Here is a 72,089-nt window from a genome sequence, read left to right as displayed (position 1 = left end):
TGGGGAGAACAAACATAAAAGAAAAACCATACAGCACTGAAATCTGGGTGAAGGAGTTGACTTCAGTGAAGAAGGTACTGACCCACCTCTGTCCAAAAGGAGATGACTTATGAGATATCAGACTCATCTTTACGGTTGGAATTAGTAAGATTGCTGCATTGACCAGGTGGACTTCAAACAGTACTTCTTTAGCTAACCAGTGGGCAGAACGTTTTCTTTTCAAAAGCTGCATGTGATACAGACTGAAACCCCAGATTAGAGAACTTGGAAAACACATATATTCAGTTCTGCTCTTTTGGGTCATGGGACCTGCCCATTACAAGTGCAACAATTTGGGGCCCTAAGTGTGGAAACTCAGAAGGGAGTCAAAAATGGGTAAAAAGAGTCAGAAGGGCCAGATTTTCGGGGGGGGGGGAGTTAATTCAACAACACCAAGGAGATAACTAAACTTTCCCCTTTTAATAAATTAAAAAAAAAAAAAAGCAACCTGCAATCCCCCACCCCTAGCTTCCCCCCCTGCCCTGGGAATCGTGGGCACCCAATGCATTAATTTACAAGGACAATGGCTACATGTAGCACTACGGCAACATGAGCTATTTGTTTAGACATTTCAAAGTTGATTCCAAAAAGAATAATTTTATCACAGGAAACCATTACTATAGAAAACCATTTACTATCAGAAACACCATTACACAGTTTCTGGGAGAGAAGGGTAAAGACTTTCCTGTGGCCGCCCCCAACCCTCTGCACTGCATACCAGCCTCTTTCCACTGCAGAGAGCCCCAGACCACATCCACCGCAGGGACAGGGGTGAGGGGAACACAGCCCAGAGGCAGGGCCGGTTGGTGTAAACCAGCACCAACCCACAGCTCTCAGAAGTGCTCAGATGTTTGCCAGGCCACCACAGTGGCATCAGCCCCTGCTGTGTTTCCTTGCACAGCTAGAAGGGAATTCGAGCCATGCTGCATCCCAGAGCATCCCTGTTATCACTCATTTGATGATGTCCCTGAGGAGACACAGATTGCCACCTCCCTGGCTGTGTCCAAACTTACAGATGACACTCCAAGAGATCTCAGGTCTTTTACATTTTAAGGGCTCATATTCTTGACCTGAGCAAAGCCAGAAGTTTCCTTTCCATTCCGATTATGTTTAAAAAAAACACTATAACACTATAGTGCCATTAGCGCTATGAAAATGGCACTATAAAATTATGTACTTAGTTCAGTTTGGTAGTGAAAGCATTGTCAAGTTTCCGCAGTTGAAAAACAATTAGGAACACCATCCCTTCCAGGCAACAGCTAAACATGCAAAACATTAAGCCAGCAAAGCTGAGTCAACACCACCAAAATCCAGATGAATTCCCCTCGCCCTGCTGTGCTGAGGGCAGAGCAATAGAGCTTAGTCAAGCCTCTGCTGGAAGGTCCCACCTCAGCCACCCAAGGAAGCAGACACAGGTACAAATAGCCCCTTGCTCTTTCCAGTCACATATCTCACTGCAGCATATTTACCCTTCCAGCTGGGATTTCCAGACAAAAAACCTCCAAATGAGAACATGTACAGTTAAGGAAAAACAAAAGCTTCCCAGAAGTTACTCACCCAAGCTACCCTCAAAGTCCCAAACTACTTTCTCTAATACCTGGATATCTACTCTTGGGCACCTTTACAAGACAGAGCCTTTCTTAAACAGCCTCACCTGCTAGTCCCAGTCTTACACCCAACCAAGCAATGGGGTGCTTAGATATATTCACAAAGGGAAAGCCAACAACTGCTAAGGCAGCTGCCCCACGCACTTGCTTCCAGGATGAGCTGCAGCAGGAGCAGCAGCTGGAGGTGCCAGGAGTCTCTTGCCTTCAGTAAAGGGCAGCAGTACAGAGCACTACAGGTCCATGCGCTCACCTGGGTTTAAATTCAGTATGTTAGCCAAGGCCCATAAAAATTCAATTACTGGCTAATTGAACAATCTTCAAAGTTTGATGCTTTGACATTGACATGGATCTCACAGAAACAAAATTGCCAAACTACAAACTATGTCTGCGAATGGGCTGTGCTAATAAGAGTGTTAAGAATGATTTTTGGTTTCTTTACTGCATGATAGTACTAAGGACAAATCAAGTAACTTTTGCAGCCTGAGAAAGATCAGGGATTCTCTTGCTCAGAGGCTTCACTGTACCCCTGCTGGGGAAGCCTTCTGCAGCCTCAGTTTGAAAAGTCAGAGTTTCTGCAATTTTCACTTTTTGGATAAAATACAGGCATATCTTTAGGCAGATGTAAAGACTGGACTGTCACACACAAGTTTTGCTACCTAGTGGGTATTCCAGCGCAGCCACTTACTTTAAAATGCACCTATTTTAATTGCTAGCCCTGTTAAAGTTCAGTTTAGGGAAAGGAATGACAAGAAGGGATTTTTGTTGTTGTTGTTGCATATCACAGTAAAGATTTGCAGCCTTGAGTTTGCAAGTTGGACACCTGCGAAACTCAGTGTGTCAGTGACTGGAGATGAAGCTCACTGCATAGGTGTTAACAAGCATCACGCCCAGCTCCATTGCAAGAAGCTTAGCCAGAGTGGTCCTGTACGAGAAGTAAAGCTAGTAACAAATGGAAAGTATTTGCTATGAAAAGTGTGACTTTAGGTTGTTGGGTTTTCTGGTTTGGGTTTTTTTTTTTCAATTCTGGGATATCGCAGGGAAACACAAGGACTTTCATTGTTATTTCCAGTGCTTTCTGGTTTCCAAAAACTAAAATGTTTTCAGATTGGAAGGGTTGTAGAGCTTGAAAGAGAAAGGAGTCCCCTGGCAGGCATCAGGCTCAAAGGCCACTCAAAAATGTAATTGCAAGGGCTCGTCTGCCTGGGGAATCAAATACCCCATCAGTAGGCAATAACAATATAGCTGCTCACCACCATAAGCCACATTAACCACAACTAACTTTGCCCTGTAACTGAGACATTGGAGATGGGGGCATAGGTATACTAGGCGTCCTCTACACAGGGATGAGGAGGCATCTCCAAAAGGCAGTTCATTGCCTCACTGAGGGACTCCTGTCTCTCCCCTTTGGCCGCCCTGGGAACCTAAGGTGACCTATTTCCTAAATCCGACCCCGCACATCAGTAGGATGAATCCAGACCTTAATACCTGCTTTGAGCACAGACAAAGTCACCCACCATGAGCGCGCTCTCCAAGGACATCAGCAGAGAGGGCTGCAGGGGAGTGAATACCCCGACAAGGAGTCACGAGCACCAGGAAGTGTGACAGAGCAATTATAGGGCAGACAGGCATCACCCACAGGGTCATGCTGGCTCAAAACAACAACCCACTCATTGAGAGACCAAAGGAGGTGTTTTACGAGAATGACATGGGTGATGCTTGTCAAACCACAGAGATGTAGTGGGCTGAAGATAATGTTTAAGCTGGGTGTTGTGAGTGTGGGTGGCTGGCTGGCTGTTATAAAAATACAAGTTAGGAAGGTGAATAATATCTTTTGTAACCTCCAGAGGTGGGAGGTGTTTAAAATCCAGAGTTATGATCATAAATAACCCTGATATAAAAGGTTGTTGGTTGAAAAAAACTGGCCTTCATGACAAAAAATTGCATGTGGAAGCTGTGATCAAATCAAATTTGAAGCATTAACTGTTTTTTTCAAAGTTTGTCAGAAGATGTCTGGATTGGCAGGAGTAATTGTGAATGCCAGTAGCCCATGCACATTAAGTAAATGAATTTAATGTGTTAATTAGTTCCCATTTCTACTGAAGAACAAGTGCACATGGAAGGAGGTATGACTACACAGGAGTTGTGGGGCATCTGAAATTTCTACTCCACTGAAAATTGCTCAAAAATGTCAAATTTTTCTTGGAACAGTTTTTTTTTGTTTTTGGTTTCTTTAGGTTTCCAGGTGAGGATCCAGCAGTTCACTCATCTACCAGGTGGGGAGCCACACTGTTTCCCCACCAGTCAGCAGCTAGTAGACTGGCAGGGTACCAGGCATGTTGGCTGCTAACAGCTGGCTTCCATCACAAGTTTGACAGAATAGACACATTCCCACCACAACATTAGTTCCTCTAAATCAGCAAGATCCTCTGATGGAAAACTGCTCTGCTGGAAACATTCAGTCTGCTGCAATATGTCATGTATGTTACTGTAAGGACTGATGTGTTGTCACTGCTTTGTTGCACATTCACAGAACAAAAATCGAACATTGGCTGTAAAAAAAAGTAAATTAATAAAATGACTGTGATAAATAAAATAGCATTAGTGCTGAATTTACTGTGGACAAACTGGTAGAGAAAAATGTACAGGCCTGACCTGAAATCTTGGGATAAGATAAACAACACCTGCTGCATCCTGCGGGAAACTCAGAATGCAGCCAAAATTGGACATTTGAATTGAGGGAAACCTCCAATTTCTAGCAAGTCCCTAAGCAAAATACACTGCTACTAACATAGATTAATAGTAGGAGGCACACCAAGAGTATGGTGGCATTGTTGCAAAGGCAATGTGCAGGTGAAATAGCCTTCTTAGCTCTTCTCCTCAATGCATGCCCCAAAAACATGCCCTCAGAGCCAAAACTCTCAAGATCTTTCAGATAATACATTGAGGTGAAAAGAACCACAGATGACATGCTGGATTTCCAAGGGATGTGTCACCCAGGTGGAAAATCTTCTGATGCTCAGTAATAGTAGCTGCGTTAGAAATATTTAATAATAAACATTGCTGTAATATTTGGTGCTCAGAAACATAGCTGTGATTTAGGACAGGGGTATGGGAGAGAACAACAAAGCATGTATACCCAATATTACATGGCTGGGTTTCATTATGTCTCTTGGAAATGCAGAACACAAGGCCTAATTCTGCTGCAAAGACAGGCAGGGTTGGAGGAGCAAAAGAAGAGAAAGGGAGCTTTGAACCAGCAGATGTTTTCTTAATTCTGCCTCCCACAGATCCCCCACAGTCTCGAGTAGCTCAGGCTCCTCCGTGTTGTTCCTGGTATGCCCCAGTTCCTGGCCACTCTCCACTAGGCTGTGAGGAGCCAGAGCATATGGTAATCCTGCACCCTACCTACAGAGAGAAAACAGCAATATTGCTACAGTTTCGGCATGCCACTGAAGCCACACACAGGAACTACACCAAAATTTGTCCCACTCTCTTTATATGGGTCTTCATGAATCTCAGAGGCTCATATGTAACCCGGAGGAGTTACTGCATATAGTTCGATTTCTTTTATTTTTTAAGAAAGCATTTAAGATTCAATATTCTGATTCTACCTCTTCTATCCTCTTTTGTCCTCAAAATTCCTGTTAAGTACCCCAGATGTGTTTAAGTTGTTTCCATAACATCTTTTTCCAAATGTTCATAGAATCTGTTTAAAGGCAGTAAATTGAGAATTACAACAAAATGAGGCAAATGTCTTTACATGAAATTTTTAATGTTGCACATACTGCATTTTATAACATCAGAAGAAAAAACCCAAAGTAAACCTCAAAGACAGAAAATAAATATATCCTTTATGAATATATGCAGAGAGAGTGCAAAAAATTGCATCTGTAAAATGTTTAAATGTTGAATCATACAACAAAAATTTACAAAAGCACTTTTTTTTTGTACATGTCATCTTTCTTTAAAAACACAAAAATATTTTAATGAATCTTACAAAGATCAAACCCTTTTGCCCTTCACCAGGATAAAAGTGGTGAAGAAAGTGTATTACCTGGAGGAAAAGAAAAAAACAAATAAACAAAATGTAAGCCTAAACAGATACCAAGGAAACAATATTTAGACACTGAAGAGGAGTTTAGCGCTGTATATGGCAGCGCAGGAGTCAAATCCTCCTCAGCCATAAAGGCTGGTCCTCTGAAGAGGAGTTTTCTTCCTCCCATTGAGACAAACGCTCCTTTACCATGGCATTCACCCAGCACAATACTGAAGTGCCCTGTTTCCTGCTCTTACCAAACCACTGCTTTATTTCAAGCACTGTTGCACTGGAAAGTAATATATCATGTCCAACTACGAGCCCTTAAACCAACAAGAGCTGGGAGCATTAGCACTGCAAATAGACTAGCTAAATTCAGCAGTTTGCAGTGAGTAGTCAGGTACCTGCCTCAGACAGCGTAGGGCAGGAGTCCAGGGCTGTCGCCTATTCGGGTTAGTGTTTTGAACCACATTTTGGTGTCAGACCCGGACACTTTAAATTATACTTTTTTTTTTAAATAAACACTTTTTTTCAGAAATACATAACACTGTGGCAGTAGGAATTTTCCCAAGGCAAGTGACATACTTGGCACCCATTCTGGTAATAACCGTGTGGTATCTAAGAGTCCTGTTTTTCTTCCTAGACTTGTTCGTTAGGCAAAACAATGTTTAAAACGGCTGAATTGCAAGTAACTGGTTTGAACTGAGGTTTCTTGGAAACCGAAACAGGCCAGTAGAGCAGACTGGAAAATGAAAGGAACAAAGATTTGCTGTGGAAGTCGGGGAGTTTTGGGGGCGGGTATGGAAAGGACCGGCTAGAGAAAGGACTTGCCACGTTTGTGCCTGGGATTTCCCTGATGAGACCCTGGGCAAAGCACAGGCACAGCAAGACGGCACGGTGACACAGTATGGCAAAGCGCCGGCCCCACTTGGTTCGTGCCGCACAGCTGATGGCACTCGTGAAGTCATTTCGAGGAGTCCCATGGGCCCCACATCTCCTGCACTTGCCCTGGCTAGCCATAAGCACAGGCAGGTTCCTGAAATTTAGGCAGCTTGCTGCCCATGTGCTGTAGCATTGCACATTCAACCTCCCTGGGATCTCCTGGCACATGGCCACCAGAAGCTGCTGCTTCTGTTTGGACATCCAGAAGGCACAGACAAATGACCGAACTCCTTAACTCTCAACTAGGAGAAAAAAAATACCTCTTGGGCAGAAGTGGAAAGGGAAAGGGGAAGAATGTGGTCATGTCCTCTTTAAATCTGGGGGACCATGTCAACCAGCATCATCTTGTATAGCCCAAACTATGATGGTCAGTAAAATTCATTGCTAAGGAAATTACTTTTTCCTAACAATAAAAATTTGTCTCGTTCAAAAAACCGACTTGGGAGAGCATAACAAAACACACTGAGCTAACTAAAAAAATATAGTTGTAAACATTTACTGTGGACTGCACCAAATCTGAGGAATTTACCTTACAAGGTACACAAGGACCATCTCCACAGGAAGCAAAAGAGGAAGGGTTTCCATTATGAATGCAATTGAAGTAAATATATTATATGATAAAAGGAAAATATACTTCAAAATTAGTATTTTATAATTACAAATTATAAATTATAGATGAATTATATAATCATAAATTATAAAAATGCATTGGTTGCGAATAACTGAGTTTAGGGCCACAAAATAGGTCTTTGGGTTTCCTGTTCAACAAAACCATTAAGCATTCACTTCATTACTAACTGGAGGACAAATACAAATTTGACTGAAGTTTTCTGGAATCTTAGCAATAAGTCCACCTTCCTGCGGACTGCAGAAGAATCAGCTCTCCGTGTTGTATGAGAGGTAAATTTTCTCATCTTTATTGTAAGCCACAGAAATTAGGGTCTGATCCTGCATATTTACACAGGAGAGAGATGGCTCACAAATATTCTACAACAAACACACTCTGTTAAACTGTTTTATGTACTTTTAAAATTATCTTCTTGTATAAGCATACCCTAGCAAGTTTTAGGGGAATTGAATCCCTAAAATGTGAAACTGTGCAACAGGATCTTTTTTGATGTATGTAATAAAAATATATATAGGATGTAGATTTTTTTTTTTCCAGCATGTTTCCAAAAAGTCTACTCACCAATAGAAGCATCGCTCATGTGAAGTCCAAAAGCTGTAGGGATCCTTCACCTGAGAGCTCCAACAAAGCAGTCCTTACTTTGGTATTCTAAGACAGCATCTTAAGTCTGAATAAGGTTTTTAGAACAAGCCGTTTGACATTTTATCTTTGGTCATTATCTCAGCATCAAATTTCTTATTAAAACCTATGAGAAAATTGTTGCAAGGTTTTTATCCTCAGATAAAGAAATATACTGATTTCACTCTAAAAATCTTTGGCCTGAGATAGGGGATGAAAAATACCATCTTAAAAAGGAATTTGTCTGAGAAAGGTAAGAGAGACTGGGAGAAGGAGCTTACAGTGCAAAAGAGATTTCAAATTTTTAAAGTAGCAGGCACTACAACACAACCACTTACTGTGGTATCAGAGAACAGAGCAGCCAAAAGGTGATTTCACTGTTCATTTGTGAAAATTGACTTGATTTTTGTCCACTTGCGTATCTTCAAGAAAATCAGAAGATAATATCCAGTTTCTCCTTATTTATTCAAGTAAAAACTATGTACATTTTAAACTTCTCTTTGGACTTCTTTGTCTTATGCTATGTTACTGGACAGATAACAGTACATAGCATTTAACATCATTAAAGCATGGTAGTAACATTAATTACTGTTACCCCTCTTGCCCTTCTATGAGGTAAGAAACCCCATGAACCATTAACAAATAATCAATTACTGAGCTGCAGCATTAACTATCTCCTACAGTTCTAGAATAAATATTACAGAGAACTATTTATGCTGTAGTGTGAGAACTATTTAATTTTCATTAACAGGTGGCTTGCAAACAGGTATTATCATCTTCATTTTAACATGAGGACCTGAGGAACAAGGAGTTGGATCCTCAGCTGTATTTGGCACAGCTGCAGTGCCTGCAGGGAAATTACAGTGAGATATCTGGCCACTGAGATATGTGGCCAGCTGCAGCACAGATCCAATTTTCCTACACAGGCCTCTAATTTTAGGATCTGATCTTCTGACATCTAGAGCCTAACTTACAGAAGGGCTGAATGTCCCCTGTTCAGAGGGAACAGACCAGTTGTCACCTTCGTTTTCCAAGGACTATATTTGCAGGCATGATCAAAGTAAAGTTCCCAATTTAAAAGCCCAAGGTCTTTCTCAGCCATTTAAGGCCACATGGCAAATGGGTGATGGAGCCAGGGTGGCAGTGTGCCATAGCCCCCAGTGCCTGGAGGTACCTGCCCTAAAGCAGACACGAACTCTTCCCCATGTGCTACCTGCATACCAGCCACCTGCAACAGGGAAAAGAAAATAGACAGGGAGAGCGGTGAGGATGAAGCCTAGGACTAACAAGCACCACACATCACGCAGATGGAGTTTGAGAGGGTGGATTTACAGCTACATTGATTTAGAAGAGTTGCAAGCGGCCGGAGTCCCAGTCATTTGGAAGTTTTTTCTCCCTACATTTCTGCTAGTATTATTTGTCACACTTGCAATATGTTTCTTATAATGACCATTTGTCTTACAAAGAAAAGAAAAAAAAAAAACGCTGTAAAAAGGTCCTTACTAAAACAGTTCTTTGGAAATCCAGTGAGTGTGACCAGTTGGGGCAGAACAGGTGCCTTCTGGAAAATGAGGCAAGCAGGCCCCGCTGCTGCCCATGCTGCCACGCGCGTTCGGCGCCCCTCGGCAAGGTTAGCGTGTCCCTAGGAACCGTCCGGGTTGGGGCCAACCTAGGGCACATGCTCAGCTATCCCCCTGCACTGAAAAAACAGGATACATGATGCAGTGGTCACAGCCTTTTAAAGAAAGCAATCAGTAAGATTTCTAGTTTAAGCTCTAAAGGATTTTTAGGGCTGCTTTCTTGGTCAACTTGTAATGTTTACACAGCCAAGGAAAGGTGTGCCTGTAGCTCATGATATCTGAATCCAGTTTTTGTGTAAAGATCCCCAGCTAAAGCCCAGGCCACTGCCAGGAGTCAGCACACAGGCTCTTTAGCTGCCTAGATTGGCACTCTGGCTGTTAGGCTATGCTAAGACCTGGATACGGTATTTTTATTGCTTTTGGTACCCCCCAGCCAAGCTAAACTGGCACCATCAGTGAAACAGGCACATGGAAAAGACACACTGTCCTTCTGCTCTGTAGGCAGTAGCCTCTGATGGAAGTTACTTGCACTCAAACTGAAAAGTTAATTAAAATCAACTGAGTAGCTTTAACTTTCCCAAACTTCACAGCTACACACATGTGCAATGCTTTCATAAAATATTGCCCTTCAAACCATTAAAAAAATTCCCACTCTATGGAGAATTTTGCATTAAATTTAGACAACATTTTAAGAACTGAAAAGGGTAGGATTTGTATCACAATAAAAACGGTGACCTTACATCTATTAGTGTATTCTGGGCAAGATACTGCCTTCAGTTACATTTCTTTAATGGAGACAAGAACTTGGCACTTGTACATAACAGCAGTATTAATGAAAAAACATACGACACCTTCATTCCATTAGGCATTTTAGTAAAAACAGGACAAGGGAAAGAGGAAGAGGACAAAGAAAGAAACCAAGCTAGCAGAGAATGTATTGGGCACAGGTAAGACTACAGAATTTGAAAACCCATGACATTTAACTAGCAAAGAATATTGGTACATCACAAAGCTGGTTATGGTTAAAGAGACTGTACAGCTCCTATATCTTTGTCCTTGAGGCTTCCTTAAAGTAAGATTCTCTACTGCAAGTTCATAAGTAAACTGAAAATGACAGTAGTGCCATAAAAACATAGGTAGAAAATAGTGCAAAGCCAAGGGCTGGACACTTTAATCTTTCACAAGTAACCCCAAGCACTTCCATTACTGCTCTTAAAGAAAACACATACAGAAAATATTCTCTCTTTATTACAAATCACAGATGCCTGCATTGCACTCTATATTTAGAATGTACTCTACCTTTCTTCTTCCCTTCGAAGCTGCAGATGGAGAATAAGTACCACCTTCCAAACTAGCAAGTGCTGCCTGCCCTCCAGTCATGACCAGTAGCAAAGTCAGACAGCATTTACAAAAGAAATCAATTAAAAAGTAAAACAGACAACATCATTTAAGGCCTTCATCCCTGCTAGTCTGCTCGACAGACTACACTTTCTTAAAATAAGAACATTTACCACTTCTGGTAGAGTAACCAGAGAGCAGAATTAAACAAAGAAAGGTCACATTTACGGCTGCCAAGAAGGTGAAGTTCCTGAGGCTCAGCCAAGCAAAACAGAGAAGCCATTCCCTGCAGCGTGCTCCTGGCACCTCGCGCTGCGTGCGCGCACGAGGGCAGAGCAGTGGGTGGCTAGCCTGAGACGACTGTCAGGATGAGCATCATTTAAATCTCCTTGCAGCCCTTATCAAAAGGGGTTTGGAATTACGACTGGTTATAGTGCACACTGGTATCAGTTCCCACAGATATCAAATGCACGGAGAGTAGTCCCGAACAAAAGCCACCACTGGCCAGGGTTATAAGCAGCACCAGCTATTAGAGAAATAAACTCCATGGGGCAGAGTCCCATCTCAGCTACTCCTGAATAAGCCTGGAGCATCTCCAACTCTTCAGTGAGGCTAGTCTGAATCTGCATAGGCATAACTGATACCAGGGTCTGAGTCGGACTGGTAGTGAGGCACCAAATTAAAATGAAGGGTGCATTGAAGGACAGCCTTTCAGATCCAGAGTAACTAAAAATCATCGGTAACAGAGTTTGTTAGCCTTGAGTGGGACAGAAGAAATATCTACCAATGGATGGAGCTTGTATTTACACAGCACTTCTTAAGTGTTCACTTCAGCAAGTCCATAGGGTTTAAAAGAGGGGGTGGCTTAGCCTGTTCTGAGAAACATTTTTCAAGGTTCTTCCTGCTACCCTGTGTAAACTGTTAATAATATGCTGACTACACAGAAAATAAATTTTGCATTATTCACTCTGCGTCTATATCTACACACATACAGTCACTCTATATGCACACAAACAAGATCCATATACTGTGTACAAAATAGGAGATGTACCATGGTCTTTCCTAAAATATTAGATTCATGTTGAGTTTACTACAACCACGTTAGTGATAAAAGTTATGCCCAAGGACAAGGCAATATGCATGCACCCAATATTTCAAGGAAGACATGCCATGTTTGATCTGAAAAAACATCAGCTTTCCCAAGGTAGCCCAGTCTCTGAAAAGAAAGCCCTATCTTAGAAATAGTTTTGTTGTTCTTTACTTCTGCAATTCAGATGAATAGTATAAATCTCATTGATTTCAATGCTGTAAGCACAGAATACCGTTAGAAATTTCTTCTAATAACAGTAATTTTTTGATACTACCAACAGTGAGATGAGAATGTTTTCACTACTGTTAATTAAACCACCTAACTAATGTAATTAAATAAAGTTCATGTTGCAGTATGAATTATTGGTAGTGACACAGAGCACTTTATGCCAATGGCGTATTATACCATGGGTTTTTTAAAAATATAGTTCAGTACCTGTATGCATGTACATATTTTCATAGAAAATCAGTCCAAACTATTCCATATAATAAGTTTAGTTATGAAATGCAAATTATCAGAATTCTTGTCTTGGTAATATGTTCCCTTCAAAATTCCTATAATATTCTCCAGTTCTTTCAGGTACAGGTGAAAGGAAAGCCGTGGCAGACAGCTGACAGGAAACTATCATATACATTTTCTTAACAGTTTGTTACCTTCAACAGGACACAAGCTAGCAGGTAGAAGAAATCAATAGAGCCTCTCTCTCTCTCTCTCCTTTTATAAAACACTCAAAACTTTCTGCAAGATCTGAGTGTCACCAAGTACCAACAGAAAGCATGGCAGTAATGACTGGGTCTCCAAAGGCAGAGTAATACTGCAGGATCAACTCATGTGCAGCTGATGGAAGATTTAAAAGTTCTAGCAGTTTCAAAAGGTGGCTCATATTTAAGGTATGAACTACTGAATGGTGTCCTGTTTTCCTTTTAAAAAGCATAAACATATACCATATGTCCTGCACAAATACATTGACTTTTCCCACAGAGGGACTTGTTAGTGATAGAGTAGCCTGTCGAGAATAGGCACTTATCTCAAGAATTGGCCCAAAAAAAAAGGGGGGGGGGACATTATTTGGTAGGTATGGCAACAAAATCCAACCATTGTGCTTTCTCACATACATATGCTGTACAGATGAAGGCTCAAACAGACACAGAGTTTTAGGTTGTTGGTGGGCTGTGTTTTTTCTTTTTGCTTCGGCAAGATTTGCAAATGCAGCAAATGATGCATGGAGACGCCACGAGCAGCAAGGGGGAGGTCACCAATGCTATGATACCTAACCCAACGAGGATCCCCACAACCTGAAAGACATAGAGGGGGAAAATATCTATTTAGCTAATGTGGAAAATAAAATATATGTGTGTGTGTGTATAAGCATTGCATAGGTCACAAATAATAGTTAAAAGCCTGGAAATAATCAAATCATCATGGTCTTTTACTGAAAGGTAAAATCTCTTTGCTTCAGGCATGTGTGATGGCTCTGCTTGGCTGGCTCTGAACCCACCTGCGTTCTGTTCCACATCACTGAAGCTCGTGAGTGGCCTAGCTTGTTCCTGCAAGGGCCTTTGTCGTAATGTCTTAAGAAGATATCATTCTGAAAAACAAAAGGAGAAGCTGTAAGAGCAGATTACATTAACTTGGGGAGGTGTTCAACACTGGACTGGAAATACAACTTTCCTGACACAGCTGTAAAATTATGTGCTGCAGACAAGTTCACTTGCCTTCCAAATAATTTTCTAAACAAACTTCTTGCAGTTTCAAAAGGTGTAGTGTTTTGGGGACCTGAGCTACTGTATAGCGTCTTCTCTTCCTCTCTTTTAAAAAGCATAAGCATACGTATATGCATTGCACAAATACCTAATCTGACCCTGCACTGTAATTTGCTGATGATAAAGAGGCCTGTAAACATCAGGCATTTCTGAAAGCTAGCAACCTGACAGATTATCTTCCCGAGGTACTTCTACCTTCTGTTCTCCTGCTATCCCCATACTTTCTGGTCATTTTCTTCCTAGACTTAATTGGAAGATTTAAAAAGCAGGAAATCCCTGTTTCTTTTTTTCTTTTCCCAGTGATATTTATTAAACTCTACAGTTTATCCTAAAAAGGTGACCTATGCTTTGCACTACCCTCCCCTAGACAGTTGCGCTGCAGCATGAGCACTGCTTTTTCCTCCATTCTTCAACCTTACTCTTCCGTTCTGTGAGCATTACCTTCATTTAAACCTGCAGTCCCTTTAAGCTTGCTCATTTAGAAAAGCTATGTTTGAAACACACAACTACAATCTCCTTTTTTCCCTCTTGAACTGATTAAAACTTGATAAAGGCATGTCTACAGAGTCTGCAAAAATTTGACAGTCTTCCAGTTCAGCACAGTGTTGAGCAATCATTGTGTACAGTATGTACTCTGAGGCAAGCTGTAAGACTGATGTTGAAAACACACGCTCACACATGCAAAAATGGGACACAATGCTAAGCAAAACCTGCTTAGCATGCTGAGAAAAGGAAGGATGAAGAATGAGGAAATCTCATCATTTGCTAGCTGTGGAGTAAAAAATGAAAAAAGAAAATCCATGCAGCATTTAAAATTATTTTATGTCAAGTGCTGGTAAAGTTCTTTTCACACTCCCAGAGTTGTTACTGATGACTGTACCAAAAAGGGAAGCTGTCATATACACAAGTACATTACGTCTTTTACTCTTAATCCTGTTAGGAAACTCGAAGTCCAAAAGATTCAGGCTATTTAGTGTCATTTGAGAAATGCCTAGCAACCTGTACTTCATAACCCATGTTCATAATTCACCATTTTTATCCTCAAGCCTACTAACTAATTATTCTCTTCAGCAAACACAGCACTACAGTAGTACTAGGAAAGGAGACGTAGTTTACACAAGCTCTTAATGTTCCCTCCTTTGAAACCAGTCCCTTCATCCAGTACCATATCCTTTTTTGGACCGGCTGTGATTCTTAGGGTTGGAACAGGTGGAAGACATTTATTTCTTTGACTTTCAACCAAACTGTTTTTATCTACTGCACCAAAAGAGGGACTCAGAAAAATGTAGTGCTGGAATGGACCACCAGAAAACAACCAGTCTGTCCCACATCTTTCAAAGAACTATCATTGGACCCAGGGACATGGCTATAATCCTTTATGGAAAAAGGACGCTGATATAGATAAAAGCACTGGACAAATGAGAAGAAGAAAATGAAGTTAGAGGCTGAAACAAGCCAAGACATTCACTAGGATATTGACATGCTGAAGAGCTTGTATAGGGCCTGAGGCTCTAACCACAAACCCTTGTTACCCTTTATCTAGAAGCGTTTTCCCGTGGCACTTACATCCAAGTTCTGTAGGCAGTACCAGCAAAAAGTGTGCTTGCAGTTCTTGCACATCATCTGAGCACAGCCTTCATTTCGTTCAATATAGATCTGACAAACAGGGCACTGCTTAATCGGTGCCTCTATCTCCATCCCGATAAGTGACCTAGAAGAGTAAGAAAACATAATTTGAAATATGAATGCAATTACTGCTCATACTCAGCTCCAATGCCTAGTGTGTGTAGTATTTATTTTCCAGAGTGCCAAATATTGTAGTCTTAATGTGCTGAAAGCGTGAAGCTTGGCAGTAGACTATGCTGAAGTATACTCACTATTAGGTGTAAGAGTATTTAGATCATGAAGAAGCAAGAGAAACTCAGTTCCTTTGGTCTTTTATGCTACATAGAATCAACACTCACTAAAGACACAAACATATCACATATAGCAATAAAAATAGCACTTTTTAAGAGAGCTTGCATAATTCATTAACAGGACTGGATTATGAGACTCATAGCACTGTTGTTGCCCAAACAGAATAAACTTAAACTCCACCAAGGCCAAAGATCAAACCTGGAGAAGAAAAATTATAGGGAGAGCTCTTTGGCAACTCCTGTTTGATAAAGTCTGCAGCAAACAGAATGCTTAGATTTTAAGTCTTTTATTTGTTGCAAAAAATGACAGAAACCTTTTAACACACATGACAGAACTCAATCTGATTCTGAAAACAAAGATAGATGGTCACAGACATTATATAATTTATAAACAAAAGTGCTTTCTTTCTGTAGATTAATGGCTTATGCATCCTTAACTGTAGGTTGTTTACACTTACAAAAAATAAGCATAAATCAAAATTCTCACTCACACCAAATGAGACATTTCACACTCATTTTACACAAGAGTCGAGCATCATTTATGCAGAGATTCCATAAATATTTAGCAGGAGTGAGTTCTTAATCACAGTAAGAGCACTGTGTGGATCCAGTTATATTAGTATATTGGGTATTCTGTACTGGTAAAAGTCATAATTTTGACATGCAAGCAAGATTCGGTGGGCTTGGCCTTTCTGAAGTGTCAGCGAAACCCCAAATTTGGTAACTATCCGAATAATAGTAAAAATAAACAATAAAAAAATAAAATATATTATTAAAAACAGTAAGAACTACACTGGAATTATATTTAGGAAACACCAGCAGAGATGGACAGCATTAGGGATACACCTAAGAAGCTGGAAGAAGGTCACGCCATGAAACTGATGTGAGGTACTGAATTAGCACCCAGTGCCAAAAAGAACTGGAAGATCACAAGGCCTCCATGGGTTTTCCTCTTACCCCTGTTCAGCTGGTACTACAGTAGTTTGTTTGTCCTGGCACAGGTGCTCTGGGTGCCATGCCTCCTCGCAAGATGAGCAGAACTTCAGGTGGCAAGCCGGGCATTCAACCAGCACTGGCTGTCCCAAGTCACTCAGTTCAATATAGCACACTGCTTGGCAGTCGACTGCAGGGCACCACATTCTCTGAGGGTCCAAATGGACTTCTGAAATATAAGTGAGAAAAAAACCTGTTTATACAGTCCACTTCTCAAATGGACTTTTGAAACATAACAGAGAGAGAAATAAAGCTGTTTATACAGTCCCTTTCTCATTCCAGTAGCATTTCACTTAAGCACATAAGACCCAATTTGGTGCTTGTGTAGGAAGCAGAAGCCCTCCATGCCTACTTCTGTGAGTGTGCAAGCCTACTCCTCTTCTTTATGCAGACCTGAAATTATGTTCTGCAAAGGCAGCTGCACTGGAAGCATATCAAGAATGGCAATACGCTACATCGGTCACATTCTTCATCTTCTTTCTATCAGAAGTTTAAGCAATGTTAGTCAAACAGGACACATCAGGTAGCCTCCACCATCTGAATCCAAAAGCACAGCTAGTAGAGACCCATTGATACAGTTTGCTTACTCATTCAAGGTGTCACTTAAAACATCTGAAACTCTGAAGGATGAGAATAATGATTTACTCCATATCCGCTTGTCTGTGACCTCAAAAAGTTGTACAAAAGATGAATGTAACTGCTGCTTGCTGAAAAGTATGTTTCCTTTATAAAGTGAGGGCAATGAAAACCATTCCCTGTTTTTCATCTAAACAGCAGGACAGTCATTAAATTAACATCAAGCCAGTTTTTGTGCCTTATTTCCCCTCACCCTCTATCTACAAACTCAGATTAATATTCACCTCATTAAATGATCATTATTTGTCAGATGTCAGATAACTACAACCAAGATAAAATTATGGGTGTAGGCACTGAGTTACAGAAATTGTTGCACAGTAGCGTATGGTAAATGTTGACTCTTTCTCTCGCTCCCCAGCCTTTGTTCAAGAAATTTGGACTTGCAGCAGAAACCCAGCTGAAACACACTAAGAGCTTCCACTGTATGTGAACTTTATATTGGTCATTTCCATGAGCTGCAGCCAGAAAAGCCCATGCCTACAGATCCTGCCTAGAAAAGGGCTGTCATGGCTGTAGGACCTACCTGCATCTCCTCCTTCTCTAGGAGCCCTCTGGTACCACCACTAAAAACAGATGGAGAGGATGTCACAGGAATGGGTGGAAAACCCTGACTGTGACAGGGACAAGCTTCTCCTCTATTTTCAGCAGATAAAATATCACCCCATTTGCAACAAAGGGCACAAAAGGGCCCTTGACAAATGACCTCTGGCAAATTTTGCTGAAGCAGTTAAAGGTGTTTCCTCCTATGTGCACCCCCCTGCCTGCACTGCACCTCTGCAGGAGATTACTGGTAGCCCACAGTGAAGGGGGCTGGTGGAGTGATGTCTAGCAGATGCTCCAGTCAGCTTGATAAACAGTGAAATCAGTTCAGCACACAGTTATCCAGAAACTAGAAAATGTACAACTAGAAATGTGCTCAGAGAAATAAAACTCTCCCCAAACCCTCAGGCATAGACATACCCATGCATGAGTACTTGGGAGAAGGACAGCCTCCAAACCTCATAATCCAATGTGCGTTAGAAACTCAGCTTCTTTCTAATATGACAAACCACTATATTCCACTTGAAAACTCTGAGGTTCTTTAAAACTGGGAAAAGCATTTTAGAGTTAATATCCCTCTCTAGTTGACACAAATGTATTTCAACTTCATCCACCCAGAACGCTCAGAGCATTCTGCTGGTTTGGGGGGTGTCTTTGCATTCTGAGAGTTTTGGGGTGAACAGTAAACTCATACCAAAATAGCTTAGTTCATCCTGAAACTATTCAGAATGATTTTTGACAGACACTTGGAGAAAAAAGCCACTTTTTAATGACCATATTAACAAAGCCATCAGAGGAGGAATAACTGGTAACACCCTTCTATTTAATAGCTGTCAGAGCAGACATGTAGGAGAAAGATTCAATCTACTCCCCTGCTTGAGGCAATCTGAACCCCAGTCTTGTCAGAAAGTGTCCTGTGGGCTGGAATATCACCAATTCATGGGCTTGGTTTTCAGCTTCCATTGATGCTATTCCAATCTGTGTGTACAGAAATGGTGAGGGGTGATGCTCACCTGGGAGATCAGATGACTGCTAGGTTAGACAGTCACTCTCAGTTTCTATCTTAACACCTATTTCATTCTTTTATTCCAAATATGAAATATTTCCAAAAGGGCACTGCAGAAAGGATTCAGGAAGACCCACTTCTGATTATTCCAAAAGCTTGGACTTTCACATGAGAGGACGGAGAGCCAAGTTGGAATCTCTGTCAACAAAGATCAGCACCCAGTCTCCCATATTTAAGGTTAACGCACTGGCCACTGCGGTAGGGGGTGCTAGGCCTGGGGCTCTGCTGAGCTCACTTATTTTCCCTCCTTCCCTTTTGTCTAGGATGCTTACAGGGAGGAAACAAGTGAAGACGATTGTCTGCTTTGGTGGCTGTAGGACATGCAGGCAACTCATTGTAACTTCAGGTAATATTTAACTCTGTGTGAGAGTGCTCTGACAGATATGGAGACAACTTCCACATCTACAGAAAAGACTTTAATCTGCAATTTAGGCAGTGCCAACAAAACACCTGTACCATCTACCTCCTCCTCTGGCCACTTCAGGAATCTAATCCCCTTATCTTCCTCATTCTCTTACATGTGCTTCCCCTCCCCCTTCTCCTACAAAAAACAAAAACAAAAAACAAACAAACAGCCATTTTTTTAAAGCCTGAATGAAAGACAGAACAAAATAGTTTGTATTTTCATGTGTGGAAAGGGGGGAGAAATGGGTGGGCTGTACAGCCCAAACTCTTTTTAAAAGCAGTGTCGTAACTAAGAAATCATTATTTCTGCAGCTTTCTTCAACGTCTCTCCAAAGATGCGCTGAACCAGGTAAGACCATGCCCCAGTACTGGCTATTGCATTAAAGTCATCGCACAATGTGCTGAAATGCAAACAGAAAATGTATTCTATGTTCATTAGCAGCATTTAAACAAGTCAAAGTGCAGTTCCTGCAGATAGCTGTTTAACATACTCAACTTTGGAAACCTAAGTTCTCATATCCTGTTTTTGGATGAAAGATGAGATGTCTGGTTTTGACATTCACTGGGAGGAAGGGAGCAGGGTTGTAAATCTTATTGATTTTTACAAATTTGTTGCAGCAAGATGTAAGTGATGCATGAGATGAAACTCTTTCCTCTCCCACTTCCTCCATTTTACAAAGAACCTACAGATGGTGTTTTGCAATCTGTGCTGTCTCATACTGTTTGCTTTACCATGGAGCACAAATGAAACCAGAAAAACCTAAAAAGAAGCGGCCAAAAAAAGAAAAGAAGATATCATATTACTCTGACAAGCTGTTCAATCTTTTGGTTAGGGCCATTTCTCTCCCCAGCCTTCCCACAGCTGGTTCAGCCACATTCACTCCACTCTAAGGAAGAAAGTCTTCCCAGGCAGTGCCAGTAACCAGAGCCCCACGGGCAGGGATCTGGCCCATTTTCACAAAACAAACAAGTGAGCAGGTGAGACGTGGGAGACAGACTGTGGAAATGCAGCATCCTGAAGGAAGGAGAATTTATGGCTCAGGAGAGACACCCACAGGAAAGATAAGAAGCCCACACTTTTTACAGAATATTAGGGAACACCTCTCTCTTACATGTTTTTGGGTCAGGCACAAAATGGAGGTTCTCATCATTTATCAGTAGGCTTATTAGACAATTGTCACTAGAACGGGAAGTATAACGCATACATCCTAACCACATCCTATTCCTCTCACTTTATTTGGTTGTTTCAGACGGCCACATCATCCTTGTCCTAAATAGACGCATGGCAATTTCTGTTTCTGCTATTAAAATATACTGTATGGAAGCCTTGTGGCTAGGTCCTGACTGGACACAGATATGTTACAAATAAGAAAGCTTGCTTTAAGTCTGAAAACATTTATGTTCTGAGAACACAGGAAACACAAGATGATAGAATATTTTCAATGTATTCCTAATTAAACTAAGCAAGTGTATATATAGATTAAAGTGCATGTCAATTCATTCTTACAAGTTTTTATCCCAATATTAACTGTCCAATATCTTAAAAACAAGGACATAGAGAAGAAGGATATTTAATGAAACTAGCTAAAACAGAGGGGCTGGGGAAAATATATGAGTTTTTGGGTGTACAAGTCCTTCTTCAGGTCTTCAGAATTTTCCTAAAAATTCATCTTTTGATAGAAATTTTCTGTAAGGGTGAGAAACATTGGCTTTACTTGAGGACTGGCAAGGAAAGACTACAGAACAAGAGTGAAAAGAATTAGTTGTGAAGTTGGTAACTAGCATTTCTAGTAAAGCAAAGGGGATACTGAAGCAAGATAGAATACAGAACTACAGAATACAGTCTGACAGGAAAAAAGTAGAATTGTGAAAGAAAATAAAAATGTACCTATATCTCAACAGAATAAAACTGAGAGAGGAAGAATCTGGAATATAGGAAGTGGAAGGGTTTGAATATAGGGTTTTGTTGATCAGAGCAAAAGTAGCGAAGGATTCCCTAGTACTTGCCTACTTTAAAAATCAGAATTTGGCCTATAGCCAAAGATCTGGAAACCCCATTGCTCTCCATCTCTTCCTCTTTACCACGCTTACTCCTTCTCCCCAACAAAAAAAAAAATGGTAGCTAACCCAAAACCCTGATAATCTTCCCCAGTGCCTGATCTGGAGAAAAACCTAAAAACTAAGAAGAAAAGGGAGACCAAAATATTTCATATATAAAGCTTTTTCTTAATTTTTAAATAAATCTTGAAATGTTACTATTATGCTGTATTTCATTTCCTTAAAATGTCATCTGTAATTAAGTAATTCAAATGAATTCATGGTCCTTAGAAGGTGCCACTTGGCTAGGCTTCTGGGTGACTTCAGCTCTGGCCATCTGATTGCATCCTGGCTAGAGCTCACATGCCTTTAGGGAAAGGTTTATGCGTCAACACAGAGATGAGTTAACTGCTTTTGCTGCTAGGTCCAGGAGCCATGGCTGAGTTTGGTTTAGGGCTGGTGTGAGAATGGATCAGGAGGCTACATATTGGCTGTGGCTGCCCTTGAGAGAGGTTAGGGGTAGGCAGCAGTGACCCAGGCTTCGCATAGCGCTAGGTTTGAAAAGAGCTAGGTTGCACTAAGGCTGATCCAGACACTAGGACGTGTCAGACCTTGGCTGCTGGAAGTCCCGAGGCAGACACCGGGGAGAATTCAATCTCAGCAGAGGCTGTCAGCTAGGTTTATTGCTGCTTTCTGAAACTGTCCATCAGGCAAGAATAGGCACTGGCGAGGGCAGGCGGCATTGCTGGGTGAGGGTCATGGCTGAAAACAGCGTTTCAGTCCAGCAGAAGCTAACAAGCCAGGTTCAACTGATGAGTCCAAAAAGGTTGGGCTAAGGGGCAGTGCTAAAAATGAGACAGGCAAAAGCTCTTGCTGGGGTTGGGATTAGTACTGCTCTGCAGGTCAGAACTTGAGTGAGCAGGAAGCTTTGTTCCCAGGCATCAGTAAGCTAAATTTATTGCTGGGGACAGGCAAGGCCAAAAGGCTTGGTTTAAGGCTGCTACTTGGGTGCCAGTTATAATAAAGGAGAAAGGACAGATCTTAGAAACATTATAAAGAGAGTAGTGGAGGTGGAGAAGGATTTGTTAGACTTGGATGTTTAAAGCGTGAAGGAAAAGGGAAGGATTTAAAAAATAGACAAGTTACAGGCTTCTGTGAGTGGGAGACAGTAAAAAAAAAAATTGATACAACAGGGAATTGAACAAAAGATCATGAGTTCAGCTTTGGCTAGTTACAGAGAAGGAGATACCAGGAAATCATTAGCTTCCCAGTCTTCAGTTAAAAAAAGTTCTTATATAAAACAGATTAATGTGTTATAAGAATGCCTCTCTTTCTTAACCCTTTAATACATTGATTTAACAAGCTCTGATTTCCACTGTCTATTACTGCAGACAAACCACTGCTTGGCTTATAAACTGGAAGGACTTCCTAAGGAATTAAGGGCAAACTAGAAGAAAGTAAAATGAGAGAGAGAAATCAAGAATGAAAGTGGGGTTTGCATGGGGTTTTTTTGTTTGTTTTTTCACCTGTGTGCTTGCAAACTACAACTATAATCTGCATTTGCCCAGGAACTCTGGGGTATACTTGGGTACACTCATTTTGTTGTTTTGGTACTTCATGGTCATTCCACTGCATTTCATGTCAGATGAGGTGCTGTACAAGCCCATATTTTCTTCTATTTGACCATCTTTTAAAATGCATTACTGTGCCTAACTTTTATGAACCTCTGCATTTTTATGCATGTTCATAATTCATCTGCAACTAAGCATGCATGTAGAGCATGAGCACAAATACAGTCTTTGGAGGAAAGCTTGAAAAAAGGCACCATTAGGGCAGATCAGTCCCAGACACACTACCCTGCAAGCTACTGCAGCATGACTGCTTTGGAAAAATGCTACAACTTCCAGCTGAGACTCTCAATTTGGTTTCAGTCTTTAAAATCAACATGGGACCTCAACTTTCTGGCTAGCAAGTTAAGTTTCTTGTTCAGCCTTGACAAGGCACAGTCTCCTGAACCAGAATGCTGACTTCTGTCATACCAAAGCTTAGCCCCAGTAAGACCCTCGGTTTCAAACCTATTCACTAATAGACCTTAGTGACTAATGAGGAGCCAAATGACCCCTCATGAAAATGTTAAATGTACTAGAAGAACACATACAAGGCTTCTGCAAGACAAACTATCTTGTAGGGATGCTTGCAAAAATCCCCATCAGACAACAGGGTCTGTCTCCCTCAGAAGTTTGAAGATCCCTATGGATGTATGAAAGGGCTGCGTGAGCCCTACACCCCAGAGCAAGCCTCTGGTACCTTCTCTAATTCTTCCTCTACAACCATCGCCTCAAGGAGCCAGAATGAGCACGCTGCAGGGAGGATGACATAGCCTCACACACATAGCCTGAGAGTGTTTCCCACAAGCTTGAGGTAAAAGTGTCATATTTCAGAAAGGTGCTGTTGATTCTGTTCCATTGAAATCATTTCAGATTTGGCTACGGAGCAGAGTTGGACCTAGTGATTGTAGTTAAACTATTTTAGAACAAAGATGTTGCATCAGTCTTTTCCTTACTCACCCAACAGGCTTCGTCTTAAGGCAGAGAGCTCTGCAGTATTTAATACTGCTGCCTCCGCTGATACTTTAAAAATCAAGGTAATAGGAGAAAAAAAGATTTGCACCTCGTTCAAATTTCAGTCTCTTGTATAACTGAAACTGGTCAACAGGTACCAAACAGGCAATCTGAAATGAGAAACAAATGGACAGAAAAAATGTTAAAAACAGAAAAACTTAAAAAATAAAAAATTAGTAAGCATGGTGCTCTACATGCTTGCATCCCTGAGTTGGATCTCAAATCCACCTTCTTTTCCTGCCCATTTTTTACCACCACATTCCTCTGTTCCTGGCCTTCCTTCTCCAAAGCATAAATTAGGTCTTGACCTCTCTTATTTAAGCCACACAGCTCAATAGTTCAGCCCATATGTTTTTTACCATGCATAGGAAAGTCTTCTTTGTGGGTTCCAGATTTATTTCAAGTTCCCCATTTTGTTTCATGTTGATGTAATGTAATGAACAGTGACAGATTGCCAGCCCTGGAGATTGAAGTCTGTTGTTTATACACAAGAATACAGCCAAAATGGAAGGTTCCTCATTAATGTCTCCCCACCTTAGTGTAAGGGGTCAGTTACCTTTCAGGAATGTAGAAGCTAGTCTGGTTTCCATTTTTTACCCATGTCATGGCTTTTTGGCTAAGATAGTTAATGCTGTTGCTGTTGGAATTTACCTTAGACACACACCAGCCCACTGGGAACTGGACTGAAGTTAAGAGATTGAGTTGGCATAGACAAACAGTTTTTGCCAATGTATTTTATGCATTACCATAACTGAACTAGCAGCTAAAAGGCTAAAGGCTCTATTTCCAATCCACAGTCTCTGTAAGAGCACCCTATTTAAGACTAATACACCTGTATATGGTGTAAGGAGGTGTTCAAATGAAACTTCATGGTCTCTCAGGAGCTGAGTTTATTGGATTCAAAAATCTAACTTCATTCTATTTGATCCATTCATAACATTGTACATTTTCTACCAACACTGAAAATTTCTCTTCAGCTACCGCAAGGCCCTCCTCTTCTACTAAGAATAAATCTAGACTGATACCAATATAAGACCCGATCTTTTGAAGCACTGTGAGGCAGTAGCTCAAAGTGAAGGGCTGTCAACCCTCATATCCAGTACCCCACTACAGTCCTTCAGATTACTGTAAAAGGCAAAATGTTGCCCTCAGGGAAGTGGAAACTGGTCATTGCTATCCTCCTGAGTTGTGTTGCAAGGCATTCACATGAGAAGAAATACAAAGACCACCAAAAAAAAAAAAAAAACTGCTATCATGCTGTGAATACATTTTGCTTCTATAGATGGAAAAAGAAAAGTAAAGAATATATTCATTTGTATATTATAAGAACTGAAATCACTTTAAGATCTCAAATAAGTTGGAATTAAAATTGCTTTCCAAAGGCAGATATGTGGATCATTTATTTGACCTAAACCAACATCATACAAAAAATAATGCCACTGATGTCAAGATTTAAGTGTTCAAAGGTGCTTAAAAGATTTATAATTGAAGGAATCAGAGGATTTGATAGCAAACTGTGAAACTTCAACAAATCTTTAAAGAACATGTTTTTAGCTTAGTGAGGGAGTCCTAGGGGTCAAAATACTGCTTTCATTCTAAATGGAGTATAAAATATTTTTAATATTAGGTATTTTTATGGGATAAACCATATTCCTTCAATACGGCTCTAGGAAACAGTGAACTTCCTGGGAAATTCTTCACCTGTTCATCAGAAGTTAGTTGAAACATTCTTGGAAAAAAAACAATGAAATCTTAATCAAACGAAAAAAAAAGAGTGAAGTTTAGCAGCTTTGGCAAAGAACAACGCCAACCAATAAAATTATATAAAATACACCAAACCCATCATTTCAGTATTGCCCACTCTCCCCAGGGCAGCTGGAAATCTAAATAGTTTGGAAAAACAAAAAACAGTCATCTGTTTTTCTGTAGCTTGGTGAGCATTGGCAGATACTTTAAAATTTTACTCCATTATGACTGAATTAAAACAGTGAGTCTCAATACTGTAAGATTAACAGCCACTTGAGTGGATAGTTTAGTTGACTGGGGTCTTTTTGTGCTTGCTCTTGTTTTTACAAATAGTTCTTCAGGATCAGTTTTATTGAGCCCAAAATTTCCCATGTATTAAAAATCAGCCTTTTTGATTTCAATGGGAGCAGAGTTTTAATGTGGATTTCAATAGGTTGTAGAGTCTGTGCAGAGAGCTTCCTTTTCATCTATTTAAAACCTGAACTTACCATGCCAGCCTTTCCCACTGGTTTCATCTAGCCCCACACTTCTTCCCATGTAGCCTCATCACAGCCCAGACTCCCCTTCCCTGCACATAGCTCCAGGTGCCAAACAAGCACAGCCTCTTTCTTCTGCCACGGACTCTCCCGAGCTTCAAAAGACCAACTCCTGATATCATCCACATGGAAATCAATCTGAAAGATGCTGAGCTGAAGCCCCTCACAGATTTAGTATCTTTATGCCTGATGTAGGAAATGCACAATCTGTGACTGCCTGAATTCAGAGCCACAGCAAACCTGTATGCACAACCTCAATTTAAAAAAATGAAACATGTTAGTATCAGGTCCCTGGTTATCAAAAAAGCAGCAAATCCTTTCCTCAGGGAACTTTTAATCTCATTTACACTTAATAGTGAAGGACAGCAATAAGCACAGCATGGAGATTAAATGTTTATCTCCTCCTACTCAGCATCAGATCTTGATGTTCACGTTCATAACATTTCTCCAACCCCACCTGAGAGTCCATCCGAAACACCTCCTCTCCTGCACAGCTGTACACACCTATGGGTTCAACAGACGATGAAGACAATGGTGTAGGAATCAAACCAGCAACACAGCTGGTGGCAAAGGGCCAAAAGAGAAAAAACATGCATACCTCACAAAGCAAGACACTTCTTATTCTTACTCTACGTTAAGAAATTACTCAATGTAACAAGATCATCTGAGAAATGTTACAAGAGAAGTTTTAGGGCTATTTGTTTAATACTAGGTTAAAGCTACAACAAACACCTCTGAAGAAAATGAGAGATTAGGGCTCTTCTCTCCTGAAAAGATGTTGATTTGAGACCAGACTTTTGCGAGCTGAAATAAACTTTCAGTTTTTCTATACATCTTAAGCAACTTCTGCAGTTATACAGTACTGCTGTCACAGAGCACAATTTTACTTAAGAACAGCAGCTTTCACCTGTAGTAAGTATGTCAATGGAAAAAAAGCAAAATTTTGAAGGCTCATTACCACAAAAGGTGCCAACTGGACCCTTGCCAAGTGTCCAAAAGGTTGCCCAATATCGTACAATAACTGGAGATGTTATTACTCCGTGAGACAAAAGAGCAAAGAAAGGAAAATGAAAGGGTTTGGAATAATTGGGTCCAGTTTACAGAGAACCAGACTGCTCCTTGCAACTCCAGCAGTGCAGTCACCAGGAGCCAAGGAAGAACAACTCCCCTGTTTTTAAACACTGGCTACCACAGTGGAAAGGGCAAACCATCACTCCACCTATTCTCAGGCTTTCAAGGGAGGTGCAAAGAGGCCATCAAGAAAAATGAATAGATCTTACTTCCTTTCACACCCATATGAATCAAGCCTCGATCCTGCCTAGAGAGGGAAGTTTACCAGGACAAGTGCTTCTCTCTTTAGCAGATGCATAGCAAGGACAGATCTGGCACTGGCAGCATCAATCAGGCTGCCCCAAAGGGTTGCATTGCCAATCTCTGCTAAAAAAGAGGCAGTGTCGAATTTTGCAAGGAATGCAGAACAGGGGCTGTGGGTTTCTTTTTTTTTTTTGGGGGGGGGGGGATCTCTGTTGTTGGGAATTATGTCCTCTCCTTTCTCCTTTCTTTACTAGACACCATGTTCACTAGTTTCATCAAGAAGCTCTCTCTCATTTAGTGGACAAGGAAAAACAACATAAGACTCTCTCATTTGCTGCCTCATTTAGTGAACAAGGAAAAACAACATAAGACTCTCTCATTTGCTGCCTTTGGATTTATTTAAGAACTGGTAAATAGCAGGAACAAAAGTTTTAATTTTGACCCTGAAAAAGAGGGGTCTGCCTGCAACATCTTCTCACCTGCCTCCCCATTTTACCATTTCATTCACTCCTAGCAAAATGCAAACCAATTTTCAATTTAAAAATAAAACTGGTATTTTAAACTGACTCCCAATGGTTTGGGCGTTTTTTTGGTTTTTTGGTTTTTGCTCAGCTATATACAGAATATAACGCAATTAAGAATTTTAAGATCTGGGTCACTGTCCTATTTCAGCATCTCTTCACAAGGACCTGACAGCCCTGGGTAAGCTTAGCACTGGTATAGATCAGGCACTTTCACAGGCAGAGGGAAGCTCAGCAGAAACTGCCCTGAATGCAAAGGGGCAATGCTGCTTGCCAAACTCAGAGGCAAAAGGAGAGCTCAAACCAGGCTCTCTCTTAGGGCCTGCTGCACAGTTTTAGTCCAAATCAGATTACATGGGTCACAGGCATCAGCTCTGCAAGCTTCAGAACAACACAGGAATCAGAAATAGCAAAGAAGCACAAGCCCCTAGACATTACCTGAGTGAGCACTGCATTAGGAGACCCTGCGTATGCTAGAGACTTACCCTGCTTCATGGCTTACATTGGTAATTGGATTTGCACCAAGTAGAACCATTTCAAATCATGATAAATTATCCCTTATTTAGATTAGGTCCAGTTAAATCAATGGAGCAAATTCCCAGCAGAGACTGGAATATTCTAGATGGAAGAACTCTACGCTGTTAAAGAGAACTGCATAACCTAAGATGTTACATCCACCTCCTGCCTCCAGGCATGAATCCAAATCCGTTTTGTTTATTGTACTATTAGATCTCAAAAGGACAAACATCTTGTTTAACAAGATTGCTTTTAAACTTTCCTTCTTTGCATAACCAGCTATTTGAAATAGAGCCTGTAGCCAAAACCACTGCCTCCCCCGACCAACACCCATTAATTCTACTTTAAAACAAGCTATGCTACAAGCAGCTGCTATCTTAACATAACAGGTCAAGATATGACCTAGGATTACACTTGATTTCACGTGCTCCAGTGGAACAGTTCCTACTGTTTGAATGGACTATTTGTCCAAAACAAAAACTGCCAAGGAACGTACTAGTTTCAGCTAGATTTTATTACAGAAAAAAAAACCAGGAGTTTTAAAAAACATATTTTGAAAATACTGAAAGGTACAGGTTTTTTGTTCAAATGAGTCTTCATTTTATTTTTTTTAAGAATAAAAACCTGAAACAGTTTCTTCTGTTCCAGAGAGACACAATGTTCTAGCTCACAAAAAGTAAAGCCTTAACTCCCAGAACCTCCTATATGCTGCAAATAAGCAGTACTACGCCTCTTGTAGAGTCACTTTCCTACTTCTCATAGTTGTTAATTTCTTGGTGACACATAAGAGAACAAATTCTCTTACCTGTTTAAAATATAATGTTTTGCCCAAACAAAAAGCAACACAAGGATGCATGTATGTCAGAATCAAGTCAAGTACAGAGAAAAGACTCCAATAATTTAGTACTGAATACCAAACTGATTCATTTTACTGAGAAGCTATGACATACTTTGGTTACAATGAACACAAATAGGTCACTGGAAACCACTGAAGAACTGTTACACACCTTGAATAAGGACCTTCACAGAGGAAAGTAGAGGAACTTTCATAATAATAACATTCATTATAAGCTGTATTATTAATCATTCAGTTTCCTCAGTGAAGAGGGCTCAATCCAAAATGCATTTGAGTCAATGAAAAGACTTTTCTTCACTTTAAATTATGCCTAAATTCACCTTATCTCCCTCGTGCAGGCTAGGGCAAAAGGCATTTAAAAAGCAAACAAGACAATTGTGTTAGCTAATGCAATTAGACACAATTTAGCCCAAAGTATAGAAACCAATTTAACACCATTCCCACGAGAAAGATGGTTTGAACTGCTATTTTTTCTTCAAACTGTAACTGTACCTGATCAACTTCAATCACAGCAGAGACTGAAATGGACACGACCTGAAAAATACACCTTTTCAAAACCCTCATGCTAACAGGGGGAGATTGGGGGAGATGACACAACTATTTTCCCCTCCTGTACAGGCAACAGTTACAACATTTTCAGAAGAAAAATAAAGCCTACATGCATATATTAACATATTTTATTGGGCTCAAAAAAGGAACTTTTAACTACGCAAGTATAAACAGCACTAAGGTGTACCAAGTGAATGGCAGACAAAATGGCTAACGGAGGTATGTTATTCTTCATGGCACTGTTCTGGTGAGGAATCTTTTCCTTCCAGAGGCTGGAGCCCAAAAATCCAGACCCTTTGGAGGCAAGAAGGCTGACACTTTTACGCCTGGAGTTTCAGACCATGTAATGAATAATCTGTAATTCTAAATAGTACTTCCATGCCAAACAATAGTCATATTTAATCTTATTTTTTAACATCTGAATGAGGTTCTATTCTTTAAGTAATAGCTTTCAAAGGCCACATTTTCACATGGAACAGTCTTTATAGAGACTAAAAAATAAATACAGAGAGCTCATGTAATCTATACCTTACATGCTAACCTTTCAAATTAATAGAGACATTTGCTTGGGTTTTTTAGGTATTCTTCATTAAAGAAATATGCATTTAGTAAAATACATAAGCAGTCAGGTTGGGGGCTTGTTTGTTTGCTTGCTTTTTAAGCAGAAGGTTCATGCTACAGGTGCATTGCCAAAAGGGAGCTCCAGAACATTCATTCATTCACAGGCCATTAATGCACATCTTGGGTTGTTTAGTCATTCAGCTTCTAGCCCCCAAAAGCACCGTAGGAAAGCTAATGGTCCGTTAACACATGCCCTGGAATGTGCTCCTGCTTACTAATGGGAAATATATCTTTATAATTCCTGTATCTTCACAACCCTAGCTTAACAGAGTAGAATTCTTCCTACCATTTGGTAAGTGTTTTTGAAAACAGCATTTTCAATTAAGGCTAGTTGCCTTCAATCTGGTGCGACAGGTGGGACATTGTTAGGCCCTCTCTGTGTCTACGCAGAAGAAAGGAGGAAAGGAAACAGCTGACTGCTTTCCACGATCGCTGGGTTCAGCAGAAGAAAAGTTCCACCATATGCCTGCACGCTGTACCAAATGTAGCTGTGACTCCCAGGCCCAGCTGATTCAGCTAAGCACTCCATCTTAAATGCATGCTGGAGAGCAGACCATGTACTTCTCTGGAGAAAAAGTATTCTTGATAACTCTCCAACTCAGTGTGAGGTGTTATCCCCATTCCCTTATATTAACAGAGCCACAGAAGCTGGGGTTTTCTTCTGCACAGCTCCTCTGCACTCCTTCCCTGGCCAGAAGTGATTCCCTAGTGATTCCCTACATCTGTCAATGCTGAGATCTTCCTGGTTCTGTGGCAGAGCAGAGAGGAAGAGCACAACTGCCAGCCTTACCAGAACAAATTAAGTCTCTAATCTGAAGCCAAAGCTTTTGCCTCTCTATGGGTCTATCACTGGCATGCCTGCTTGGAGGGAAAATCCCATTTCAAAATTGAATGCAATTGAGTTTGTCCCTTAATGCCACATCCGCAGCAGAAAATAAGCATCCTAAAATACTTGTGAGAAATAACTTAGCTATTAGGGCCCACTCCAATGGCTTTTACTGCAAAGCACAAAGATTTTTGAAGGAAACAGCCACTGTTCACACTTACCAGGGAATTCCACTGCCAACAATTGCATTTGAATAGGATTAGATACATGCAGCACAATTACATCAGTTGTATACATAGGGCTCAAGGATACCCAGAAGATAATAAATGGCTTTTCTGTAGTTCAGGGATGGAGATCTGATTCTCCTTGATTTTCTCCCTGCACACAGATACAGAGAGAATGCACAAAGCCAGCCAAAATCCTTTGTGGCGGCTACCTTTTCTCTGCCTGTACTCCCAGGCCCAGCAGGGGCCTACCTGGCACTCAGAGCAGGCAAGAATAGCTGCAGGACTACATCAGATTTGCCCTCTGTTTTCCATGGCTTTCTAGACACACAGAATAGCTGGCACCTATAAAGGTTCCAGCCACACTGCCAACAGCTCCTCCTCATGTCATGGGTTTGGTGCTAAACCCAATTTAGAAACTTTACACCATCTCTAAATCAGCCAGGATGCTGTCTGAGCATTGCTGAGAGATCTTTGGACAGCAGGGTAGGAGCATTTACAGGCCTCTTGAATCCCTTTACGCTGAATGGTGTAGGAAGGTCTGAGAACTACATTTCCTACTGAGCTTCTCCATATGCAGCCTTCAAATTGAGCCTTCATGTTGCTCTAGGGGATGGTGCACATGCCAGCTCACTTCTGAGCCCTCTCCCACCTCTGCCTTGGGGCTTAAGACACTTTTTTCACCTCTTAAGACCAACTTCCACCCAGTGCTGTGCAATAACCTTTCTTTCAATACAATTATACACAGTCTTAATATTTTTCTGTTGCGGCCCAACAAAGACATGCAGGAAGAAACCTTGGCCCTGCTTACTATCAGTATGAGTTCTTGCCCTTGGCTTTTGAGAGGTGCTAGAATTTCAGTGTTTGTAGTCAAATCAAATCTGATTTAATTGACAGTACTAATGGAGATTCAGCAGTTCTGGGATACAGGGTATTCTGGTTAAGTCACCTGCATGGGTAATTCAGGGGTTGTCTGGATGCCAGGTAAGACTTTCCTCAAGGCACAGGGGGAAAGAAAAAAGGGCAAAACCCTTGAAAACATCTGTTTGCTTCTAGTTTCTCTTGTCAGTCAGGCTTCTTGCCAGAAGCTCATTAAAGGTAATTAAAGGGAGGAAAAAGTATATGATCATATTTATTATGTAGATAAAGGAGGGTTGGGGGGTTTATGTTAAAAAGAGAGAGAGAAAAGTGCTGATACCTCTGCTTCTTGTAGGGTCCCATGTTTCAAGCATACCATGTCTGGACAAGTGATAGGAGAGCCACAACCTTCTTGAATTGCCAGCTGCATGTACTGTTTTAGGCACTAGAAACAAGGAAAGAAAAAAAAATGATGGAAAGTTACAGCCCACATATAGGTAACACACAGGTGCTAGAGATACTGCACAGCTACCACCTCCACTTCCTTAATTGGCTGTCCTGAAGCTCCAGCACACAGAAAACATCAATTATTACAAGTATGAATGCTACAAGTCATTGCATTGGAAAGAATGCAACAAAGAACAATTAATTATGTATAACTTCATCTGCCGAGCATTGCGTTTACCCAGGTCAGATCCATCAGCACTAACATCTAGACTCCACTAAACCAGGGTTGGGGGATAGGGGGGCTTTCATACTAATTAAACAGGCTTTGCTCTTTTGTCTGTTTTGTTTTTCCTTTCCCTTTCTTAATTCAGACTCTCCATTGTAGGAGACCTCAGTTACAAGGAGGAGGAGAAGACTACTGCTCTCAGCAACATAAAAGGGGGAAGAGGATTGTATCCTGGCTAGAAGGTTAACCTGCTCTAGAAGATGTGAAATGATCAGTTCCCTCCTCCCCCCGCAAGTCCTCCCAAAGAGATCACATAATTTCCATGATCTACCATCACCCTCTGGTCTATTGAGCAAGAGTTCAAAGTCCGTTTCCAGCATGGAGACCTTCTTATGAATGTTTCCACATTGTTTCATTATACAAGAATGGCAGGCCTTTCCCTCCTCCCCCAACATTTTACTTGGCCTGCCAGTTTCCAATATTTCCGATTTGGATGTTAGGGGTCCACAACTCCTGTCTATTTCGCACAAGTTATACGGTCTTCAAACTGGCAGAAAACTAGTGTAGCAGACTACAGAACAGTGCTCTTAAGTTTTCATCTCAAGATTGCACAGGTAAGTAAGCAAGCTGACTTCCAATTATAAAAAACCAACAGTCTGGTCGAAAAAATGAGAAAACATACCACAAATTGCAAATCACTGCTAACAAAATAACAAGACATGGATTTCTGGCAGATTTTGGTATCAGCTTGCATAGTTTATCTTAAATGAAAAATAACATATTTTACGAGCAGCAGGACTAATGAAGCTTTGTTCCCTGCAGACTTGTATTACACATCCATGTGATAAACCTCTCCTCCTTCTCAGCCCTGCCAGCTTCTTCCCCTGGCGCCCCTTCCCCCTCCCCCAAGCCCTCCCCACGCCCCCATCCACCTTCTGCCACTGAGGACAGCTAATGGGTTGAGCACTACCTGACTGTCCCTCATTAGGGCGGCTAATTTGGGTTTCCCTTTCTAGTCACCTGTCAATTTTCTAGAAATATGTAAAAGTGTAAGGTCTTTGAGACCTCTGCCTGTCTGCCAAACTGGAGTGTCAGCCCTGGTAAAGCCCTGGGACTCTTCACAAACAGCTTTTCCAATATTCATAGGCATTCAAGCCTACATTAGTTTGGACCATTCTGATAAAGCCTTGCATATTGTGCTCTGATTAAAGAAAATTCCTTATTTGTATTTTTATTGGAAAGCTGGTGCCCTCTTAAATATCAGGCTATTTAGGAGTTTTCCAAAAGGAAATGAGGTTTCCTTACTATTCTGTCTTTCCACTGAAGTGTCAATGTCCACACCTTTTTGGTTAATTCTGATGAACCATGTAGAGAAATTACTTCAAAGCAAATAGAATCTGTTTAACTTATTGGCATTTTAAATGAGTTTACTTTTGATTTGTAAATATCTGTAGCATAATTATTTAGAACTTTGTAGGGGTATAACCTAAATGGTAAGCTTTAAACATTTAGATGATTAAGCACTTAAGGATTCTGATCCAGCATATGTCCCTGTAAGAAAGCAACAGAGCAGGCTATAAAGAAGAGATGGTGCAAGTAGTATGTGGGAGGTGAGGGAGATATCCACAACTGAAGAGCCAAAAGGAAGCCTGTCATTAACTGAAGGCACTATTAGCTACCCAGGGAAAGTCGGTTTGGATTTAACCAGGAGCTATTCCTTTATTATCCAAACGAATTCAGTGCCCTGTCCATTCCCTTGACGACCTCCCGCAAAGGCATCTAGGCAGAACACTATAAAAAGTCTGTTTGCTCACTGGATCAGATCACCCCACTACGATACACAGCTCCCACACAAAGCAGTAAGCGTAAACAGGGACAACACCCTGGCGGTGACCAGGAGCAGATATCCTAGATAACCAGATAACCAGAGCTACCAGGACCCTGCAACACCTGCATCAAATGCTGAACAAATTCACTCCCTGGTTTGTGCCTGCAGCCAGCACCCACCAGGACTGACACTAACAGAAAATGCTGCCCTCCAGCTCCTGTCCCCAAAGCCCACACGCATTGTGTCATGATGGATATGTTTCTTAGGTATGCAGGTGATGCTCCAGCATATGCTCCTTGCATCTTGCTCCCGCCACTCAGGAGAAACCTGGTTATTTTCTGGATCAAGTCTCACAGCAGCATTTAGGGAAGGGGAATGTTCCCCTCCAAAGCATTTGGCTTGCCTTAATTTGTCCACAAGCACGGGAGAACAACCTTTTACTTTTAGTGAGATCCTGGCTTCTGCCTCTTCTGGGATGCCAGCTGATATTTAGTAATCTGTTCTGACAGCATGATGCAGCAGACTCGTATTCTGGGGGCAGCTCAGGTCAACCAGCTACCGAGTGAGGACAAAGCCTGAGAAGTTACTGCAGGCCTAGAAGCAGCCCAAAGGCTTGTTCTTAATTTAGACTTCTAGGACAGAAGCTCAGAACACTGACAATTATCCTTCCACGGAAGGACGGGCATGAAGCTCTTGAGTAGCTTCTATCCACCGTATGAATTTTGAATTTAATTTCTACATACAATATCTAAACCATTAGCGTTATCGAGACAGAAGAGCAGAGGTTTCTGAACTTTGTTAATGCATCTGGATTCTCTGTCTCTTCTAGCCCACTGCTTAATTGTAGGGGAAGTTAGTAATTTGAGACTTCTGCTATACTTTTAGAGGGTGCTGTGCTTTTAGGGGATGAGTTGGAGAGATTTTATAACAGGTCTCTGCAGCACCATGAACCTTCAAATGTTTCACAGAAAACACCCCCATTAAATAGTTTCTATAGATACTAAATATTTTGCCTTAATTTTCTGGCCTTGGAAAAGGGGATTATGGGTACGATTCAAGAAGGTGGTGAAAGGGCTTAAAGCTGCTGGGAACCTTGAAGGAAACATTTCGCATTTATCACTGAAGGATTGAGCTTTTTACCTGAGTCCTCATCTAAGTTTGTACAGAACTGAACTTTTTGCCCTCCCCACCCCCAGCCCTTCACAAGGTAGCATCAAAGAAGAGATGGTGGAAAATTACTAAAATTTTAAAATACATCTTCACTTAAGCAGCAGGACTGTTTTTAGAGAGGTTTTTTTATTATTATTTACAGCTCAGCTGCTACTTTATCATCTTACTTGAAAAGTGGCAAATAAAAGTAGCTGAAAAGATATACAAGCTGTAAATGTGATGAAAAGAGGATTCAATGTTTATACAGTGAATTGTGATTCACCTCCTCAGCAGTACGTTCTCCTACACTATGGAGAAAAATACACTATATAGATATAAAACGGTAGAACTTTTAGTACTTTTTGTTTGCAAAAATCAACAATATCCCAGTTAGAAAAACTATGCACAAACTATGTATGCTATTTAGCTGGTCTACAAAATGAAGGCAAGACCAAGGAACTCAGCCATCCGCAACATTAGAGTTCCTTAAAAGGATCTTAATCCAAGCACCCAAGAAATCACCAGTTCTCAGCATCCGCGGGCTCCACACCCCTATCCACAAGCAGTTTCCCGCAGTGCAGTGATTCACAAGCACAGGGAACAGTCGGTGGCTGGAGTGGCTGCAGTGCAGGACCTGCAGCTTTCAGAGAGAATCGTACCGCAGTTGTGTTGTCCATGGCCAGAGCAAGTCACCCGTGGCTACCTTCCTACCAGAAAAGCAAGGTTTCCAGGAAAACTTCACGTAGTCGTGGCAGAGTGGTTGAGGCCACAGGATAAAAATTCATCAAGGCCTCACTGAACAGGTTTGAAACCTGCTGACTACAGACAAACCAAAGGAATTTTAACTCCCAAACCTGCAGATGCACCTTAATCAATTTGCATTCTTCTTGACTCAAATTTTACCTGCCGAGCAACTATACCATGTACATATTTGTTTGTATTCTGTGTATGACACAAAATAAAATCTGATGCAATTACGGAAGAAGGATCGATTCAAATGTGACAATGCAATTCCACCAGCAAAAATCAGTGTATCTAACAGAAGGTCTAAGTGCTAAACTAACTTCCTCAACCAAGTTTTGCTCCTGTAGGACTACTGTCAACTTCAGTGGAAACTATACTATGAATAATTTTACCCCCTCATTTGAGATTCATAGTGTGTAAAGAGACCTCTTTCAAATAGTTTGCTCTCTAAGCATTTTGGGGCAAGAATTTCTTTTTTTTTTCCCCTTACTATGTTTTTGTCTTTCAGTCCGTCAGCTTCCCCAGTTTAATGAAATAAGATTAATATCCATTTACCTACTTCACAAAATGCTACTCATGAATACCTGGTCAATTAAGGCCTGTAAAGTACTTGGATCAAATTATTATACTACATGCAACATATGTGCATGTATTTTTACCTTACAGGATTTATAGAAGAGATTACATTTTACTCAAGTATTTATATATGCCCCAAGTACACATTCCCCTCCTGGAACTAACAGGCTGTAGAAAGTATTTATCATAACAAGAGGAAATAATCTTGAAAAAAGCACTGAAAAGCCCAGTCCAGCAATTCACAAACTATAACAAGAACTGTAAGAAGAATTCCTTTCTCAGTAATAAAACACTTCCTGTAAGCTTCAAGAGTTTTTGCTATGGTCACCTGTAAACTCTAAGAATATAAAATTCTGTTTAGGCTATTCATAGATTCTTCATTTCAACACTTCTCCCACATGCTGCTCTAGCTTTAACTTTTTTTTTTCCAAAGCATATTGTATAGAAGGGATTTTTAAAGTACTGACCAAAATATAGAAGTCTGTTTGGCAATGTATTTAATCTGCAAACAGACCATAATAGTTCTGCATTTTAACTTAGGAATTAGTTTGAACTATAACTTAAGTATTATGTTGCTAGGTAATGAAGTGACAAAGGCACTATATCCCTCTAACTGCAAAATGTTACATTTCTATTCAAAGCCATTTTCAGATAACCTTCTCTGTACCAGAGACAAAAGATGAATCTCAATCATTCCTACATACTGCTTTTTCCAAGTATGTTGACATATTCCATTACTTTGCTCTTCTCCCATCTGTAGGAAGCTCTTCAGCTTTCTAAATGCAACCTCATTGGTTTGAATATAAAAGCATGAAATGAAACCACATATGTGACATGACAAAATTGAACAGGTAGTTTGAGAGAGATGGAGGGATGGCTAAGAAGAAACTGAAAGGTCTGGCCTATTTTCCTGTCAAATGATACAAATATTGCAGCTGACCACTGTGTAGCAGTTGATACAGAAATTGTAAGACTTTTCCTTTAATTAAACATCATGATTACTGTGAAAAGGAGGAAAAAAGAATCTACAGTATTTCTTAAGCAATATTAGAGCATGATCCACATTAAATTTGAAAATGCAAGAAATCAATGATAGTATTCTGCCAAAAGAAAAAAGACTTTCCAATTAATGTATAACTTGAAGAAATTTTCAATTTCGGAAAATTTAAGAGAACCTCACATTTCCATTTTAATATCTGCAAGACTGATTTAAATTGTTAAATCTCTCTTCCACATTTAGGTCTTCAAAATTGTATAGGTTTTGGGTTTGGAGTATTTTAGCCTTGGTTTTTTGCAATCTCAAAATCTGGGTGGGGGAGGCTAGAGAGAGAGAGAGAGAGAGAGAGAAAAGACATAATTTTTCAATTGGCACTCCAGAGGTCATGTGTATGTCTCATCTTATGATTCAGAAGAGATTAACATATAGACTTTTAGTTTTCATTTGGATTCTCTGCTCTGTGCAGCGTTCATGTATTTTTTTTATTAAATAAGAAACAGCTCTCATTTCTTTCTTACCATTTACAAATGTCATCTATTCTTCAGTGCACACACATGACAATACACACTTTAATATGTAGTATTATGACTTCGCTGGCACTGTTATTGTCAGAACTTTAAATATTCACCATAGTAACTGCCTGATCCAACCAGCATTTAATCAATGGCATTGTGTATTCAATTAAATGTTTAAAAAAAAAGAAGAAGAAAAAAAAGCCCCAGAACCAAAACAGCACTCATAGTGCTTCTGACAGATCTACATAATGTTTCATAGTATGTTCATCACTGTCATGACATCTGTGCTCTTGTATGTTCAATCTATAAAATAGACCAGTCACTTTCATTGTGTAGTATAGGAGCTCCTAAAATCTCCCAAATATTCCTCAACAGGACTTAAAGAGAGAAATCAAGTCTATTGTCAGTTGGCTTATGTTGTCTTAGAGGCATCTGCACTTCACTTGGGAAAAATTTAGGGGCTTTGTCAATTGAAAAAGTTAAAAAAAAACCCACAGAAATAGCCATTTATGAATTTTTAGAGATAAACTTAGGATAGACATGGTTTAAAGCAAAAACCAAAAATCCAATAAAGCACACATTTGTATTTCTCAATCTATTTTTAACTGTTAAGGACCAGGTGCAGTGATAAATGAAGTTGCCTTCAAACAGACAGTATATCAGGCCACATAAGAGCCTTATTCAGAGAGATGTTTAGAAGAAAGTGAAAAAATGCCCTTTAATCTCAAATGTGATATTGGCATCTTTTAGCTAAGTAGAAGGGGAGGATAAACATGAGTGACAAGCATTTTATTTTGTCATGACCAAATGACAGCATCAACAAGGCAACATAACAATGGCAACCCTCCTGCTCCTCTAAAACCCTTTAAAAAAAGAAAAAAAAAGAGAAAAAAAAGGCAAGCTTTCAAGCATGTCTGAGAAATACACTGTCATCAGTTTTATCTCATCAGATCTACCTCTCATGCTGCTAGACTCTGCTCAGATACACACTCTAAAACCAATTTACACACAGCCCTCCATATCCTGGCAGCCTTTCACAAGAGTCAGGGTAAGGAAGGGGCAGGCTCCTGGTAATCTATGCCATGAAGTGGTACCACAGCCACCAAGACCGGGGAAACTCACTACTCCAAAACCAAACTAGCTGTGAATACAGGGCCACGAGGCTTGTCACTGGGCTGGCTCTGTTACTGCTGTAATCTGAGGCATTGACAATTACTTCACATCTGCTTCTTCATCAGTAAAACAGAGATGACATCTGCTTCACAGAGGCACTGCTGTCATGAGACATTTTGGCTGCCTCTTTCTCACCTGTCCCCCCCACAGCTCCCTCCTTCCGCCACCACCGTGTGCTGCCACCTCTGCTCACTTCAAAGGCATGCAGCCCCTCTTCCTGAGGAGGAGCATTTATCAAAAGGCAGTGGTGATGTCCTTTTGGTACCCCTGCTAACTCTGCCCATGGTGTGATTCTGTCCAGAAATGCATGCAAGAAGTTCTGAAACCATCTAAAATACTATAAAAGCGCTATGGGTTCAGTGCCAATATTAGCAGGCGTGGGCATTTTCTTTTTTATGACTTTAAAACAAAGCTATTCTGAGACATTTCAAAAGTCAAGCTGAAAAAAAAAATCCAAAATGTCAGAACTCAACAGCTTGGTACCTGTGGGTGGAAATGGAAAACAATCTGAGGTGAGCTTTATATAAAGTAAGTGGGGCATTGCAGCACAACGGCTATTTCGGAACAGGAGAACACAGTGTTCAGCCGCAAACACATGCAGGTGTCTCCTCGGATGGGGAAAAGAGGAGGGAGAGGAAGAAGGGATTGAATCCTTTCTCAAAAAAATAGCACTAAGAAAAAAAAGAGCTGCCAAAAGCCAGTGTTCCGCAGATGAAAGCAAATCCAAATTTTCCCTTACTCGTAAGTTTTACTAAGCAGTCTTTCACTGGAGTATGCATGTATGTTTGTTCCACTTAGCAGACATCCCACGCTCTGTGTGATCCACCTCCCCCTTGTCTTTGATCTACACAGACTCCTCTCCTCTGAGGTTTTTCTTTCCATACTTTTTGCTGATGATGCTGATCTTTCACATCACTGTCTCCAGTTCACCCAGTGCTTTTCTGCAAAAGCAGTCTGAGGCTTCACAGCACTATGGACAAAATGTGAACATTTGTGAACTATGGACAAAACATGAACAACATTTTGCCATCCAGAGAAGGAGGAAGGGCAGGACACAGCTGCTCCTGAAAGGAATAAAGGAAGAAAAGGAGCCTTGGAGGGTCCTACTGGTGAAGTGCAACATAGAAATTCCTATTTCTAGTAGGGTTTTCCCTTCCCCTCCTGCAAAAGTAGCTGTCAGCAGCACACAAGCTCATCTCTCAGTGGCTGCAGCTTCCCAGGGCCCTGGCCTAGCCAAGCAGGTGGCTGCCAAGGGCAGCAGGCTGTCAAGAGCAGCAAAAGAGTCTTCCTTACCAACGTCTAGCCCTGGCTCTGCTGTCACATGCATAGCTATAGCAGAAAATCTTTTTCTCCCCAAACCTTTGAAAACTAACAGCGGTTGCACAGTGTTTCATAAACCAGAGGTATTTCAGCTGCTTTGAGTTGAGTCTTGCATCTTAGTGAAGAGAATAAATAAAACACCTTTGTTGGAAATGGAAAGATCACTAATTATTGCACACTTCAGTGGCATACAGAAGAGCAAGGGAAGAAATCAACATCGGAAGGAAGACAAAGTAGAATTGTTCTAGGCCTCTGCCTCAAGGAGTCTCTCATAAAATGTTTAAATGCAGCTCCCATTTAAAGAAAGAAAAACTTTTCAATTTGAAGTTGTTTGATGCATTGATTCTTTTTAAACAAAATAAAATTCAAACTAAATCTAGAAAAGCTCAGAACCAGCTGTTTTAGTTCAAAACATACTTTTTAAAACTTTCTGGTTGTAATAAATTGAAGGGGGGAAAAATCATTTCATCTTACCTTGATTGACTCCCTCTCTCTGAATTTTTCAGAAGTGCCAAACAAACAAAAAAGTCATTAGAAAAGTCAAATTTGATCATAAAACTCTACTTTCAGAATATTCAGGACAGCACAGAAGCTACCTGTGCTTCTATTCAACTTTACACATTGGCTTCTCCTTTTAAGGTTGCATGAAGCTTAATCTCATTTAGACTGGATTGTGTGCGCCAATAATGACAAACAGGTGGATCATCATTATATTTGTTTTGCACGTTTTGTAACTCAGTTACCTCACACTCTTCTCAGAAATACAAGACCTAACAAAGAATTAGCTTGGAAAAAAAGAAGGATGAGTCACGCCAATGCTGCACAAACATGTACTAACAGCACAGAAACAAATACGTAAAATTATCTTTTGTTTTCATAGTTTGTTATATGTTGTCTTAGGCAGCTCAAGCCATGTTCCAGTAAATAACACACAATATGGATATAAGCTGCTGCTTGACACCAATAGCAGCAACACCATTTATTGTTCACCTGCCTCACATCAGGAATCTGAAATACTTAGGAAGAGAGGGAAAAAGAGCAAAGACAAAACAGAACAGAACTGGCATGTGAGGGAGAGGCTGACGCTGGCATGCTGACACATTTACTGACCCACAAAACTACATTCTCTCTAACAGCACTGCACTATTTTATCCTGTCATCTCTTCCACCAGGACAATCCTACCAGACATGGTAAAATTTCATCTTGTTGAGTGCTTACAGGCTACAGACTCACCCTGTGTTTTCTGTAAGGCCCTTAATAGTTCCAGACGTTGTCTGTCCATAAGGTATTTTATAATGTTCCAGCTACCAGGACATTTCTAGCATGAGGAAGGGAGGTTTATGTGATCATAACACTCATTGGGTCTCCCAGCTGATTTCCAGTTTCAGCCAGCTTTTGGAAAGGCAGGAGTCTCTCAGATGCATGCTTTCCTGCCAGTTTAAGAGCACCAAAGCCTGGGCAAAGAAGAGAGTATCCAAGCAGTTTCCCCACCAAAGCAAGGCAGGGAGGAGCTGGCAGGTCCATTCCCAGGAGCAGCCAGGCAGCACCACCTCGCTCCAACCCCACCAGGGCCTTCCTGACTTTTGTCCAAGGAAGGGGCAGCAGGCAATGTCTGGGAGAATATGGAGAGGGAGCATAGGAACAAAGGACACAAATATATAGGAAACCTGACATAGTTTGTGAAAAGCTAGGCTGGGCAAGCATCTGTTTTTTTCAGTCTTTTTACCAAGACAGAATAACTTTCTGTACCACTGAGTTTTACACATTTTAATGTGACAATTCCATAATACCTTTTCCCTGCATAAGCACATGGCCCACAGTTCTACTGATGCTTGTCTGCAAGCAGCTTCTCTACATCAGACAGAGGAAAGACAACTTTCAGGTCCAATATTGAGTATCCCCACAGGGCTACTCTGGGACCTTTACAGCACTGGAAAGAACAAACTGCCAGCTTGTCCCTGTACTTGAAGACAAATAGTTTTAGATGCAGAACTGCTCATTTGTATTCAATAGCTCCTCCGGGCTTAATGTATTTGGATATTTGGTAATTATGAGTTTCCTTGTTTGGGAGGCAAACAACCTCCCAGATCCTGGAGGCAAGAGAGAAAGTCTGGAGAGAGGAAGACTTTCCCTTGGTGGAGGAGGAGTGGGTTAGAGATCATTTAAGCAAACTTGACACCCACAAATCCATGGGCCCTGATGGGATGCACCCACGAGTGCTGAGGGAGCTGGCGGATGTCATTGCTAAGCCACTCTCCATCATCTTTGAAAGGTCATGGAGAACAGGAGAGGTGCCCGAGGACTGGAAGAAAGCCAGTGTCACCCCAGTCTTCAAAAAGGGCAAGAAGGAGGACCCAGGGAACTACAGGCCAGTCAGCCTCACCTCCATCCCTGGAAAGGTGATGGAGCAGCTCATCCTGGAAGCCATCTCCACGCATGTGGAGGAAAAGAAGGTGATCAGGAGTAGTCAGCATGGCTTCACCAAGGGGAAATCATGCCTAACCAATCTGATAGCCTTCTATGATGGAATGACTGGCTGGGTAGATGAGGGGAGAGCAGTGGATGTTGTCTACCTTGACTTCAGCAAGGCTTTTGACACTGTCTCCCATAGCATCCTCATAGACAAGCTCAGGAAGTGTGGGTTAGATGAGTGGACAGTGAGGTGGATTGAGAACTGGCTGAATGGCAGAGCTCAGAGAGTTGTGATCAGTGGCACAGAGTCTAGTTGGAGGCCTGTAGCTAGCGGTGTCCCCCAGGGGTCAGGACTGGGTCCAGTCTTGTTCAACTTCTTCATCAATGACCTGGATGAAGGCACAGAGTGCACCCTCAGCAAGTTTGCTGACGATACAAAACTGGGAGGAGTGGCTGATACACCAGAGGGCTGTGCTGCCATTCAAAGAGACTTGGACAGGCTGGAGAGGTGGGCGGAGAGGAACCTCATGAAATTCAACAAAGGGAAGTGCAGGGTCCTGCACCTGGGGAGGAATAACCCCATGCACCAGTACAGGTTGGGGGTTGACCTGCTGGAAAGCAGCTCTGCGGAGAAGGACCTGGGAGTGCTGGTGGACACCAAGTTAAGCATGAGGCAGCAATGTGCCCTTGTGGCCAAGAAGGCCAATGGTATCCTGGGCTGCATCAGGAAGAGTGTTGCCAGCAGGTCGAGGGAGGTGATTCTCCCCCTCTACTCAGCCCTGCTGAGGCCACATCTGGAGTACTGTGTCCAGTTCTGGGCTCCCCAGTACAAGAGGGATGTGGCACCACTGGAGCAAGTCCAGCGAAGGGCCACAAAGATGATTAGGGGACTGGAGCATCTCTCTTATGAGGAAAGGCTGAGAGAGCTGGGCCTGTTTAGCTTGGAGAAGAGAAGGCTGAGAGGAGATCTTATCAACGTGTACAAGTATCTGAAGGGAGGGTGTCGAGAGGATGGAGCCAGACTCTTTTCAGTGGTGCCGAGCGACAGGACGCAAGGCAATGGGCACAAACCGAAACACAGACACTTCCATCTTAACATGAGGAAAAACTTTTTCACTGTGAGGGTGACAGAGCACTGGAACAGGTTGCCCCGAGAGGTGGTGGAGTCTCCTACTCTGGAGATATTCAAAACGCGCCTGGATGCAATCCTGTGCAATGTGCTCTAGGTGACCCTGCTTGAGCAGGGGGGTTGGACTAGATGATCTCCAGAGGTCCCTTCCAACCTCAGCGATTCTGTGATTCTGTGACATTTTGCCAAGACACCTAAAAATGTATCTAGGAGTAGGTTTGCTTACTATATATGGTTCATTTAGCATGCCATAGACAAAGCAGAGGCCTCTTACACCTAGAAATCATAAGTGTATTAATCAGAATATAATTCATATTTGCTTTGGATCCAGATAAGTGTTGTAAAATACTGTATTTTGTAACACTGTCAGGACATAGCTAAACACAGTGTATAATCATTTTACATATGTACGCGAGCCATGTGACAACCAAAGGAGCAAAGACTTGTGTCACTGAACATAGGAGGCACCCAAGGAACAAAAAGTTTCAAGAAAAGATAAGCACAAGGGATTGAAAATAGGAAGGACATACTGCCAAACATGCAAGAAGGATGACTGGCCAGACAAATAAAATAAAAACGAGATAAGCTGTATCAGGAACAGATGAGACCCCCTTTCCGGGAATGGGGCAAGTAGAATAAAAACATGAGGCATAAGCAGCAATTGGAGAAAAAAGAATGCAAGCTGGCTTTGTTCCCCCTTCTCTCATCTAGGAGCCCCTGGGACCGATGGCCTTGGCCTCAGCCTCCGTGACAACCACCACCCCAGGCTGCAGCCATCACTGCTGTATACTCACCACTAATCTACAATATAAGAGTTAAAGACTAACAGTTTTACATATGTAGTAACAGTGATTAATATTGTGCAAGAACTAATCACTAGCACAAAGCGTGCTGCTAATGAATGAATTTAGTAGTTTGGTTTTAAAGTTTGAAAATGGCGCGACCTGTCAGTCTTCTGAACACTTCCACCACAGCAATCTCAAACCCCCTAACTGACACATAGGTAGGTGTTCAGTTACAGCAACATGCACCACACCATGGCACTCCAAAAGGTTTTATGGGTACAGGAAATGACCTGAATAATAAGAAGTGCAGTGACCCAAAATTTCTGCAGATAAAGTATACCTCGCAGCATCCCTGTGCAGTCCTCTTCAGAAACAATAAACTCAGTTGTACTTCCATTTGAACCTAACGTAATCCAAACTCAGTGTAAGCAAGCCATGATGTACATTATAGCCATTTCCAGATTCTTGGGATGTGTAAATGTTTGCTTTATCTCACATTCAGTGAAGTCTTATGCCAACAGCAACAAATGTTGCAGAAATGCAATGCTGATATCTCTTCAGACTTGTTCAGGCCACCAAATAAGATGGCAAGTGTATCCTGCAAAGCCATCTGATTTTTCTTCTCTGAACAGAGAGAGTAAAGATGTTTATAGGTAGTTGAAAAAATTCCTGTCTTAATAGCAACATTTGACCAAAAGGGAAATACACACATACTTAAATGAAGTTTACTTACTTTGGCTAGAATACAGATTTTATGAGGTATAACATTTATTACAAGAGTTTCTAAGCTGGAAAAATATCTGTACACAATTCTAATTCATTTAAATTCCTTAGTTTTATAGGCTACAAGTGAAAAGGAGATACTCCCCACAATATGCCCAAATAGTAACAATTTCCAATTATCCCCACAGTCAGAAATGCTGCAGTGAAAATCAGCCATAGGTGCAGATCCATTGTTAATGGTTAGCACACAAAAAAGACCTCATCTGTGTGACAGAACAAAAATTAAACAAAACCAATGGTTTCACTTTAGTAGAGTAGAACACATAATGTCCATATCTCAAACCTCTGTTTCAAATTTAATACCGCTCTTGGGTCTATATAATTAGCCTTAGTGATAAAAAAAAAAAAAATAATAAGCTATTCAAGCTGAAAGCACTGCTAGCTCAAAAACTAACATGGCCTTGGATCCTGTAGCTCAAGATTGAGCTATCGCCCCAGCAACCATCTTAAGGGCAGTGTGAAGGTAACTAAAAGCCCTGGAATGGGTGGGAGGAAAGTCACGGCACTGCATATCAGCACAGCTACTGCAAGGCTGTGCCCCGAGCTATTGCCCATGCAAGCTCTGACACAGAGACACTCTGCAGCCACATGCTTCCACCACTGTGCTGCAACACACAGCTCTTTGGACACTGTCCAAAACTACCAGTGACAGGCTAGTGCAACTCACTGCCTCCCACAAGCTGCTCTGGGTTCAAGATGGAAAGGCATATACACAGACTAAAAGTTTCCAGAGCTTCCCTCATTACAGTATGCAAGAACTTCCTCTCTCTCTCACATCATCACAGACACATGCATTGGGAGGATGTTCAGATGCAGATCTTCAACCAGGCCTGTGCTACAGGTGCCAACTGACCTTCCTCTCTTCTCCATCATGTTTTTAAGAGTGCCTTGTATTTCCCTTTCTCTTTAAGACTGCCACAAAACATCTTGGTGCTTCTCAAGGCCCACAACCTGCAGAGGACCGTTCACTGAGCCTTGGCGTCACACAGCATGGTGCTTCTTCATGGGCGCTGAGGAACTGCAGGGAGCCAAGGCAGGCTAGAAGCTGTGCTGCTGCCAGCCCACCGGTATTCACGGCCATCTCAGCACATGTGGCAAGCAGGAAAGGACAGAGCATGCCATGCAGGCAGTGACTCAGCCCTCTGGCCAACCTTAGGCACCAGCAGTCTCAGAAACAAAGAGATAGTGGCTGCTTGACGCCGAAAGCCTGACCAAGAAGGAACTGTTCCTTCCCTACCCATTCCTGAGATCATGCCCAGGAAAGGCACACTCAGAACAAGCGGGAAGCAATTGTGAAAGACAGAGGTGAGCAGGCAATGATAGCCACACAAAGGGTGGACACCGAGTAAAACCACAGCCAGGATATATTAAGCCCACTGAAATACGCAGAGCATGTCTAAACACATCTCCCAGCAGCATTCAGTTGTCACCTATGGTTGGCTCTAGGCATGGACAAAGCCAGCAAAGATCACGGAGAGAAAACCACCGTGGCTGTACTTTCCACGTCACCAATGTTGTGCCACTAGAAGGCCAAGCTAACAGCTGATGGTCTTCCTGCTACTGGACAGGGTTGGGGTGTATGTTAGGAGTGGCAGCTACAGCACTGACAGGGGACAGGTAGGAACAGCAATCCTACCTAGCCATCACTGCCATCTCCCTTTAGCCACTGCCCAAGAGGAGCACAGAGCCCAGCTCTGCACGGCACAGTCTTCAGCAGTCCTCCTCCCTTCCCCAGAGGGGAAAGGATTCCTCTGCCGAGCTAACACTGAGGTTAAAGTAATGCACTATTAATGATGCTAAACCGGACTCACTGAATTCTTGGAGAACAGTGAGACTACTTCAAATATATTAACATTTCCATATTTTTAAATTTAAAGCCATTATCTTCACACACACCTTTTAGGCATGTTCTCTTAAAAATTAAGTATGTTACAAACTAAGAAGGTGAAAATGCTTTGTGGAAGCCGGTATGGAAACGACACTACATGAAGTTCAAATAAAAAGCCCATATTAATCAATCTTATCCTAATTTTTTGAAAAACACTGCTAGATTCTTATCTCATTTAAACTGCCCTAAATTCAAAGTGAAGTTTGACACAAGTCAGCTTAACAAATACCGTATTTCTTCCAAGAATTCAAACAATCAAAACCAAAACTTAAAAGTACTTGTTGGGAGCTTATCCACTTTTTTTTTTTTTTTAATAAAACCAAATACATTTATTATGTGGCAAAAAAATCCAACCTCCCTCCAAAGGCTTCTAACCTGCTTCCAATATCCATTATTCAGGTACATCAAAGTCACCATGCCCAGGTAAACTGCGTCCATTTTCCCATGCTGACAAAGAAGCCAGTAGAGTACTAATGTCCATAGGACCTTTATCAGTTCACTCAACCTCAGTCTTCATCATTCCAACCAGCTTTATTTGATCTGAATTTGCAAGGAGAAAAGTCATCGCTGATAGCTATAGGCAATGCATGACCTGAGCAATGTCTCTGCAGCATAGATTGTGTTGCAATAGGTCAAGCTTCATTTTTGTTTAGAATTACACAGAAGATTTAAAAGAAAAAAAGAAAAGGTCTCCGACTACTCAGAAAATGCTAATGGGGAAACAAAATTCTACAGTCATCCTATGATGTTGCACAATTTTGCTTCAGAAAAATAAATATTGTGATTGCATATGGACTATGTAGGTTCTCTGACAGTCTTAAAGTGCATCTTTTCCCCCCAGACATTTACTACTGGGATTTATTATTATTTGTTATGGGAACTTCTGTTAGAGTGACAAATTATTGAAAGCAGAGCGACAGAATTCTTTTAAACAAGGCAAGACAGATTAACACCAAATGTTCTTTAGGAAAGCATCCTCTATCAGCATGGGTAACACACAATTCTAGCAGGGGATGAGCAACACCATCTCACAGGTCTATCTCTTTTTACTCTGTTCCTATAACCTAAAGGCACTGCTGGATCTTACCGATGTGCAAAAGATGCAGCTGCATTCCTGAAGAGTGGTCATCTTATCCAGAGAATATTCACAGAGACATAGCTTGCAAGTGAGCAGGGGCTCCAGAGCTAACTCTCCAGCTTTTGTCTCATCAGCTGTCATGGTGTGAGGGCAAGTCTTCCCAGCAGAGCCCATCTGCTCATTAATGGTCCACTCAACCTGAAAAGAGAAATCAGCAGCTGAAACTTCACATGAGCCGTGTAGTGACTTCATTGATCCGAGAGCCTACAACTCAGCACTCGCACACTCAAATGTACTACTTTGGTATCTTGGTGCCAGTTTCACACTTCAGGCCATTTAAAATTTACCAAGATGATGTCTGAGAACCCAGAAGGCCCAATCTGGGTCAATTCTCAGAGAATATTTAACTCGCTAGCACAAAGCGCATCAGTCAGACCATTTCTCAAATTAAAAATAATAATAATACAGAAAACAGAACTCACACAGATGACACACTACCAGTGTTGCATGCAACAGTGTTGTATGCAACACCAAAGTCCTCAGAGCAAGGACATTACTTGGGCTAATTCATTATTAGTATTAAAAAAAAAATAAAATAGCTAAATGAGTGCATATATATGCAGACCTAGGATAAGATCCATGTCATTCTCTTCCCAAATGAGCATCACTGTCCCCTCTCCACTGACTTAGAGTCATACCCCTCCCACCTCTATAAAGCCTTCAGTCTTTGCTGCACCTGCACAGTTGCAATAGGTGTCCCCACTCTCACTTTACATCCAGCCTGGTAGCTAAGGAGCTCTCCTGGGCAGTGCAAGGCCATGGTGAGCACAGACTGTGGGCCACCCACTCCCTAAGCAAGTACTCCAAACATTTAAGCTGTTATATAAGTAGTAGGTACCACAAGCTACATCTTCTCTGTGAGTTGTGATTGAGACAGTGAGTTAGCAGTTCATCATGAGAGCGGTAGCAAAGGCACCTAAACACAGGAGATTGCACATCCTACTTCTGTGTGGGGTAGGAACTTAAATCCAGAAGAGTAAGCATATTTCACATATATTCCCCTCTTTAATTCTCTTTTTTGTTGTTGTTGTTTTCTGACTGAAGCATTTAAAAACACTGCACCATAACCATAAAAAGTTTCAAGATCCTCATTCTCATCCAGTTACACTGAAAGAGAAATTAAAAGAAAACATTCTCATGCTTAAGCTGAAACAACAGAAAGGAAACTTACAGATTTTATTCACTTCAGAATAGACAGTGGGGTAAGTACAGCATTTAAAGCACAGGAGAAGCTATTCCCATCTGCAAGAAACTTGGCCTGACTTCCACAGACTTGTTTCTGAATACACTTAGCTGAGGACAAGAAGACCTTCACGTACACATTTCTTACAAGCAAAGACTGGTGGCCTGCTGTGCACAGCTGTTTCGACTGGCGCAAAGTAGTAGTGCAGCTCTACTTAGTCTAAAAAGCTGCATCACGAATGGAGGCTGCCTGAGCATGAAAGCAAAGGATCAAAACCCGTCCATGTGCCTGTCAGTTCTGACATCTCATGAGACAAACAGGAGAGCTGAGTCCTTTGGTCCACCTCTACCTCCCTCCCCGCAGTCCTAAGTGCCCTCGTGGCAGTGCTGTCAGGTCGTATTTGGCAGCACACTGCTGCCTTCATGCTGCCCATGCAATGCGCTGCCTGTACCTGCAGCACGAGCCCCCCCGGGGGCCAGAGGAAGAAGGGATGGTGCTCACAGAGCTTGAGGGGACAGCACGCGCAAAGCCAGGCCCCACAGTGCCTACCCCACAACCTGACACATAACAGATCCCCTTCCCCAGGGCTGCCCAGGAGTCTCATTCCCCACAGGTCTGACGACTGTCTCTGTTCAAAAGCTGTGAAAGCATACCAAGTCTGAGTGGGGGCACACTTGCCTGTTTTTCATTTCGACACTCAGTAGTTTCCTAGCTTAGCCTGACAGAGAAGCCTTCAGATGTCTCCCTCGAGATGTCTCTCTTGTAAGCGCCCAGTTTTAGAGACCTGAGACCATAGCCAAGATTCTGTCAACCAAATCTCTGGCTGCTTATCCAAAGCAAGTTCTCCCTTTAATAGTTTGCTATCACTAGTTCAAAACACACACCACACCCACATTATTCTTGGCTCAGTCCCTGCCTGCTACCATTGTGTCCCCCACGATTCATTCCATGCAACTGTAGAGCTGGAATTACAACATTGCCAGAAGCCCTTGGAATGAAGCCCTCTCTGAGTCAGAAACTGCAATACTGTTCTGTAATTACTGCAACAGAGGGGAAAAAAAAAATCAGTGAGTCAGTGGAAATGCTATGGCAGATCAAGAACTACCTGTTATTTTGAACTACGTGCTAGACATTATCTTAATATTTAGGAGAATTATAACACAATTATTCAGGTATGCTTTTCTACAGCATCTGTATCCATACAGTTACTCACCACTACACTACACAGATTTGTCATTTCTTCATTTATATGATAAAAGGTAGCAGCGTTAAGAGGATTGATGTAAAACAAAACAAGTGGGAATATTTCAGGGTTTGGGACTGTAAAATGGATACAGCTGTTAACAATTCCCAAATTCCCAATTCCCTTATTTTTATAACTGAAAGGGTTATGACCCTGCACACTTCTATTAAGGAAGCAGTAGAAAGATTCAGGTGTATGACTGAGGTTTGGGTGTGGGGCTTATTTAAGATGGCCTAAATATGGCACTCAATGCGACAGCAAGAAAGTTCACCAGTGCAAGGGGCAGGCACCTAATACACCACTGTGCCCAAGTAGTGACCAGATGTGACAGCGTGATGGCTATGGGGACTTGTTATGATACCTCTGGCAGCCCAATCACCCAAAGAGTGTTTGTAGATTAAGGGGATGCGAGAGCGAGGCAGAGGTCTCCCTAAAACAAAGACCCCGTGGAAATCTCCAGCAGGTAACCAAAGCAAGCATGGTGGACCAGAGAATCCAGCCTCCAAAAAGACCCAGGCTGGCTGACCTCACCACAGCCTTAATTATCCCAGTGAGGTTCAACAGAGTTAGAGTCACTGAAACAGCCATGTCACTTGCCTACACAACACCAGGAGGACACATCATGGCCACCACCAACAGCATCCCTAAGAAGCCAGCTTGTCCATAAACAGTTCTCCAGGTCAGGCTGGCATAGGCAAAGCCTTTCTGTTTGCAAATGAAAACCTGTCTGTCAAAGAGATAGCGGATGCACGGCCTACTTGGCCTACTCCTTTCCCCAAAGCAGCCCAACAAATTGGTCTCTGCTTCAGTCCACCAGAATTGCTACTCCTGATACTGACAAGGGAAGCATGCAAGGGAAGGAGTTAAAGGTTACGGAGAAGAATAGCTCCATCCAACAGCAACAGCGCTCTGAAGAGAAGTCAGACCTACAGAGGTCGTTCACACCCCATCATCAGATCAGACAGTGGAAATGATGGCTAGAGAAAGACACTAGTTTTTCCTCCAGTTCTCACCCACTACTCCTTCTCCTCCTCTTTCCCAACACTTCAACACACTCTGCTCTGTCCCAGGGCTCTCAAACCATCACTCCAACTTTCCTACTCAGGCAAAACTGAGTTTTCCATACACTGCAGAGAAGCTGTGAAGTTCCATCTCAGCTGATGCAATTTTATGGCTTTCACTTTACTAGGCCTAGTCCCACAGACTGTCATTAGTTAATTATACATCTATCAGCTGGCTTTATAGTGGATTAAAATTCCTACTGTAATTACAGATAAGTTGCCAAGAGTTTAAGTTGAAAACAAAACACCTTGGATGTATGTCTTGTGCAGGGGAAGAGAGGGACACTGAAGAATCAGTTGAGCACAAAGAGGAAAAGAGTATCCCATATTAGGTTTTATTAACAAAAATGACCTTATATAAAAGTAAATGGAAAGTCTCTGAAAAAAAATGGACCCTCATATATACGAAATACATTTTTAATCACTAATATCTTCCCTTTCATGCTAAGTCTTCACAAACAAAAATAGCTCATTTAGGATAGAATCCCCAATAAAGCAAGAAATGTATCATTAAAAGTTGAGCAAACTGGAATACAGCACATAGCTCCTCACAGAAGCTCCTTGAACAACAATAAAGGCTCATGAGATATTATGGAATAAGGATAAACACATCTCAGGGACACTCTAACCTGGAGTAAGATACTAGACTAAATTCTGCACCAGTAGAAACAGTGGCAATGAAGGGTCAAACTGGCCCCACTGTGTGTGTAAACACTCAGGACTTGTAAAAACCAAAGATCCAAATTTTCCCATACTTCTGTGAGCTATGTACATGCACACACATACACAGATGACATTCCTTTTACGTTGCACATAACTTCCAGGAAATGGGACATATTTCCTCAAATTGTATGCCTCCCACCTTATAAGGAAAAGTTCTGTAAGAACACTCTCCTTTCCATATCTCTGATATTAACAGTGTTGGTGCTATCGGATAAGGCATGAGCAGAAATTTGAATGGATGTGGATGAACTAGATGGAGTCAGTCCTAGGAGAGTGTCAACTGCATAGTCACCAGGAATGCAATTTGCTGAGTGCTCAATACTGTCAATGTTTCTGTTCTGTTCAACTGCCTGCAGACACTTTTGCTTTGTCTCTGGGAGGTGACAAAGCTTCATGCTTTCACATAGCACTGAAATGTCTCAACAACACCCATATGCAAGAAAACATAAAAGCATACTTAAAACAGATGAAAAAGGCCATTGGGATGGGAGGATAAGTACGGGCAGAAACGCTAACAGGAAAATAGTAGAGCTTTTGAGGATAAAAGAAAAAAAACACAACAAAAGCATTGGAGGGGTACAGAATTTGTTCACTTGACATCAGGCTTCCTGACACCAGGCTGTCCATTTTTTTGTTTTGGAAAATACTGCCTGACAGCAAATATCTACTGTGCCTGCTTCCGGGGAGTTACCAGTGGCAAATCTTCATTCTAGTGTCCTAAAGTGGAGACTATTAACCACCACAAATATGCTGAATGGGCTACATTTATTCCTGTGGGTACAGGACAGTACAGGTTATAGCATTGGTCATGTTTTGTGGCCACTCCACGTCAAGAGATGAGACAGAGACACATACATCCCCCTTGGGAAGGGCTTTCAGTGTCTATACCATTGAAATCCCTTCAAGGTACTCACTGTTCACATGAAAGGACAGATGTTTCAAACTGCATCCTCAAGTGCTCCATGGATAGATGTTAAAAATTGATGTAACCTAGGGCTAAAGCTTTCCCTGTGAACATGCACTGTAAGGTAACATCCTTGTCACAATCATACAAACAAACTTAAGACTCACATAAGTCTGCCCAGGTGCCTCAAACCAAGATTACCAGGCTCAAAGAACAAAAGTTCCTCTGTATGTGTGATGGAGCAAACAAGCCACAAGTACCCTAAACTGCAACATCAGAATGACATTGTCTATTGTGCCTGCAATCAAGTCATGATACTCAGCCAAAAAAAAAAAAAAAGGTGTATGAACATGACCTTCACCACTTAGAAACATCACAAAAAGTCATGAAAGCCGCCTGTGCTGCTGCTGGAGGAGAATGAACAGATTATATTCAGCATAAGTCATCCTTCCATTTTTCACATACTGCTTCCAATAACAACAGCAGCATTCTTAGAGAAGCTAATTCAAGCCTTGTGTTTGCAAACAATTCTGCTGAAATTAGTTGAGTTCTATGCTTTTAGCTCTATGCTGAGTTTAAAGGAAGTCAGGAAATGCACAAACATGAGATACATTGCTCTAGGAAATACTCACTGGATGGAAAGGTTGCTGTATGTGTTTTCCCTTGTAACAAAACCATCGATAATATAAAATAGATGAATTTTTTCATGGGAATATTTTTCATGGGAGCACTCAGAGGTTGCATTTACATGGCAGAATACACAGCTCTGCGATACTAAGGAGAGCTTAGGTTATTTAGACACTTCAGCAGAAGCATGGAGAAGTGAGCAGGGGAAAGCACAGAGCGCTCTGGCCCTGCCCTCATGCCGACACCCAGCAGACACCTGTGATGCATCTTCATAGCTCTGAGAGCAGCCAAAGCCCAAGCTGCCTACAGACCCCAGTTACCCTCATACAGGCAGCTTTCACAGAAGGGATCCACATGACAACTTCACATTACTGCAGAAACAGGGAAGAAATCTGCAGGAATGTATCCCAAAAAGAGGGATGTGCCATGTCCAGCCCAGCCACCCTGTGTGCTAGCGCACCCCTGAGCCCATCCTGTGGGGCAGGGTAGGCCCTGACAGTCCCCTCTGCCCCAGGACCTATGGGCTTGCCATAAACCAGCACCGGATATAGACTTGTATACACATCATGGGATAATAAAGAGGTTTGGGGTTAGATTTAAGGTCATTTAGGGCCTAACACATGATATAGTACTTCCCTATTTTATAAAAATCATTTTAGTATCAAAACAAAAGTACTTACAGCACCTGTGCTTAAGTTCCTATGTGATGTACCAGGATTCACTCAACTTTCCTGGAGAAACATTTGCAAACACTGCAGTTGTTTCTCATACCTTAGAGATTTTTGGAGTACTCCATCCATTATGAAATGGCCTCAATATAATGTGAAAATGTGTTTTGATATAGTTTAACTCAGCATCATATTTTGTTTTCTGTAACTAAGGTTACCCCTTAAAAAAAGAAAAAAATATAAGAAAACTACCTGAAAAATGTAAGTGTTCAAAACCAATCCTAAAAATCAGGCCTTTGGGGAAAAAGGAATAATTATAGAAAAATTTTAAAAATAAAACAAAGTAGTATTAAGATTATGGGGTCAGATCACAGAAGATATAAGCTGAGCTATGAAATTAGGACATGTGAAAACAGCTGACAAACCCACATGGTACTCGCAATTTCAACAAAACTGAATCATCCATACCAGTTTTAGTAATAAGTCCTTGGCTGTCCTGTCTCTCAAGACAATGTTTTCAAAATTCACTTTTAAGGCAGCTTCTCTAAAATCATCAGTTCTGCACAAAGAATAGACCCAAATCAAGCATACTATTACTTTTGTGTTCTAATCAATTGGACCCTAAACCACAATGCATTAATTTCTCCTTCTTGTGATAGGCACTGCCTACACAGAGGTACCTATCTAGTCCATACAGCATTATTTATCAAGCACTGATTCAGTAAGGCTATAAAATATACAATAAAAGTTCCAATTTAGGAAACCTTCCATATTCAAAAAGGACATTTAATCACGTGTTTAAGTGCTCCTGTGTATCAAAGTCTGAATGTTTTTCTTTTGCAATAAGATCATGAATGAGTTACACAAGTGCTGTGGTCTCAAAAAAGCAATGAGATCCATGGATAGAAGGTCTAATTTTAAATACACTTTTTAATATATTCAGAATTACTGTTTTACATCTACGCCTTAATGCAGCAACCAAGCCAATGACCTGATTACAAGTACATATAAAAGAAACACAATTTTGGATTACCATAAAATGTTGCTAAGCTGAAGTATTAGAGAGAATGAAAGTCATTCAATATCTGTTCTCTTTGAGCAGGACTTTAAAAAGTCAGATGTATAATTTTTCATGCTAGCCTTTTGCACTGTAAAATTTTTATTTTAGGAAAACTTGTTTAAAGAACAAGCAGCCTAAGTAAACATGCTGTCTGGTACATGAGAACACACCGAGGGCAGTTTCTCTCACTTGTTTTCATTGGAATGCCTGGAAAAAGTATGAGCCCTTGAGCTGCTGTTCAAGAAGCACTGGCCTTATGAAGTATTTTCATATCATGCTAGCAACTGAAAAAATAAATATATAAAACACTTTGAAAGGAACGTAGTTAGTGAGAAGGCTCTTGAACAAAAAAATGTAAGGGACTTAGACTGCACTAATTAAGGATATCCTCCAGCTTCCTGCCAGGTATTTTTATAGTAATATTTTCAGATGCCTAAAGCACTTATTGAACAGCTTCCCAAATCTCACATGTATCCAATAATTCCAAAACATTCTAATAATCAAAAGGTTGTTAGGGCACATGTAAATCACAACACTCCACAACTCTGTGAGGCACACTTGTAGGGCAACCCTGCCTCTCCACTGAACCATACTACTCCAAGACAGAAATAACTTGGAAACTTTACAGCACCAGTCTTTCACTGCAACTTCTAGCAACCCTATGCCAGTTCCTCCTCAGAAGGAAAGGTCCTTGCAAGAGGACCATGAATATTAACTGAATATAATAAACCAATTCCACCCCCCCCCCCCGAAACAGATATGACTCATTGCAATCGTGGAAATCCTTTATGTGTTTCCTTGCAACACTACTTTGGAATAAGTGAGAGGGAAAAAAAAAAGTGGGTGCTTTTTCCCCTCCATTCCTAAAAAGCAGAGGAGTCAAAAGAAAGGGACTCCAATTGCTAATGGTAAAATAAATGCTGTTATTCTCAGCTGACAGACAGCTAGGAGAAGCACTTTCAGATCACTTTCTCATAAAGTCTAAAAAAGAAATAATGCAGTCTGTCAGTAAACCAAAATACATAAACAAAGCATGGTATTTGTATCTTCTCAATCCTGACATGAAACACAATGGCAATATTCACTGAATCTGTGAGGACAGAAGTAAGCCTTTCTGCTGGTGATGAGGTCAGATAATCATATCACAAAAGCCACTAACTTCACTCAGTTCTCCCAGAACTGTGCTTGAACTAGGACATATCTAAATTCAAGATACAGCACAGTTGACACTGGCAGGCCTGAAAGCAACAGACCAAATGCTCCCTGCATCAGACCTACTGCACATGAGCCTTGGGCATGCTCATGAGCATCAAGCTGGGCACAACCCAGATGCATCAAACTTAATATGCCTGAGCAGCTTGATGGTGCAGCCTGCTTGCAGCAGGCTATCATAATATGCCTGGTCTCACAGACAGTCAATAGCAAAATTCCCCTAAAGTCCTATATTTACCTGGACAGTCACAGAGCTATGGAATGTTGATCAGCACAAAATGCAGTGAAACAGGCAAATTGCTGCTATACAACAGAACCTGTGTATTTTGGCATCAAAAATTTCCAAATATTTCCAAAACACAAAGAAACAAATTTTACTGAGCGTAATTCCAAGTATTAGTTACCAGAGTAAGATTAGACTCTGAAGCTTATCTAAATAACACCCCTATTCCTAATGATACTATGCAACATCTGTTAATGCTAAGCTACAAGGAATTTCTATCCAAACTACTTTGGTGTACTTTATTTGTAATTTCCTGTTGACAAAAGGTGACATACTACTACTTAAAAAAAAAAAAAAAACACTCTTCATGCCATTAATGACAAAAGCAAGTGGTAGGTAGGTCTTGTTTGTTGACCACATGAAGGCTTTTGGTAATTGTAGCATAGTAAAAGGAATTGAGCTCTTGAGAAGTCAAGCAGGTTGGTAACTTGGCTAAATGTCCTAACAGAAACAGGAATAGGAAGTTTAATGTAACAATTTACCTTTGACACAGAAAAAGAAACATTTATTTTTGTTAACTGGGTAACAAAACCTTGGGATATGTTAACTCCTTGAGATGGAATATTTATAGTTTAGAATAGGGTGTTTTCAGAAGATGTGTTTGGAGAGAGCAGTGCTCTGACTGCAAGGTAGGGCAGGCAGGAGAGTGCTGCTGCAGGGAGACCAGCTCCTACAGTCCAAGAAAGCAGAGACCAGAGCCAAAGCCAGGTCTCAAAGGTGAGAGCAAGAAACTTCTTAGGGCCAAAAAGTGTGCAGAATTTGCCACAGCCCAAAGAACCACTGAGCTGACCAAGCCAATAAAAGAGATCCCCCATGGAATCATGGAATAACAACATATATTACAAATATTTAATGTAACACCATATATTGAAAAAATAACATATCTGGATATTTATTTTTAGAAGGCACTGCTCAAGGAATGTTTTTTTTAAAGCTTGCCATAAGGTGATACCTTTAATATCTCTGTCATTTCATTCTGTCAGGCCTAGAAAACCGTGAGCTTATAAGATTATCCTCTTATGATCTTGTTTATTACAAGCATCAAAAAAAGCACTTTTACACCATTTTAGATTTACATGAATAGAAGCTAAGTTCATTTTCCTTTTATAAGAATTTTTGCATGACTGCTCAGTGAATTGAACTAACAGGTACAATGTTTTAGTTTGAACACCATGTTCATCTCTAATGTCAGATTAGATAGGGTCAAGGTAACTAAAATAAAAAAGTGAAAACACTGAAACACTGAAAACTGTCTGTGATCCAAACACATTTCAATGACTTAGAAGGTTGCGGGGAGGAAGAAAGGAGGCCATTGTCCAGTGGTAGCTTTCAAGTTTTAGCTACAATGCCATTCAGTGAATCAAAGATTTGGAGTCAGGTTTGAAGATTAGACCATGGGGAAGTCACTATGGCCAATATATGCATTTTCCATTAAGAAAACAACATATCTAACTAATGACTATGCTGGAGTTTGATGAGAAGCAATATATGGTCGTTAAGAAGCAATAACACAGGACTGGCCCTAATATGAGTAGATTGTTTTGAAACTACTAAACACTTCTACTTACTGAAGCAACTGACATTGCTCCTCACAACCACTTATTAAGTTACTCCAAGTGTATCCCTAGACCATTCCTCTCCCAGTTTCTTGAGAGACAGGAGCCCTACCAAAGTAGGCTGCAATAGGGAACAAAGAAAGGACAGAGCACTGCGTGAATCCCAGCTGTGGCCAAATCTGCAGAGGCAAAAAAGGGAAATAAACTCTAGTAACAATCCCCTAAGTCTCTCTGCTCATCCTCTCAATATCCGAGTTTGCTCCCCCTCTTTGCCACCCACCTGCTGGAAGAGCGATGAGCGCAGCATACCAGGGCACAGCTCCTTAGAGCAGTCTGGCACATGCGCCTCCTTTTACACTGCCTGTTGCCCCAGCTCGTCCCCACCAACTCCAAGGTGCAGCGCTCGAGGTACCCGCCTCGTTAAACAGGATGCTGTGAGCGCTGGGCACTTCCAACCTCTGATAGGCTTCACATACACCATACTAGCAAAAGGTGCAAACTGTGCTAGAATAACATAATAGCTTCAATTGCAATTAGCCTTATACTCCTGACTAAGTTTAACAGCTACATATTTTTCAATTGCCCATATATGCCCATTTTATATAAACAAACATCTTTAAAAGAGCATGATCTTTTTTGCTCTGCATCTCATTAACTATGTAGGAGAAATCTGATATTTTCTTAAACTTTAGTCAAAAAGCTTGACAGCAGCTCAGCAGGGTTGGGCTGACAACAATGCATATCCTGCAATGCAATGATGTTTCATTGCTACCTTGTCCTCTCCCATCTGACTTTCTGCATCCACCTTCTGTCCCCATGTTTCTGTCTGTAAGCACTCACAAAAAGGCTTTTTGCCTGTACAGTGTCAAGCATAAGGGACACAGTATGTTTCTAAGAACCCTACGCAACCACTTAGAAATCCAGATGCCATTGCAAGACAAATAATAAAATACAAGTGTGCCTCAAATGGAGTTAGAGGTTTGCATTCGTCATTCTCTCTAACTCCAGATTTCAACCTTTACTATAGAAATAACTTCAGAGGAGAACAGAAAGTTATACGCAAGTAAGATTTCAGTCTTGAGAGCCTTAACATCTTTAACAATTGGTTAGTCCCTACAAGATCTTAGCCAACAAAGTCTTAGTCCTGCCAATGGGAGTGCTCCCAACAGCTCCAATGGGCCTCCTTATGTGAGGGAAGATAAGCAACTAGGAATAGTTGCAGAAAGCTGCCCTACCTACAGGCACTCAGAAAAATGAGCATCTAGAACATTGCACTGAAAAAAATTCATAGCCATGCTATGCTGTAAGAGGAAAATCTTACAGAAACCATATCTTTCTGGTAGCTGATCCTTTAATTATGACCATAACAACTAATGGCTCAGAAGTAGGCATTTTGTCAACTTTGTTAAATAATTAGGAAAAGGAGTTATGGTAAGAGTTCTTTACTTCTCCTCTACCCTTCTCCCCGCAACCGCATGTTTCCTTCATTTGTTGGCCCATCATCCCAAAATGTGGGAAGCTAAGTCACCAAGGGGGTTGAAACTGGTCAAGCCATGTACACTACTTGGGTATTTGCAATAAAAACATTGACCAATCCAAAAAAACCCATGCTCTTAAAGTAGTATCAGCTAAATTTAATATATATGGCTTTGACTTCACTCCTGGCAAAGGTCATGACCCTCCTTCCCCCAAATTCTCCCTGGAGAGTGTAGATGGAGACTCTCTACCACTGAATTCATCGGCAGAGCTGTGAAGAGGCCAAGAAGGTGCAACATTGCATCGTCTCAGTTGTGCAAAACTTCAGCAAGTAAGTTCCTGCTGGCCCTGCAGGTGTTATCTTAGCCCTGTACTGTGGAAATGCCACTGGGAAGGGTTCCAGGGTCAGCGGTCAGCTGAGAGTCCTTCACTCTCAAAGAGCTTCAACTGAGTGCAATAGTAAATAGCCCACAGAACCTGATAGTTTTCCCTAAAAGAAAAAGACTACATTTTCCCCAAAACTATAGTGACTACATCTTTGTAACCTTCTTTTGGGGGGGGGGGAGGGGTAAGGAAAGGGGGGGGAAAAACACCTCATTTTCCTTCACCTTCTCCCCACCTCCACCCATCAGAGCACTTCCAAATTAAACACAGGCAGAACACATGAACCTTCCCATCCACTACTCAGAAGTAACGAGTGTCAGCCCGGGCTTCACAATTTCTGCTTAATCCTGGAATTTTATTTGCATGCAAATAATTAGCCTATACAGCAGCTGTCATTAAATGCATTTTTTTTCTATGTACATAGGGGTTTGGAATAAGTAGTTTGGAAAGATTTGCAGCTATATATACACAAGACCAAGGAATTCATCCCTAAGCCACAGCAATATATACACTACATAAAAGCATAAGTAAAGGCAGCCCCAAAGGACCCATTTCAGCCCCTGAATGTATGGGTACAGCTCCCCTATTGCAATGACTTCTCCTTTTTGCAAACATACAGTGCATGTAAGGGTTTTCAGATCTGCACATTTACTCACTGGCAGTCTGAAGATACAATATCTTGTACAACCAAACATGAATATCAAAGCATCTGTCAGACACCCAGACAGAATCCACTCTCTGAGTAATGACTCACATCTTACACTTTCCCTCCTCTCATCATTATTACAGCAAAGTAAAAGGTAGAAAAGCTTGCAACAGATGCAGACCTTTTCAATTAAAGGGGAGGAATGTAAGCATGACAGTACAATGGTATTTTTCTCCTTCTTGTAAAAAGTAATTCTGAACTCTGTTTATGTCTCCTAATCAGCATCTCCTGTCTCTCCTTCAGACAAAAAGACAGTGTGTGAAACAACTCCCCATTGCTGGTGTGTCTACAATGAGCAGTTACAGCATCATGCTGATGTGTTCTAGCATGCATAATCCCCCCCACACACAAGCTGGACTTTTCCAAGGCAATGTGCTGGCCATAGTTTTCACAGACAGCACCTCTTGACTCCACCATCCTCACTGACATCAGCTCCAGACCAACATCAAAAAAAAAAAGACTTATCCCTGTTCTGGAGCCTCATACATAGTCCCACTCTGACTCACTCTATTGCTCCTATTTATGGTCTTTGAAGTCTGTCAGAAGGGTACAGCATTTCTCTAGGTTTTATATAAACATAATTAAAAAAAAAAAAAGAGTCCCTTGAATACAACATGTCTGGAACTGCCTTACTTGAGGGAGGTTAACAATTCTATAGATTGAGCCAGATTCACATGGCTCAAATCATTGTACCTACTGCTGGTTGTCTTTGGGACTTGGGAGACACTGACTCTGTTGGAAACACGAGACACAAGAACACTTTTAGGTTCCATCATCAAGTGTCCCAAATTCCACTCAAGTTAAAACTGCACTTGCAGGCACCAAAAACATTCAAAGAATCAGGTAAGGTGATGGCACTTCTAATTACAGTACTTGTCTGACTCCTGTGCTTAACCAAGGTATTTTCCCTTGGAGGCTGAGCAGATTCCCCTAGAAATACAGTAAAAAACACCCAGATCTCAGGCAAACCATAACCTTTTCTAGAACAAGGGGAACCAGGAGTGGGGAACGGTTACGTCATTGTGGGCAAGTATCTATATATGCAAAGAAATCTAAGAAATTGCATCAGTAAAGTATTTCATATATAGCTACATTTTTCATTTGAAAGTGTGCTTGCAACACATTTAACCTAGTCATGCTCTCATGCTTTGAAATTTCCATTCAGCAATGTTGCAATCAGCTCTGCTCCTCACAGAAGGAAAAGGAGTTGGAGAAGTCCCACTTCAGTAGGAAGCGCAGGATGAAGTCCTTTGTAATTTGATATCTTATCTTTTTTTAATGAGTGTTTTAATATCTGCTAACAAAGATCTGTTTTATGAAAGTGCCCACTCGGTTCCCACTGAGCTGAAACCATTTACAAGAGTCACAGAGAAAATTTACTGAATACTATTTTTTTACTGATCAGCACAAAGTTATTTGGCACAAGCACCTCTGTAAATATTTGTCCAAGACTGGGTAAATTTGCAATGTATGATGGCCCTCAGACTTGATCTTCTCTGTTGAGTGAAGAGGATCATAGTCTAGCACTGGAGCTCAGCTGTGCTTCAGCAGAAACACAAAATAATAGAAGTCAAGCTTAGTACCATTGCTCTCTCTCTCTTAGGATCTGTTCTTTTTTGTTTTGTTCCCCTTCACAAACAAAAAGATGATTATTTTTAAGAGATGGAATGAATATAAGATTATTCTTGGCTGTTCTGGGTAATAAAGTTTGTGAAGTGCATTACACATGGCTTGACTTTGGCATGGGGAAGCTGGCAGCAGAGGGGGGAACTGTACCCATGTCCCGGGGAGCACTCAGGGGAAGAGAACAGATTTGGAATCCTTCTCAGCCTCATGAAAATACAGGTCTGTTTTGATACGTGCAAGGAGGTCCAGTGGACTCAGTTCATGGTGACGCTGGCAGCCTGCCACAGTATTTTGTTCACATGTGCTTGTGACATCCACAGGCCTAAAGCTGTAATTATGGTCTCAGGTTTCACAATACTACCAGCCCAGGAGATATTTATGGATCCAGTATGTATGATCTATAGGCATTGTGTACTTTCAGACACATCTAAGAAAGCTCCCTGCTCTAGAAGAGGGACAGCGAGTCTTTAGAAGTTTAAGCTACCCAACAAAGCAACATACTCCACTGGGACTCACCACTAAAAGTCACTGAAGGGTCTGGACAGGGTGGATTACAAGCATAGGACTCAAACTTATGCCACAGATATTATCAGAGGTGTACTAATGAAAACTGGGAACTAGGTTAAGTATGAGCACTGCTTGTTTTCCTGTAAAGTGACTTGCTTCCTTCCACAGTTGCATTTTAAACTTATTAAGATCATAGTAAGGACAAATTACTGTCTTCCTCCAACAGAAGGGAAAGGTCAGGTAACCACTTTCAGGTTATTTTTTATTTAGTTATTTTTACAAAGCTTAGGAAGCATTAGGTAATAGTGCAGTCCAAGAACCTCACTAGAGGGAAACAACTCCATATTGTTGGCTATTTATATTACTAACTTTTACTCCAAAGTATACCACCACACAAACAAAATCACTAAAATGTCACCACTTGGGAGAAAGAGGACAGTAACTGGCAACAAGGAACATGCAGAATACAGTTCAACGTGGGGAACATAAACCACACAGTCAAATGCTATTTCTACATGAAGTTGAGGAAGGTTTCCATGCCCTTGTAAGAGCAGATGGCACTTTGTGTTAAATACCCCCATCATACAGTAAGATGAATGGGACAAAAGGAGTCTGATTCTTGTCATACTGGCTTGGCCTTGGAATAGCTCCAGTTTATTTTGAAAAGGAATACCTCCCACTTTACCACAGCTTTAGACACTCTGCAAACACATTCTTCTTAATATATAACCTAAAGAATTGTTTCCAACAGTGTAACTACAGCAAATCCCTTTTCAATGTACTATTTTTTTCCCCCCCAATGTAGCTTACGTTCGCAGAAAGGTTTCAGCCACTTTCATATTATGACAACCCATACACCCACTCATATTTTCAGGCATAGACAAGTCCTAAGCAGGAGGAGAACTGGGCCAATGTATTTGTTTTGGAAAATATTTAAGGACAGGATTTTGAAACTTCTGTTTCCAGAAACATTTGTATTCCAAACCGAAAGCTTGCCCTTAACCAAGAGCATTTGCCCTTCAGTCTGAGAGTAGCCAAGCATATCATGTTACTGTGCCTACTCACAGTCAGTTGTAAAGCTGCACAGCTGTATTTCAGTCATGGCCTATATCTGCACTAAAATTCACTTCAAAAGCATTCAGTGTCTATTTACCAAGAGGATGGGAAGTTACACTACACTGTTTCCTTAACTATAGTCCTTTTAAGTATTTTACTACTTATACTACTCCATGAAGGAGGACATTTGATATAACTGTAGGAAGCAGAATACCTTTACAGAAAATAGAGAGGCTTATAATAAGCCAGAGTGAAACATCTTTATTACTGAAGCAGCCTGGTACTGCGAAAGCCTTAAATTGAGAAAGAGAAAGCAGTATGAATGTACCATTAAACATGCAATTTTCTGTTCTATTTAGTGTTTAAAAATAAATAATAATAATAATAATGCACACTAGGAAATAAACATATTGTACATTTAGTACATGCTTACTTAAACTCCATAACCCTAAACCCTGAACAGATTAGAAGTGCACATTAGCACTTATCATACAGATCAGCGTATTTTTCCTTTACAATATCAGCTGCACAATACTGGGACATAAGAAATGCCTTTAAAACAGGAAGAAATCTGTACATTTCAAACTCAGACTCCCGCAGCTTAATCAAATGTGTTTTCAGTATGAAGTGAGTTCTTGTATTTAAGCTACAACAGATATATGACTGATAGTATGCCATCTTAGCAACTGCTTTTCACAGAGATATGTCTTAATACTGCAGCATTTTCAAACACTTCATGCAGATATTCCTTTAAAAGTTACACTGACAAAACTATTTTCACCCTTTTGGAAAATACTTGATGACTATTTAATTTTCTGTGTCTTTAATAGTCTGGACTCCAATATTTCCTTTTTGTCTCAGTTCTAAGCACCACACAGTTAAAGATTTTAGCCAAACCACATGCTTTTAAGGAAAAAATAGACAAAAAGCTATATTCCAACATACCTTGAAAGGAGAGTAGCATTCACTCCCAGCTGTTTGACTTTTCAATAGCTTTACTCACACTCCAGTGCTCCCAAGAATCATGTCACAACCACTGTAGCTTACAATCAGAAGCAGAGGCAGATTTCTCTCGCACACCCTCTTCCTCTTCTCTGCGTATCTGACAGCTGTACACTTTTTTGGACTGTAACAGGACTTGTCTCCCAACCCTTTTGCCACTCTGATAAATAATCCCCTCCTGCTATTAAGAGCATGCTGCCATTATATCTTAAAAGCACGTCACAGCTTGTATGCAGTAGCTGTGAGAAAGCTGCATTTATTTATACAGGAAGCTTGAGTACAGCACTTCCTACTTCCCATCTGAGTCTCAATTCAACTGCAGGTGATTACTTAAATCCTGTCAGATTCCAGCCAACACATACCCTAACCTTCCTATTTTGCATATCCATCCTGCTTTTAATTTTAACTCCCATCTGACCCCTGACAAGATAAAACTGAAAGAGAGAAAGCATTAAATGTGACACTCATAAAAAAAACTCTCAATTGCCGTTTAACCTGTTTTAGGATAGCAATCTGTGCAGCAGCTGACCTATTGGCAGATGATGCATGAAACATTGTTGGCTTCTGCCTATCTCCACATGTGAAAAATGTGTTCTAAAAGCAAAGTGATTGCTTCATGCTGGAGGGGAGTCAAACTCTAAACTCACAAATAGAGTATCAGTGAACTTTCAAATTTAAGTGCTTAACTGTGCTCAGCTTATTTTGTCAATATTAAATTTTGACTCCTTAAGCTATGAGTTTATGCAAAAGAGGTTAGAAATTCTGCAGTTCTGTACTCCATACTTGGGGAGAGACAGTGTGATTCGCAGGAGCAGGTATTATGCTGTATGACACCAAACCCTCAAGAAATTTTCTCTTCCTGCTATAGGAAAAGTACACACCCATCGATAAGAAGTACAGATATATCAGGGTGCAGTGGATGTAGAAAAACAGAGGAAGAAACAAGTATAGATGCTAATCTATAATTTTCTTTTTATGATAAAATAAGTTTACTTTGTGCTTTGTGCAATTATTGCTGGCATTTTGCCTTCAGTACTTTACTGTGGAGACTGATGTATAGGCATTTCTTTGGGGGTATATGGAAGCTCATAAATGAATTTCTAGTTTTTTTCAGACAATTATATTGCATCAGAAGAATTTAAGGAAATGCCAGAAAGCTGGTGCAGCTGAATTCAGCTTGCTTGCACCTATGTATTACAGCTTTGTTTGAATTATAAGATCACATACTTTTTCCCCCCTTGGAAGAAGTACAGACTTTATCAATCTACTTGACATTGGATGTTTTGTATAATTTTGTATCTGGGGAAGGAGGGTATAGTACCCAGAAAAAATATAGCCATTCCAACATGTGGAATCATGTTGATCCCTAAAGTGTTCATCAGTCAAATTAGGTCAGCTAGAGCCATATCGCAGACATTGCCACTTGAGCTAACAGAGCAATTCCCAGCAGTAATAGGCTTTCATCCTCAGCAGGGACCAGTCCTAGACAGTAGACAAAAAACACTTGGCTTCAGAGCTATGTGTTAGACTGAAGAGCAGTAGTGAAAATGTGGAATTCTGTGTTCAACTCCACAATTAGAAAAAGAATATCCTTCAATGGCTAGGTTTTTATCTTCCATCTCTTTTCCAAGTGTCAATCAACTTCAGCCTCTATCACTGTCTTTTTCATTAACTCCCCTCTCTTTTTCCTCCTTCTGTACTAGCTCTTCTTCCTGCAACTTCTACCTTTGCTACTATGCCTCCATCACGCAGGTACTTGTTAGGCAGCAGAAGAAACAGCAAGAAAAATCTTCCTGCTCTCTACTCCTGTGTCCAGTGCCACAGTCCTTCAACAGCAAAAGCACAATTATCTTAAGAAGGAGAGTGGTGAGAGAGGAAGGATGAAGGAAGTCGAGTCACTCATATGGGTGTAGGGATAACGGGAGGGTGGTCCAGAAATGGAGCAGGCGTTTCCAGGCAGTAACAAAGGCAGCAACAGCATCTGCTTTGGTACTTTCTCCTTGCTGGCCCAATAAAACAAAAACAGAAGCTTCACTGCAGTAGCCTCCAGCAGTCAGAAGAAACAACTGCAAATAAAAGCTAAGTCATCCTTCCTTCAGTTACATGATCAGACTTGCTTGCTTCCAAGGGGCCTGCTCTTTTGAATTACGAAAACTATATTAATCCATTAAAATGCTGATAAATTCTGGAAACTTCAGCTGCAAACAGCACATGATATTTTATCCAGTGTCCTACTATGTATCTCTCTGCATGAGAGTTACAATTTGACTGCACAAGAATGCAAAACTGCTGCATGTTCACAGCAATCTAATTTCCCTTAAGCATCACAGAATTGGTGAGAAATATTACAAATGTTTCTCAGGCATTTAATTTTCTGGAACATGCTAGCATGTTCAAGTTTCAAGCATTTCACTTCTAGACTAGCAATTCCTAACCCGTGGTCCCAGCTTTACATACAGGGCAATCACTCACTGATACTCTGTGGACAACTGGCTATTCCCCTGCTTTTGTCTTCGCTTCTCTGCTTACACAGGATCTTCACAGCAAAGAGGAGTCCAAGGTGACATGGTGCTGTACCAGAGGTAAGGCCATAAGCATTTGAGATGATTGACATTGATGATTCTTTTCATTACCATCACCAAAAGTTCTGAGCTGGACTGTTATGAGCTCTTCTGTCAAAATAATTTCCTTATCAGCTGTACGTCAAACTCAGGTACCTCATAATTTTACAGAAATACATCTTCTTGGCAAGCTACTTTCGTGAAGTGTTATGAGTCATGATAAAATTGCTGCTCACCTGAAATCTGTGAATCTCTCAATCCAAAATGATTAATTTCCCATTTTGGCCAACAGATAAAATAAAAAATACAGCACAGAATGTCACACAGTGCCAGTCATGTCACAAACTAATCCCTCCCCATTTAATATTTTCTTCAATCACAGTGGTACAAAGCATAATTAATTTTTTGGACACTCATAACTGACACTCTTATAAACTTGGGTGTGGGGGAATCCCTGACCTGAGATAATACATGCCAAAATGCAGAATCACAGTGAATTTTCACTTGAGTTAATAGTCTGAATAAGAGTAAAGGTTGATTTCTAAAGTTACTGTGTTATCCTTGCAGCTATTCTAAATACTTACAAAATGACTAAGCCATCCTGGCATTAACTAAAATTACTAATTAATTTATGAGGTAGTTGGGTAAAAAAGTAATAGCATGACCACTGAAAAGATCTCTCACATCCCACAAGCAGAATACCATTAACAGCAAATGAAGACACTGAGTTAGTGTAAAACTAACAAACAGTTTCATTATAATTCTCCATAAAGAACTAGGAATACCTCTGAGGGAAAAAAAAGAAATTGTCACTACACTGATTCACAACTATTCAATTAATAAGAAGGAAATAGCCCCACAAAATTACTATCCATAGGTATAAAATAAAAACAGGTTTTGTGACAAACTTTCTAAACTCAGGGCCTAACTCCTGTTCAGAGAAAAACTTGTCTATATTCATTTCACTCACTGTACATGAAAATCACCTATTTTCCTACATAAAAATGTATTTGTATATGTAAGAGAGACCATACCACAAGCAGAACAGGTCTTAATGTGTAACATAACTGATGTTAGAAACAAAGACATTTTTTTTGTCCACTGAATATACTTTTAATATCTGAAGTTGCAAGTACAGGGCCCCTAATGTCTTGAGCTAAGAATAGTTTTCTTCAGTGAAAAACTATTTTAAAGGGGGATTCCACCACCAGAAGTCATTTGCACTAGCTTCATGAAGCTAATGCCTTAAAAAAGAATCTCTATTCTATATATCTATAGAATATATATATATTTATATATACATATAAAAAATCATACAGAGAATGCTAGAAATTAGACGTCAGTGTAAAAAAACAGAACTATGTAATATTTTGCGTGCATATAAGCTTTACTCAGAATAGCTACAAGAAAATCAAGATCACATCTTTTCCTGTTTAAATAACTCTATTGTTCTACGACTCTGACTTGGTATGCAAGTCACTCTCTGACAAACCAGGCTTGAAATCTTAATTATTCCCTTTAGCTAAAACATACTAAAGCTTTATTATAAGGTGTTTTGAAGTGAAATAAATCAAGTTAAATTATTTTGAAAGAGTAGTAGGTACAAGCCTAAAGAGCTTTTTTTTTTTTTACAGTAAAAAAGTGAGTGGGATGGCACACTGTCTACTGAACATTTATAATCCTTATTATCTCAAAACATTTGGCTTTGTCTCAGACAGACACAAAGAAAAGTTGAGAAGTGACTTGCAGTCACTGTGCTCTATGAATAAAGCAAAATGCAATATTCATTAAAATTTGTTGGCACAGCAGACCATCTCCAAACAAAACACAATCATATGTCTTCCACAAAACATTATTTCTTCTCTACAGATATTTTTCCCTGTGTTTATAATCTGAAGTACTTCCTGACGTACTGGAAATTTGCTATTAGTATTTGTCCCATACAGAACAGTGCCAGATGAAAGAAACATAGTCTCACCAGAAAATAGTAAGAAGACAGTCTGTTACCCCAGAGGGACCTCTGTGTTTGGGGTGCTCAGAGGTCTTTGCTTAAAGACCTACGGCAATGGCTTTGACAGCACATTTGGGGGATTCCAGCGTAATTTGGCTTCTTGGATCCTGCAAGTATTAAGAGCAAGTATATTTACCTCCCCTGAAAACCCTGTTCAGAGCAGAGCTTTACTGGTAGTGCTGTCAGGAGCAGGGTCTTCGTTGCCAGCAACCAGACAGCTCTGCCAAAGCTCTACAGAAATTGTTAAATTCCTCTGGCTCCTGGCCGATCACTAGGGCTGCTCAGTTGTGTGAAGAACCAGCCAGGGAAAAGAAAACAAGCTGAGTTGATACGAATCTGCCATAACTAAAATGGTGACAAGTTGCCACTGAATGACCAACAGCCAGCCCAGGAGCAGCCGGTGCAACCCTCCAATGCAGGGTCTGTGCTCAGCTACCTCTTTGCAGGGGTCCCTCAGACCCAAGGAGGGGACGGGTTACCATCACCCCTCCCCTCACCTTCTCCTATGCCAGCAACATGCCAATCAGAGACAGCAGTCATGGGACTTGACAGCTCTACTTCCAGTCCTGTGGCAGCAGAGCATGCAAGACACTTTTCAGGGACTTGGAGACCACCCTGCCCAAATGGGTCCAGTTCCCTGGCTGGGAGAAGTAGTTATGCTGTTGAAAACAAATCTTTTCCCCAAAGCAGCACCCCACCATGAACTG

The 72,089-nt window shown here is 41.0% G+C and overlaps 1 protein-coding gene across 1 annotated transcript; it reads right to left on the bottom strand.

Annotated features, from left to right (window-relative positions):
• Window positions 1-12,793: 12,793 nt before the first annotated feature.
• RNF144B (ring finger protein 144B) lies at window positions 12,794-66,880 on the bottom strand. Its single transcript, XM_013940035.2, has 8 exons — window positions 66,754-66,880; window positions 49,483-49,671; window positions 32,763-32,867; window positions 23,905-23,965; window positions 16,515-16,719; window positions 15,208-15,352; window positions 13,377-13,466; window positions 12,794-13,173 (listed from the first exon to the last, which is right to left on the bottom strand). The coding sequence occupies exons 2-8, from the start codon at window positions 49,645-49,647 to the stop codon at window positions 13,033-13,035; spliced, it is 912 nt and encodes a 303-aa protein (XP_013795489.1). The 5' UTR covers window positions 49,648-49,671; window positions 66,754-66,880; the 3' UTR covers window positions 12,794-13,032.
• Between the last annotated feature and the right edge of the window lie 5,209 nt (window positions 66,881-72,089).

The sequence above is a fragment of the Apteryx mantelli genome, chromosome 2, assembly GCF_036417845.1.
Source record: "Apteryx mantelli isolate bAptMan1 chromosome 2, bAptMan1.hap1, whole genome shotgun sequence".
Classification (NCBI taxonomy): Eukaryota; Metazoa; Chordata; class Aves; order Apterygiformes; family Apterygidae; genus Apteryx; species Apteryx mantelli.
Note: the sequence above shows the minus strand (reverse complement) of the source record. Positions and strands in the feature narration are given on the sequence as shown.

Coding starts and splice junctions, on each gene's coding strand:
- RNF144B (XM_013940035.2), bottom strand. CDS start 49,647: ATGGGCTCTGCTGGGAAGACTTGCCCTCACACCATGACAGCTGATGAG. Junction 23,966..32,762: donor GGACCCTACAAGAAGCAGAG/GTATCAGCACTT, acceptor TTCTCATTTCAG/ATTGCCTGTTTGGTACCTGT. Junction 16,720..23,904: donor GAGACTGAAATTTGAACGAG/GTGCAAATCTTT, acceptor CTTATATTTCAG/AAGTCCATTTGGACCCTCAG.